The following is a 69,681-nucleotide window of genomic DNA, read 5'->3' on the forward strand; positions in this document are numbered from 1 at the left end:
CTTTTTTCAAAGGCAGAAATTCTGCTGTCTTTTTTATTGGTTCCTGTGTCTGAGCAGCTTCCAGAGCCTATAAGTAAGCCAGTTGCCAAATTGCTTTGAGCTCTTTGGAATATAATGCCACTTTCCTGCTGTGATGAGGCATTAGTGTCATACATAAGAATTCTCTTTAATTCCTGAGTCTCATTTTCAAGTCCCTTTTTTTTGATATTCACGTATTTATTCTCGGAACAAACAAACTTATCTTCTCAGAGAATAGAAAACAGAGATTTCACTCAGTGACAAAGATGGACACAGTCAGTTCACCCTGTCCCCCCATCTACTTAGAAAATCCCCTGGGGCAGGGATGCCTAGAGCACACAGCACCCGTTGGTGCGGGGCTGTGCACAGGTCTAAAGGCTTGCGACTTTCTTTACCATTTAAGCAGGAAAACAGCTGTCCAGATGACAGTAAGATTCCACTGTCTGTAACCATGGTGCCAGGTCTCCTGGGGCATCTAGGGCAAAAATGCTGCTGCAGTTTATACAGTTACACAGTCAAGTCTGAGCCAAAGGAGGTCCCATCAGGCAGCCAGGTTTCTGTTCAGTCTGGGCAGCAATGCCAACTGGCTGCCCCCATAGCCTGGCATGAGCTGATGGCCCACTGCAATCCCAAAGCAAAGAAGGGCGGAGCTGGACCAAAAAGCTGTGGTAATTTGCTCTCCCTGCCTCCAACAGCATCGTCCTCTCCTTTTGCAGCCCCACACGCAGGCCTCCCGACCTGAGGGTCTGGACTAGGGAGTCTGGTTGTTTTCCTAAGCCCCCGTAACCCAGGAGTGAGGACCTGGAAAGAGGGATGTGAAGGTTCTGAAGAACAGGCATTAGGCAGCTTCAGAGATGCCCTCAGCCCACAGGAAGAGTGCTGTGTCAGGCAAAGATGGTCTCTTCCTGGTGCTTCTTGGTGAGGACGGTGCCTGGCTTATGCTGGGCATCTGGGTGACTGGCTAGCTTGGGGAGACAGGAAGACACTGGGCTTTCCAGGATGGCTTGCTTCAGCTCGTAGAACACAGCAGAGTCCTCTTTTGTGAGGAAAGTGATGGCCACCCCACTCTTGCCTGCTCGTCCCGTGCAGCCAATGAGGTGGATGTAATCTTCAATATTTTTGGCCATATCATAGTTGACAATTATAGACACATCTTGGATGTCAATACCATGACCAGCCACATCTGTAGCCACCAAAATATCCTTGGACCCAGCCTTGAGGTTGGACAATGCAAACTCTAGCTGCTCCTGGCCTTTTCCACTGTGCAGTGTGCAAGCATTGTACCCCATCTTCTCCAGGGATTTGGCCAACGCGTCGCAGTCCTTCTGGCTGACGAAAATAATGATGGGTGGATCAAAGCCTTGCTCCAAGATTGCCAGCAGCTTTTTCTTCTTTTCTGACTCTGACATGAGGAAGACCTTCTGTTCCACACACTCATGGGGCTTGCCTGAGGAGCCAATGTACACCACAGCAAGTCGCCGAAGATAGCTCCTGTCCAGACGCTCCACCGCTGGGGGCACGGTAGCTGTGAACACGACTGTTTGGTGGTACTTACATTTTCCCGACTCAAAGTTGGCCAGCATCTTCTCAGGGTTGTCAGCCTCATCTGTGTCTGGCTTCTGGTTGCTGACAGGCATGTGCTCCAGGATCTTCTGGACATCTGGCTCAAAGCCCATGTCAATCATCCTATCTGCCTCATCTAGAATCACATAGGTACAGCGGCTCAGCACCAGGGAGCAGTTCTCCAGAACATCAATCAAACGCCCAGGGGTAGCGATCACAATCTCACAACCCATGCGCAGCCTGAAGCCCTGGTCTTCTCTGAAGATGCCACCAGTGACAGCCACAGTGCGGATATCTAGGGGCTTTCAAAACTTGACAGTCTCTTCCTCAATCTGTTGAGCCAACTCATGGGTGGGAGCCAGGATGATGGCATAAGGGCCTTGGTCTGACTCTTCGATCCTGTCATTTTTGAGAAGTGTGGTGATCCAGACCAGCAGTGGGATGGGGAAGGCTGCTGTTTGCCACTGCCAGTCTCAGCCACACCAATGATGTCACGATTCTGTAGCCCAGTGGGAATTGCCTGATGCTGGATAGGTGTTGGTTCCTTGTAGCCACACTTATCAAAGACCTCCAAGATGTGTGGGGGCAGAGAAGAGTCTTTCCAGGATGGGATGGGATTGGGGATCATGCCACCTTTGGTGGTTATGCTGTAGTCCTCACAGAAGATCCGCCAGTCCCTGTCCGTCATCTCATCTAACTTTTTCTGAGACCAATGACGATCATCCCACAGCTGCTTGGCTTCCTTCTTACGAAGTTTGCAGAGTCTTGCCTCCTCCTGCTCCTTTTCTTCCAGGGTTCGCCTCTTCTCCATTAGGTCTCCATAGAAATGTGACTGCTCTCATTTCTGCTGCTTGAGGTCAGTGTCTGCAATGAAGCCTCGCCCTAACAACTGCACCCGGCGCCGTTCTTTGTACAGGGGGTTGTAGTCAATGGATATGTCCTCAGATGCATCCCACTCAAAAACAAACTTTCGGTCATTGAAATGTCTCATTCGGTGCCGCTTTTTGATGCCACCCCAAGTAATGCTCTTTAATGGCATGTGGTTCCTTGCTCTTATCCTTCTCTTCCCAGATCTTCTGCCGCCCTTGCTCATCCTCATTTCCACTGGTCTCTTGCTCCATCTTCCCCCTGCATTCCTGACATTCCCATTCCTGAGGATCTTCCAACATCTTCCTGCCCAAGTCTTGGAATTGTTTTCTTTTCTTTCTCTCTTCTTCAAACATCCTCTGCTGCTCTTCCACTGCCTGCTGCCGTCACTTTAGAGCTTCAGCCTCTCGTTCTGCTTTGGAGAGGAACGTGGGCTTAGCCTCAGCTTCTTCTTCAGCCTTTTTCTTGGCCAGAAGTTCCTCCAGGGATAATGGCTGGGCCTTAGGCTTCTTATCACCATGTTCATCCTCTTCATCCTTCTTAGAGTCTCTGTCCTTCCGAAATTTAAAGTCTTTTCCTTGGCCAGGAGATAAACTGAATCATTTCTGGTCCTTGTCCCGTCTGTGCCCGTCCTTGTCTCGATCTTGGTCCTTCTTATTATATTCTCGCTCCTTATCTCGTTCTCATTCTTTGTGGCATCGTTCTCTTTCTGCAGATTTGGAACGGGAATGAGAGTGAGAATGGCTGCCTCCTTGATGTCTATCCCTTGAACGATGCTGTTTCCTATCTTTAGATGGGGAAGACTTCCGGTCCCGGTCTCTATCCCACTCTCCGTCAGGAGTCCGTGATCGCTTTCTTTCCACTTTGGAAGGTGATGCATCATGGTCCTTTTTGTCAGCCAGCTCTCCTGCTATCACCCTGAGTCTGAACTGCCCAACGTGGCCTCAATGTCACGGAGCTGTCACCATCTTCAAGTCACTCTTAACCTAAGTTTAATGACCAGGGTAAAAGTGGTTTCCATTTCGCTTCATAACAATTATGGACAAGTACAGGCTTTAAGCAAATGAAAATATGCCAGTCACTGGTCTGGTGATCTCCTTCCCCACATGGCCAAAGTGGACCTGGAGGTGAAAGTGGAGAGCCTGATGGATGAGATCAACTTCCTGCAGCCCCTCTCTGAGGCTATAAGGCCCCCTTCCTTCCCAATATATGTTTAAGACATGATTGATTCTCTTAAGCCTTAATTTTTTCATTCAGTGCTTTTTACCTTCACATCTATTACCACAACATCTACTCAGATTCTGAGACCTTTGAAACTATTTATCTATCAAATATTTTAACTCCCTTTCTTTTTTCTTTCTCCTTTTCTGTGTCCCCCACATCTATGATTGCCAGTGCCTATGGATAACATTCTTAGAGTCTCCTCCCCCATCCAAGGTACCTGGACAAATAGACCCATGCACCTCTGCAGTAGGATTGGAGGACAGACACCTTTTCATTCTTTAGCCTGCTGGCTGAGATTTTGGCCTGCATCTTGGTCTTCGTGTTTTTTAGTGGCATCACTATAAAGCTAACTTTAGGGGTTTGTGGTAGGGGCCTGTCCATTAGACGTGAGCAGAATTGGCTTTGTGTCTGCAGGAGTATAGCCAGCTACTGTCACAATCAAATGACATGTCCATCATCCTCTCCCTTGACAACAACCGGCACCTGGACCTGGAGAGCATCATCACTGAGGTCCACTCCCAGTACGAGGAGATCGCCTGGGAGAGTAAGGCTGAGGCTGAGGCCCTGTACCAGACCAAGGTGGGTGAGTCAGGAACTTAGAGGAATCAGCTTCCTCTTGGGCCCTTCATTCCTGCCCAACTTTGTCACCTAGGCACGAAACCCCTATATTGTCCTCCAGCAGAGCTGCGACCCTCTGAAAACTGGCTCACAGAGACACAGGCTTCCCATAGCCTCCAGGACCCTGGGAGGGTTGATGTGCCAGATAATGTGATTAAGCATTTGGGTGATCAGTAAGAGCCTGACATTGGGGTGTTGGATAAGCTGATTACCCCGATTTGATCATTGCATGATCTATACATGTATTAAAACATCACACTGTACCTCATAAACATGTATTACTATATGTGTCAATTAAAAAAGAGCTAAACAAAGCGTTTGACAAATCATAGCTGTTGTTACCATCATCATGGTCAATACCATAGGGGCCAGAGTGAGCCCATAGAATGCTTTTGTGCGAGTTAGAAAAAGTGCCACTCTGGGCAGATGCAGCAATGTGGGCCACGGTGTGGCAAGCACAGTGTGGGTTGGGCTTTAGCTGCCACCTGCTTCCTTGGTCAAAAGTGGAAGCCCTGCTCACCGCCACCATTACTATCTGATGATGGTACTACCATCATCAGCACCACCACCACTGCCCTCCTCACCTTCATCATCATCATCAGCTGAGCAAGTTGATCAACGAAGCAAACCCAGCAGGACAGGCAGCAGTCTTTCCCATCCCTTTGGTTAGGAGAAACTTCTCAAACTGAGCCCAGGTGTCCTCCTTCCATGGTATGTTCTGGAGGTGCTCCAGCCTTTGAACATACACCAAAGCTTGACCCCTGGGGTCAGACCTCATATTTCCCCCTCTTCATGGTTGACAATTTCCTCTTCCTCCCTCCTCTCAGCTTGGGGAGCTGGAGACCATGGCCAGCAGGCACAGCAATGACTTGAGGAACACTAAGAGTGAGATTGCTGAGCTTGCCAGGATGATCCAGAGGCTGCAGGCAGGGATAGAGAGCGCCAAGAAGCAGGAACCCTGTAACAAAGGAACAGGGCAGCCCAGGGGTCCCCGGGACGGGCCATACTCTGAAGAATGCTGCCTTCAACTCAGGCTTGCTACCTGAGATTCTGGTGGGAATGCACGAGGGGCCGTCAGGAGGTCAGGCCAGAACCCTATCATTTCCTGACCCTCCACCCACATAGGTGCACGAGGGCCTTACATCACACCCTTCCTCCAACTCAGACGGGCCCCAGGTCTCTGGGTGACAACCTGGAAGGCCTAGGTGAGCCTGTCATTCTTAGGCTCGGTTGCACTGCACTGCCCACTAGCTTTTAACCCCCATTTCAATACTCCCAATGCAACTGGAATGTCCTTTCTCATCCTCTTTAGCAGTCTCCCAAACTTCCTTTTTCTTCGAGAATGGGCCAAACATCTTTTCCTGTTTGAACCCCCTCCTCCTGTGAAGCCATCATCCTTCCCTCCTCAGCATCTCTCCTCTGAGTTCCATGGTGCCCTGTGCTTTTCCACATCATAGCCCAGCCTCCTGCTACCTTAAATGCCTACTCTTCTGTTTTTCCTCCTTAACGGTGAGAGCATTGGGTGCAGGGGCTGTGTCTTGTTCATTGCTGTCTCCTGGCACCCAGCTGTGAAGGATAGAGGGCAGGGATTAGGGAGAAAGTGAGTGAGTGGTTCAGACACTGAGGGTGACTCCTCTGATCTCACCACTCATTGCTGCTTGCCTCAGACAGAGACTCTGAGTTCTTTTCCCCCAAACTGAGACTACTTGAAACCTCCCTCAAAGTTACTTTCCAAAGAGATGCTCCTCTCCAGCCTCAGTGGGTTGGGGAGTCCTGGGGAGGGACAGACAGATGGGGACCTGTGCTCACCCAGCATATGGCCAGGTGAGTCCAGAGGTCCAGCACACTTCCCTTCCCTCCTCCTGCCCCAGAGCAATAAATAACCTGCAGATGGCCATCACCGATGCTGAGCAGAGGGGTGAGTTGGTTCTCAGGGATGCCCAGGCAAAGCTGGCAGAGCTCAGGGAGGTCTCACAGCAGACGAAGGACAACCTGGCCCGGTGCTCTGTGAGTACCAGCAACTCATAAGCCTGAAGCTGGCCCTGGACATGGAGATTGCTGCCTCCCATAAGCTGCTGGGCGAGGAGTGCATGTGGGTAGGGGACCATGGCTGTGGCAGAGAACCTGCCTTGAGAAGCAGGCTCATCAGAACTTTATGTCCCTGGTTAGATCCATAGTGATTTTGAGCCTAACTGAACTGGCCCATGTCTTCCCTCTCATATTCCCAGTGGCCCCCACAGCATAGGAGGGGACAAAGGAGGGCCTCAACAAATGTTTGTTAAACTGCTGTCACTGCTCAGCACACTCCCCTTCTCCTAGCTCCTTTAAGGCTCGGGGTTGCAAACTTGTTTTAAATTTCCAGCAGTAGATAAATGTTTTACTTGAAATGGGCATGCAGTGGATCCCAGGGGTAAATGCCAATCAAGTTTGCATGTTCAGTCGCTGAGGTCATGGGATCACGGGGAGCATCTCACTGATTCCCTGTCACCTCCCACCGAGATATCATGAAGTCCACCCCACCCTGTCTTACCACTCTCCTCTGATGCCCTATCTTAGTTTTTCATTATTGCTTAGGAAGTTCCTCCTGAGATCTGACTTCAGCTCAGCTGCTGCAATTCACATTTGTGTTTTCTGGATAGTCTCTGATGGAGCCAGGGAAACTGCACTGGCTTGAGAGACCTTCCCACTACTGGGTGATCATTTGGGGTTTACCTGTATTCACTGTGCGACCTCAGACAGATTCCATCCCCACTTTGAGCCTCATGTTTCTCATCCTTAAAAAGAGAGCATTGGACTAATCTTTGAAGTGTTCCCTAACGCTCACATTTAGAGTGGCAAGTGGCTCTATGTTTCTAAAATTTATTTTTTTCTTTTTCTTTCTACAACAGGATGGCTGGGGAGTGTCAAAGCTGGGTGTGCATTTGTAAGTGTGCATACTATTTCCCTTGAGGTTGGGTCATACCATTGCTAGTGGGATACATAACTACTCCCCTCAGGATGGAGTGGCAGGAAAATAGACAAGGAAAATGGGTCTTTATAAACAAAGGGATTTCTAAGTTTTCCACATTCCCACCCCTTGGAGCTGGAGAAAAAGAAAAGTGCATTCACTGTTGTTCCTTATGTCTGACTGCCACAGCTGAGCTCACCTGCTTACCACGTACTGTGGCCACCTTGCCTCCTAATATTCCTGTGCCTCTCACTCCCTGTCTCTTAGCCCTGGGCACCTCCACCTTCTCTGCATCCTTGTCTAATTCCTTACCACCTTCCAGCACCTCATGGGGCAGAGGGGTGACTGGCCATCTCCTTGCCGCTGTGGTTCACAACACCAGCACCACTGGTTCGAGGGTGGCCAGCCGCAAAGGCAGAGGCAGTGGCTCCAGCATCTCCAGCCGTGGAAGCCAGAGTGTGGCCAGGGTCAGAGTGTAGGTGGGGGCCTGAGCATCCAGTCCACCAGCAGATAAGTCCCTGGGGCCAGCACTGGGGAGCCAGCGGTGCCTCCTTTTCCTCAGCCAGGATCATCCAGAATACCACCAGTAGCAGCCAGCATGCCTACACCAAATTCTGAGCTGATGCCTCCCCACTTCAGCAGATGGCCCAGCCATCCCAGCTCCCACCTGCTTAGTACTCTGTCTGCATCACTGGGTTCCTCAGTTCCTAGGCCCCAGACAACTCAGGCTCAGGACAGATCTTCTTTCCCCTCCTGTGTGTGCGGAACCTCTATCAGAAGGTACCTCACTGGTTACAGCCTCTCTGCTCCCACTTCTGCCCTCAGCTTGCTTTGCAATTTGCCCTCACTTTCTCCCTCTGCAAGGTCTCCATTCATTCCTCTCTAATAAATTGCTGTGTGTTTCTCTGCATTTTCTTTGACAGTCAGTGGGTTTTATTGATTGTCACTTTGCAGGGTTGGTGGGGTAGAGAGGCAGGGGAAGGAAAAGAGTGGGGAAGAGAAAGAAACTGTGTCCTCAGAGAGCAACCTGTTGGGAGCAGAGGGCATCATAAGGCACAGACAAAGAGGGGTGAGGGAGGAGGAGCCTGTGGCACCTGTCAGGGTGGAGGAGGAGCCAGCTCACCTACCACTCCTGGAGCCCTGCTCTCTGCCCTGGTTTCTGATATCTCATCTGGCCTCTTCATTTTGGTGATCTGCTCTGACATTCCTGCCCTGGCTAATGGGCTGAGCATTCCCAGGCCCCTTTGGCTCCCCGCTCTGCGGCCTGTCTCATTCCTGCACACCCTACAGCCACCTGAGCATCGCTTTGCTACTGCAGGCTTTGTGCCACAAACCTGCACTGGCCCAGTGGTGTCCTGGCCTTCAGTCTCTTCTAACTCATTGCCGGACCCTCAAACCCATAATCCCTCCAGCTGAGCCAGTCCTTGCACCCCCATCGGAAGAGGCGGTCCAGGGCCTCTGGGTTTCCACACCCTCTTGGCCCATAGCATGCTCCCATGTCCCCCTACCCCCAGTCACTTTGCTTCTCAAGTCTGGCTCAGATGTGCAGAGAAGGGACTCGGGGCTCCATGGGCTGTGGCCTGGCCCTCTCTCCTGGACACTCTGCAGCCTCCAGGGTCTGTGTCTGCCAGCCCCTGAGGGCAGCAGACATCTCTAGGAGTTGTTGGTCTGTTTGACTCAGGGCAGGGGGCACCAGGGCTCCCGGTGCTTCTGTGATTCTTCTCACTTCTCTAGGGAGGAGCCAGAGGGCTCAAGTTGGACCAGCATGCCCCACTCGCCCTGCCCTCTGCCACTGGGATCCTGCTCACTCCCTCCACCGATGGCTGAACTAAAGTCTCCAGGGGCTTCCTCGGTGTCCATGTGGTGGCCTGGTTTTGGTCATTTTCTTAGTTCTTTGAGGCCTCTGATGCTGTCACCCACCCCCTTTCTCCTGTTTTCTCTCTCCTCTCTTGCCCTGTCTTCCCAGGTCTTTCTGTTGCCTCCCTTCTTCTGTCCACAAATTGAATGATGGAGTTCTGCAACGTTTTAAAAATCTTTTATTGAACTACAATATATAGACCCAAAGAGCACAGAGCTCACGTGTTCAGCTTGATGAATTTTCTCAAACTGAACCCACCCACATAACCAACACCCAGATCAAGGATCAGGCATTCCCGTCACCCCAGAAGCCCCTGCCCTGAGTTCCCTTCCAGTCCCTCCCCCGACACATTCCCTGGAAACCCTTATTCTGACTTCTAACAGCTTAAGTGAGTTTTGTATGTTTTTGTACTTCATATAGATGGAATCATACAGCTTGTGGCTGGCTTCTTTGCTCAACATAAAGTTAGTGAGATTTATCCATATTGTTGCAAGAAGTTGTAGGTCATTCATTCTTACTAGTATTTCACTGCGTGACTAAACCCTGATTTATTTATTTATCTGCTCTACTACTGATGGACGTTGGAATCTAAATTCCAGCTTTAGTCTATTAGGAACAAAGCTGCTCTGAGCATTCGCGTACATGGCCCTTGGGGAATCACATATGCACTCTGTGTCTTTGTGTGTACCTAGCAGTGGCGTTGCCGTTCATAGGGTATGCATGTGGTCAGCTTTAGTAATACTCCAGACAGTTCCCAAAGTAGCTCCAGGAAGGCAGGAAAGTTCTTACCAACACTAGCTATTTTCTTTCTTTTGTATTTTAACTTTTCTGCGTGGGGACTGTTAAGTATCTTTGTGGTTTTAATCTGCATGTCCCATAGTGGCTAATGACGTAGAGCTCATTTTCACATGTGTATTGGCTGTTTGGATACCTCTTTGGTCCCGTCTTTTGAACATTTTTCTATCGGTGGGGTTGCCTGTCTTTTTCTTATTAATTTATAGCGATTCTTTATATGTTCTGGATATGAGTCGTTTGTCAGATATGTAAATTATGAATATCTTCTCCCACACTGGGGGTGGTTTTTGCACTCTCTTAATTAAACTACTTGACAAGCAGAATGACTTATTCAAAATTTACTTCTTCTAATTCATCATATTTTTCTTTTGTGTGGTGTTTTTGTGTCCTGTTTAAGAACCCTGCTCTATACTCTCAAGGCCATGGAGACATTCTCTGATTTCTTCTAAATGCTCTACTGTTTGACCTTTCACACTGGGGGTTTCATAACGTTTCATTTAAGATAGGAAAAGACATATCAATCTACTTAATCTTGTTGGTGAACATACAGGTGTTTGCTCTATTGTTTTCAGTATGATTGAAATATTCTATAGTTAAAATGAAAAATATTAAAAAATATATGTTTCCCTGGGTTCTTTCTTTCTTGTTCTGTTCTTTTCATGTTGCATATTGTTTCCGGGTGAGTCTGCACACTCTAGTTTCACTCATACATTTATTCAAATTTCTTTTTTTCTTTTAATTTTTTATTATACTTTAAGTCCTAGGGTACATGTGCACAATGTGCAGGTTTGTTACATATGTATATGTGTGCCATGTTGGTGTGCTGCACCCATTAACTCATCATTTACATTAGGTATATCTCCTAATGCTATCCTTCCACCCTCCCCCCACCCCAGACATGCCCTGGTGTGTGATGTTCCCCACCCTATGTCTAAGTGTTCTCATTGTTCAATTCTCACCTATGAGTGAGAACATGCGGTGTTTGGTTTTCTGTTCTTGCGATAGTTTGCTGAGAATGATGGTTTCCAGCTGCATCCATGTCCCTACAAAGGACATGAACTCATCCTTTTTTATGGCTGCACATGAAAATCAAAACCACAATGAGATGCCATCTCACACCAGTTAGAATGGTGATCATTAAAAAGTCAGGGAACAACAGGTGCTGGAGAGGATGTGGAGAAACATTTATTCAAATTTCATCTAGCACCAATCTGGTCCATGTACCATGGGGGCGGTGGCCACAGAAATGACTATAACATGGATGCCCCCTTAAGGGACTTACAGTCTAGTGTATATTGGGACACACAAATGCAGGGCATATAAATCCTATTCCCAGGAACAGCTATTCCCAAGAACAGCTCAGAGCTCATGCTGTCTTGAACATGAGTATCCTGTCCTTCCTGTCTCCTCTTCCTGCCCCCTTTTAAAAAACTTCATTGAGGCACAATTTGTATACAGTAACAATGCACCCATTTTCAGAGTACAGTTCCATGAGTTTTGACAAATGTAAATCCCTGTGTGACCCAGCCACAACCAAAATACAGAATATCTTCCAAAACGCTCTTCATGCCCCTTTGCAGTCAATCCCCTGCCAATCCCCAGTACTAGGCTGAGGCTTGCTTTATGTCACTATAGATTAGTTTTGCTGTGTTTAGGGCTTCATAGAAATGCAATCATGTAGAATGTATTCCTTTGTGTCTGGTTTCCCTGGCTCATCGTAATCTTTCTGAGACCCTTCAGGCATATGTGTTGCAAATATAAGTGTTGTCCCAGTCTGCGGTTTGCCTTTTCATGTTCTTAATGGGCTCCAAAGCTCCCTGCGCTTCCCAATCAGCAGCATTTGTACTCATATCTAGAGCTGAGTGCTTGGCTCAGCCCTTGGATTAGATCCAACTCTGTGTCTCATGTGAAGACAAGTGACTCTCTCTTACCTTTCCCCTAGCCTTTTATAAAAATGGGGACATTTTCTCCTTTAGCAAAGTTGCTTACATTCTGGGAATCAGTCTATCAGAATTAAAGCAAACTGGAGCTTTAAAAACATCCAGGTGCCCGGGCCATGCTCCCGATTCTGATTCAGGAGACGAGAAGTAGGGCTTGAGGATCTGGATTTTTAAAAGCTGCCCAGTGGTCCTGATGTGTAGCTGCCCATAGAGCAAAGTCCCAAATCTGCAGCATAGCACAGAGAGACCTTTGCAATCAGTTTCAACCTACACCTTCAGCTCCTTCCCCATCATCTCTCCGCCTCCGTTATGACGCCTATCCTGAACATGTGGGATCCCTTACCAACACGTCCCCCACCACATCACATTAGATTCCCCTCTCTACCAGTGGTGTCTTTTTTGAATTGTCCACCCACTGGGCCCACTCTGACTTGTCCCTCAGTACTGCACTCAAAACTACCTCCTCTGTGATGCCTTCAATAGCCTTTCTTCCTCTCACATCTTAGTACTTTGATCTACTGTCAATAACGCTGACTCCAATGTGCTCTAAGGTGTTATTTACATGCCTGGTACTTCCTTCAAGAAAACTGTAGGCTTCTCCAGACCATGAACTGTATTTTGTGTGTCGTTGTCTTCTATTGGAAAACCTGCTGCCTGACACAAACAAGTGATCCACGAATCATTGCTGAGTGATTGCATAAATGTTTGGAGAGATGACTAAATGGATGCTGGTCAATGCTGCATCTCTTGGAGGGAATGAAGTTCAAGGGGAAACCCTTATGGACACTCCTTGCTGGATTCTCTGAACAGAGGGCAGGAGCACCCATTATGCCTGACTCTAGATCCCTGCTCCAATTTTCATGCTTCTTGGCAGAAACCAGAGCCAGTGATTAGGTTGAGATGGCTTCTACTTTCTGACTGCATCAGTTTTAAACTGATTTCATGCTTAATGCTTTTGTCATTTTCATTTGGGGCTACACGTTGTATGAAAGTATTTTGTCTGTGAGTCACAGCGGGTGTGTGTCTGTGTGTGGCATGTTTGCCCATTGGTCTGTCAGGGCAGATAAATGAAAGGACTTTAACAAGTTCAAGACACTCCACAAATGCCAGAGACAATTAAGTGTCATGTACGCTTATGAGGCCATGGCTTGGCTTTTTTAGGAGCCAAGAGCTTTCCGAATTGTTTAAGGTTGACTGGGAGCTGGGTGGGTGTATGCCCTGGGTATGGGGCCTGCCCTCCCAGGGCTTCTACACTGGTTAAGGAGAAGTAAGATATTTTTGTTTGACTTATAGACACCGTAGGGACAATGAGTGTCCCAGGAGCTTGAGGCCAGGAGAGCTCAGGGGCCAGGCTGCTCATATAAGGCATCATGGTGGGGCTGGGACTTTGGCTGGTTCCTAAATGAGTTGGTTTAGGGTGGAAGGGAAAGGGTTTTAGGTATAGACTGTGGTCCTTTCCTGGCCTGTCAGCTTGCAAAATCACGCCCTTGATCCTGCTAAGGAAGGAGCAAGCTGGGGCAGCATCCCCTTTGCTGGGAAAACCATGCAAAGTGCCCTTCTAAGGACTATGCTTAGAGAAGCATGGAGTCCTATTTGTGCCTTTTCTATCAATTCCACACCACTTTGCAAACATGATCAAATACAAGTCATTTGCTTAGAGTCAGGGCATGTTCTGTAACCTGAGAACTTACAGACACAGAAGGAAGGGATAGACACAGAACATCCTGCCAGTGCCTGCACAAGGAGCCTTTCCAGAGCTCTGAGTGGTATATGTCTCAGTCCATAGCATGTGCTCCAGGCTGGGACAGAAACTGAACTGCAGGCCTGGCTCTGCCACTTATTGGCTGTAGGCCCCTGGAAAGGTTGTTTAACTCCTGAGCCCCAGTTTCCCTCATTAGTAAAAAAAAAGAGCTAGAGGGTTGCCATGAAGGTTGAAAAAGTCTGTAAGTGTCAATTTAGAGCCTGCTTCCTGGCCAGCATTCTATGGCCTGACTCACTGCTGCCGTCGTGATCCCTCAGTTCCCACGGCGCTCTGGCTTTCTAGTTCATAAGGCCCTTGTTGTACTTCACTCCTCTGGCCCTCGATGGGCTCAGGAGTAGAGGCTCAACAGGCAGAGCAGAGGTTTATCAGCTCTACTTTACTATGGTCTAAAAGGAGGCCCAGAGGAGCCTGGAGACTGGAACTTGGGGCTCTTGCCTCTGTCCAGCGTGCTTTCCTTGGCACTGCTCTGCTGGCCTCCTAGGGTGGGTAGGTCTGGGCATGTTGAAGAGGCTGCCTCACTCTCTGGGCCCTCTCCTTCTGGGCTGGGCCAAGTTTCGAGCTGCAGCTGCCTGGCCCAAGACCTTCTTTCCTAAATTTCAGATGCCATGAGGCTGGCCCTCTTCCGTGAGACTCAGCTCAGAGCTCACCTGGTATTGAAGAACAGTTTCTGGGCAGGCCCAGTGGCTCACACCTCTAATCCCAGCACTTTGGGAGGCCAAGGCAGGTGGATCACCTGAGGTCGGGAGTTTGAGACTAGCCTGGCCAACATGGCAAAATCCCATCTCTACAAAATTACAAAAATTAGTCAGGCGTGGTGGCGGCTGCCTGTAGTCCCAGTTACTCGGGAGGCTGAGGCAAGAGAATCACTTGAACCCAGGAGGCGGAGGTTGTAGTGAGTGGAGATCACACCACTGCCCTCTAGCCTGGATGATACAGCGAGACTCCATTTAAACAAAACAAAACAAAAACGATTTCTTATGGAACAGATTCCCCTTTGACTGCAGGGCACAGAGCAGGACAGTCTGCCCAGGGAACCAGAGCTGAGCTCCTCCTAGCTCATGCCCAACCTGCCCCAGGGCCCCATCCATGTGCTCCCCTTGAAGCCTCCCATACACAGTTCTGCCCCAACTCTGCTCTCCCCACCTTCCCTTCCCAGCCAGCATCATCTGCCAGCTGCCATGCCATGTACTGTTAAGCTCTGGCCTCAGCCCTGGGTGCTGCATTTGAGGCCCCCATTTCCCTGAGAAGCTGGGACTGCCTCAGGCAGGTGCGATTGTTCCTCTGCCCTTGGACTCCACCGGTGAGGGCACCGCTGCCCCAGAGCAGACGGGCCTCGGTCGGGTGCCAGCCTGGGAGGCACAGCCATGGCCATGGAGAGGAGAGAGTGTAGGGCACAGTGTCTTTCCTGGGGCCTTTGTGTCCTTAACCCCAGGAAAGGCCCATCTGGGCTGATTCTAGGGTTGGTGGCTCCCTGGCTAGCAGTGCACTCTAATTTTTTTTGAAGAGGCAACAGAAGACAATAGCTGGACTTTTCTAGTTTGCAGGTGTGGGAAATTGGTGGGATTTACCACTGCTAATAAAGAGATTTGGGATGGGTCCTCATTAGAGCCCCAACTTCCACCCTAATCTCTTTGGGATTTGTTCTTGATGTTAAAATGCAAACCGATGTCTTTGTGTATTCAGACTGGGCCAGGTCATTGGCAGCGTTCAAGGGGTGGAAACCAGTGAACTGTTCTGCAGAGTTCTCCTTCAATAGCAAGGATTTAAAAATGGCAAGTAGGGGACAGAAGGATGGTGGGAGACCTTTCCTCATTTGCTCCTAGGGCCTCTCTTGACAAAAGCATAGACCACACTTGGAAACCAAAACACGACTTGGATTTTGGAGTCAAGATCAGCCCCACAGGTGAGCAAAGACAGCGGTTTTATGTTATGTTGCTGACCCCCACCATCAGCACGGGCAGTGATCCAGATGGCAATGGGCCCAGGAGTTTCCAAATTGTTTTTAAACAGTAGAGTCTTTTGCTTAAGAGATCAGCGTGGAGGTGTCAGGATGGCAGTGGTGATGTGACCAGAACACTGCCCACTGCACCCCTTTCTCCCACTCATACCTCCCTTGAACCCTGGGGCTTCACTAGGTCCAATGTGAATCCTCCACTCAAGTCTGAAGCCCTCATTGTGCAGAGGAGGAAACTGAGGCCTGGCAAAGGGAAGAATCAGTGGCTGAGTTGAGTTGGGACCTGAGTCTCCTCTCAGTCTGTGCTCCTATTTGGATCTAGCTGCCGTATCTTGGTTTCTTAGGTCAGCAAGGAGTTTTGGGCAAGAATCAGGGCCCTGGGGGATGGAGTAGGCACGAATGTTTTGAAGGTGGTGAGGAGGACGATGCCTACCTGTGGCACAACAGGCTGCATGGGGAAGAGTGCCCTGGGCAGGGAATTGTGATGAGCATGTGCATCCTTGCGGGTGTGCCTGTGGTTCTGTGATAAGTCTGTTTTGTGTGTGTGTGTTGGTATGAATTTATGGTGTGTTTTGCTTCTCTCTTTCTCCACTCAGTTCATTCTCTTCCATTTTACTTGAGGGTCTCTGTGACTTGGTGGAGAGGAACAGGAGCTGCCCTGATGTTTGGCAGGTCACTGGTTTGAACTTGCCCTTCCTTCAGTGAGCTGGCAAGGGAAGAAGGAGGTGCTGAGCGGTTAGGAAGTCAGACCTGAGCAAAGGGGAGAAGGTGAGATCAATGAGGGAAGGGTTCTTCTATGAGAATGGATCAGAGGGAATTGGAGGCCAGATTAGAAAAGGAAAAGGCAAGGGTCGTTTTAAAAGGGGCTGGCATCTGCAGAGGCTCATTTTCCAGCCTTGGTTTGTGCTGTCAGGATTGGTGTCATCAAAGGTAGTCTTTGCTGCCAAAGATAAGTAGAGGTAAATGTTACAAAAGTGAGTAACATTTCATGTCACACAGAACTTCTTCCAAATATTATGCCCCTAACAGCCTTAAGAAGAAGCCCTTGTTGTTCTTAAATTTTACTGGTGAAGATCTGAGCTTCCTAGGTGGCGGGGTTGGTGCCTCACGTGAGCTGAGGGAAGGGGGCCTTGGGAATCCTGGATTCATTTTGTTGTACAAGCTTGGAAGAGGAAAAACTGATGGTCTTTCTGGCCTGGACCAAGTGGTCCATCCCCTCCACCCTGCCCAGGCTGGCCTCAGCCCCTCTCTCTCTCTGCTCACCCTCTCCTAGGACACTTGGTAGTGACCTTGACTTCTCCAGCCATGCTAATTCCTGTCCTCGTCAGACTGACTCCTCTCTCCTACCTTGCAGCTCTCCCTCCAAGGCCCCTTAGACCCCAGTTCTGGGTGCCCCTGTGGCTGAGAACTTGCTCTTTTTGCATTCGTATGTGCACCTCCTCCCTGAAGGGTGAGGTCCCAGAGGCAGCTGCTGTGCATTCTCGAACTTCTGTTGCACCTTCCTCCTTGTCAGCCATGACACCACCTTCATAGCCCTCCCCCTTCCTCTCCCTTCTTCCTTGGAGTCCTTGCCTGGGTCCCTGACCCCACTGGGGCTCTGCACCCACCCTGGGAACCTCCTGAGGCTGGCTGGTCTGGCTGAGTGGCCGAGAGGCAGGGAAGTGCTGACCTGTCACTCTCAGCATGGGGTCACAGGTCTCTTGGGGATTAGGGGTTGTGTCCAGCCCTGCAGGATGGTCCCTCTCCCAATTTAAGGTTATTTCGGGTGAGTAACCTGGGAAAACAAAGCCATTTGGAAATTTGGAGGGATTATCAAGGTGTATTGTGTGTTTTGAACGTGACATCTTGCTGCCAGGCAAACCAAAGCTGCTAATACTTCAGTTAGGTGGCTGGCAACATCAGCCAGCCAAGCTCCCAGGCTGTACATAAAGGTCATCCCCATCCAGAACTTCAAAAGGCTTCTGAGTTTCCTCCAGCCTTCGGAGCCCACCCTTCCTTTGGAAGACCTTGCTGTCTGCCATGAGTCACCAGATAGGCTACAGCCAGCAGCCCTGCATGTCTTCTGGTGGGGCCTACTGCCAGGCCTTCAGCGGCCGCACAGCCGTGGTGTCGGGTCACAGCTGGATCAGCTCCATCATGTCCTCCTTTGCCTCCAGCTCAGGAAGGGCTGGTGGTAGGTGGGTCTGCTGCCTGTGCCATGATGGCCTTGGGGGGAAGAAGATGATCCCTATCAGTGAGGCTGGAGGTGGCACCTGGGCTGGTGGGTTCAGGGGAGCTGGTGGGTTTGGGGGGTCTGGTGGGGGATGATTTAGAAGCAGTGGTTTTGGAGGTGGTGGAAGAGGGATGGGTGGAAGCTTTGGTGGAAGAGCTGGGGGCTTTGGTGGAGGAACTGGAGGCTTCAGAGGAGCAGCCAGGGGTTTCTGCAAAGAAGCGGGTGGCTTTGGTGGCCCTAGTGGCTTTGGTGGCTCTGGAAGCTTTGGTGATCCTGGCAGCTTTGGTGACCTCAGTGACCTCAATGATCTAGGTGGCTTTCTGGGTGGAATCCAGGAAGTGACTGTCAACCAGAGCCTTCTGCAGCCCCTCCACGTGGAGTCTTACTTAAGTTTGGGCAAGTAAAGGCCCGGATGTGGGAGCAGATCAAGACTCTCAACCACATTTGCCTTCTTCGTCGACAGGTGAGCCCATCTCAAGCCAGCTAGACAGTGAGGAAATCTGGCTCAACTGTGTTGGTCTTTTTCTCCCCTCTTCTCCTTATGAGTCTGAGGAAGTTGTGGGTTCACCCAATATGTCAAGCCCTCTGTGGTATCTCAGCAGTGGTGGGCCTGCTTAGTACAGCAGCAGGTGAGGAAAACACTGCAGCCCTCCCTGGATGGAGGCGCTGTCCCTCTGTGTGCCCCGTCCCGCGGCTCCTCAGAGGGGCTGCTGAGGCTGCTGCTCCAGGGACTGCTGGCTGCCATCATTGAGGTCTCCTAACCATCGCCTTCTGAAACTCAAACACAGAACTCCCCCTCCATCTCGGAAGACTTGCAAGCTGCTCGTCTTTGAAAGAGAGGCCTACTCTGCCGAAGCTGAATTTGTGTTTGAGGGATGAGTCGACCTGCCATCAGCTTTGCGATGTGAGATGAGGGTGAAGGGGCACCTCCTCCTAGGTGCTTCTCATAGGAAGATTTTAGTGTGAGGAGCTGCAAATGTTGAAGGCATGTGAGGCTTGTTTGCATGTATACATGCAAGGGCCTGGCTGAATGAATGGTCTATGTGTCTGCGTTCTGGATATTCCACGCAAGGGAAAACATGGCAATAACAGTGGTGACTGTGTGGCGTCTGGGCTTGGTTAGCTGCTGAGAGTGTCATCAGTACTCTTGGGGTACGATGTGTGGAGATCTCTTTGTGACCCTGGGGTAATAGGAGGCCTCACAGAAAGGGCTTGTAGTGATTCTTTGCGGGGTCCCATTTCCCTATGTGTCCTGGGGGAAGCTGAAGAAGTTAGTCTTACCATTGGAACATCACACCTTTTTAGAGGTGAAGCTCTTGAAAATTAAGTGACCTTCTAGAGGTACCTAGCTGGTTCCCAGCAGACATCTCAGTGTCTGGATAAATTTATTTACGGAGGCTGGGTGCGGTGGTTCACGCCCGTAATCCCAGCACTTTGGGAGTCTGAGGCAGGTGGACTGCTTGAGTCCAGGAGTTTGAGACCAGCCTGGGCAACACAGTGAGACCCTGTTTCTACAAAAACTACAAAAATTAGCCAGGCATGGTGGTGCGCACCTGTAGTCTTAGCTACTTGGGGGGCTGAGGAGGGAGAAACACCTGAGCCCAAGAGGCAGAGGTTGCAGTGAGCCAAGATCACGCCACTGCACTCCAGCCTGGGCAACAGAGTGAGACCCTGTCTCAAAAAAAATTATTTACAGAAAAACAGAAAGTGATGCTGAAAATGCAGCTCCTCCACAGCAAGTGGGTTTGGCTGCCCAAGGTCTCAGTAGTAACCCTTATCATCCTTAAAGGGGGCTTCTGAGATTTTGGAATCCCAAGTGTCTAGCATAAGGCCTGACATGTGCTTGGTGCTCTGCAAATGTTTGTTGAATGACCAGTTGATTGATATTTACTCCCCTGCTTATATGGTTAGCCTTGAACTTTTGTGCAGAAATGTCTCATAGCAGATAAAAGTTTGAGACATCTTTAGCTAGTGGTTAAGTTTAAATGCAGGACTCAGGTGCATCTAGGATCTTTCTTGGGCAAAGGTCTGCTTGAGAGACATTTCTCTGTGGTTTTCTCTAATTCCCACCTGAGTGCAGTGTACCCAGGATTGTAAACATCTTCCTGGAGACTGCATCTGCTGTAGAATGCTCACTAAGTACCTATGGAGAGCCCATGGTGCTACTGTACTTGCTGTATACAGAGTTGGCACCAGAAAATTCCCTTGAAAGCTCTTGGCAGCTCAGCCATCTCCCTCTGGTACCATAAATAGCTGAAAAAAATAAAAATTTCTCCAGAAAGCCTTCTAGGATCAATCACAATAGAATCCCACAAGGAAGGGATATCTACTTCACTGTCCAATCATTATCATTATTATTAAGTGGTGCCTGGCACATACAAAGTGCTAGTAAATGCCTGTAGAATGAACTGGGTCTTACCTGAACCCAGAAGGCAATGCATTGGAAAGATGCAGGCCTTGGGCTAAACTGGTAGGACAACAAGCCCTGAGTCCATGTGATTCATGGGATGTGCTCTGGGGCCATGGGGATGACTGAGAGAAGGCAGACCACAGGTGACCTTTTTCTCACAGGTATGAAGATGAGATTAACAAGTACACAGCTGCAGAGAATGACTTTGTGGTCCTGAAGAAGGTGAGGGGCCCCTTCCCAGCTTCCAACCCCAAAGCCCTGCTAACCTGAGTGGTTTGAGGGTGGAGGAGAGGCAGAAGCTTAGTGCTGTTGATCTGAGGACTTCTTGTAGGCCCTGCAAGTGAGGGCCAGAAAGAGGGAGGAGGCCAGAAAGGGTTCAGGCCCCAGTGGCTCCCTGCCCACCCCTGCTGAAGGGTGTGAAGGTCCCAGCAGACTTTTGCCAAGTCCTTTCCTGATGGGTATGTAGGGTTTATGGATCTGATTAGGCCTTGAGTTGTGATTACAAAATGGACCAAGGGAAGAAATAATTTCTTTCTTTTTTCTATTAGGAGTGCATTCCCAGGAGTTACTTAAAGAAAGAGACATTGAGTGTGGCAAATTTAAATTGTCCCTCAGACCCCCTTCCTCACATATTCTTCTCCCCTTGTCTCAGGGTAAGGGCCCCAGCCCCAGACGTCATTCTTCCTCTCGCCTTACAGTCTCTTTGTGCCCTTCCCTGGTGTGCGTTCACCAGCCCAGCCTGCAGAGTACTTGGTTTAGCAATGTTGGGGTGCAGCTGCCTGTGCCTGGATGGGGTCTCCTTTCCTCTGAGTGGGAGCTCCCAGGGGCAGGGCCCTGTGGCCCCTTCTTCCTGCTCCTTTCCATAATATGCAGGACTAGACAGAGCCACAGGTTGTCTAGTCTTGACAGTGACTGAATTATCTCCCAGGACGTCGATGCTGCCCACATGACCAAAGTGGAGCTGGAGGCCAAGGTGGAGAGGATGACAGGTGAGATCAACTTCCTGACAGCCCTCTATGATGCTGGAAGTCTCCCTCATTGCCGTTCCTCAGGACTCACCTGCCCTGCCTCCTAGAGGAGGGCATTTAGAAGTCCAGCAGGACTGTGGGTCTGTCTGTCCTGACCAGAGAGACACCGGCCCACCCTTGTGGGTAGTTCTGCTCTCTGCCTGGACCATTCAAACCTCTGCCTCCTCACCTTCTTTCCTCTGTTGTAGAAGTGGCCATTGCCTTCCAGAAAAGCCTCTAGTGGTGGTCCCTCAGTCCTGAGCACCCCTTTCCTGAGCTGGTGGCTTCCCGTGCTCTGCTGGGCAGCCCAGTGTGGGTCTGCTCAGGAGATGGCACGTTTGCTTGGCCCTGTGGGAGCTGTCCCAGATGCAGTCAGACACCAGCAACATGTCTGTGGTTCTTTCCATGGACAACCACCACTGCCTGGACCTGGGCAACATCATTGCCAAGGTCCGCACCCAGTACGATGAGATTGCCCAGAGGAGCAAGGCTGAGGCCAAGGCATTGTGCTAGACCAAGACGGGTGACAGCATCATGTAGCTTTGGAGAATATTGCTCCCCCATCAATCTACCTAGACAGTCCAGCATATCACCCAGGAAGTCTCAGTGTATGTGAGTGTGGGGCGTGATTTCACTTTGTGTAGGTGCTAGGCCTGAGTGTCATGATGGAAGCATAAGCCCACAGCCCTGGTCATGTTCTTGTCCTCCTCATCCACATCTGCTTCTTGATGCTCTCGATCTCTACCCACAACCTGTGGATCATCCTGTTGAGCAGACCCTGCCTCCAAGCCATTCTTCCCACATCTCCATATGGCAGTTACCTCATCTTCCCACTGATCTGGTCTTATTAACAGAAAGCTTTCTTCGCAGTCAGAAAGCTCTGACTTTTCTCTAACCCAGTGCTTCTCAACAGAGGGTGGGGAAGGTACGATTTTCCCCCATGGGACATTTGGAAATATCTGCAGGCATTTTTGACTGTCATACCTAAAAATGGGGAGGGGTTACTAACTGGCATCTAGTGGGTAGAGGCCAGGGATGCTGTAAACATCTTATAATGCATAGGATGCCAGCCTCTGCAAAAAGAACTATTGTGCCCAAAATGTCAATAGCACCAAGGCTGACAAATTCTTAACCTAAATCTTTCTTGCTGCATCCCCTTTATTGTTATTTTGTGTTAGAAACTCTTCCATTTCTCCTCCACAAAGGCTCTGCATGTACGTGCGCTTCTGGTTTGATCACACCGAGGTGTTGAAGCCAGTATCTGGAACAGCCAAGGGAGGGGGATGGACAAAGTCTAACTCCACAGGCCCAGGGAATTCTGTACATTCCCTCCCATTCCCCAAATCTGAATGAGACAGAAGTGGTCCATATACATCTGACTCTTCCCCTGGATTTTCTGCTGGTTAAGAAAGAAGCTGGCTCCATCATCTGGGATGTTTGCATTCAAGTGCCCACACTGTCACTCCATAGCTGGATGACTTTGGTCATGGAACTCAGGCAATCTGAGTCTCAGCTTTCCTTTTGTATAAGATGGGGATAATAATGCCTTTCTCATCAAGTTGTTGTGAGGACGAATGAGATAAAACAGAGGGTCTGGTGCACAGTGACTGCTCAACAAACAGTAGCTACTGTTCTGGAAGACAGGACTTCTGATGCAGGGAGAGAGCACTGGGTCTGCATATGCCTGTGCTCTGATTTTTCCATTTGTGGTATGAAGGTGTTGAAGCAGATGACCTATAAGACCCCTTTTCTGGAAATGTGACTTTTCTGGACATAGCTCGGGGAGCTTCAGACCATGGCCAGCAGGCTTGGGGATGACCTGAGGAACACCAAGAGTGAGATCATGGAGCTCAACAGGATGATCCAGAGGCTGTGGGTGGAGATTGAGAGCATCGAGAAGCAGATGGGGATGAGGAGGACAAGAACATGACCAGGGCTGTGGGCTTATGCTTCCATCATGACACTCAGGCCTAGCACCTACACGAAGTGAAATCACGCCCCACACTCACGTACACTAAGATTTCCTGGGTGATATGCTGGGCTAGCGCTGAACTAAGATTGTTATGTGGATTTAGTTTCTGCTTCCCTGGGACTTGAAGGTTGATATGGGATAGAAACTGAATACAGATATCATTAGATGGTTGGAGAAAGAAGTTGACTGTTGAAGACTGAATTGGGGAAGTAGCCAAGGAAGCCCACATCTAGATGGGCTAAGGCAGAGGGAAGGTTTCTCTGATAATTCATGAAGACTTCCTGGAGGAGGGAAATTTTCAGAAGATGCTCAGTTTTTTCCCACAAAAAAGGAGAGAGGCACAGGAAGGGTCTGGCTCCTCCTGAGTTGGTACAGCCCCTTGAAGCCAGGTGTTTCTAATCCCATTCCCTGGTGAGCTAGGACCTAGATCCAAGCCCAGGCTTCTCTGCTGACCAGCTGTGTAGCCTTTAACCCTAGTGCCTGGGGTTTCCTCACTTATCCAACATCAGGTAACACAGGGCAAGCACCAAGCACACAGGATGGGCCATCGGTGAATGACACTCGAATCTAAACTGGACTCCTGGCTCCCCACACTAAGAACGCCAAGTTGCAGACGACCATCGCTGAGGCAGAGCAGTGCCGGGAGGTGGCCCTCAAGGACGCTAATGCCAGGCTTCAGGATATCAAGTATGGACTGCAGCAGGCCAAAGAGGACCTGGCCTTGCTGCTTTGCACGTACCAGGTGCTGATGAATGTCAAGCTGGCCCTGAACGTGGAGACCACCACCTACTGGACCCTCCTGGAGGACAAGGAGTGCAGGTGAGAGTCCGTCTGGTTCCCAGGAGGCCCGAAGCCTGGGGCTTTCCTGCTTGAGCATGCTGCCAGGTGTGGGAGCTATGCGTGCTGTCGGAGGTGGCGGTGGCCATTGGCAGGCACAGCCTCTTATTCAGGGCTGGGAGATGCTGTCACACCAAGAAAGCTGTGTTTCCTATGCCATATGAACACATTAGCGCCTTACCTGGGGTAGTGTCCTACGTTTTAGCTATACAATGTATGTCTGCAAAGATGAAGGGTCATAGACATAAATGTTACTTCTAGGCCATTTCTTTATTACTGCCTTAATTGTAAGTTTTTGAAGAGTGGGTTCCCGTACACTGGCACATGGGTATAGGGCTCTGTCCCATGTGGGTTCAAATAGCCTTTGCTAAATGAAGAGTATCCTGAGGAGGTGGAGAGGATGGGTGGGTCCAGAAATGTTCTGTGTCCTCTGGTCTGTATCTCCTTGGGAGATGTCAGTGGAAAGAGTAACACTTTAACCTTACCCAAGAGAAAGAACAATGTGTTTTATGATTTTCTGAGCACTCGTCCAGCTTATTTCTCACTCTCTACATCAATCAGGAGGGAATGGGAGTGGGATGACCAAGGCTCTCCTTGCTGTTGACCTAAGGAAGGCCATTTAGGGAGAGGGAGGAACTGAGCGAACTGTCTGATCTTCCCCACAGGGTGTCTGGGAGGTACCAGAGTTCGGTGAGCCTCGGTGAGTATTGGGTTATTTCTCTGGGAAGGGGCTGGAGGCCTCCGAATGCAGTTTCTCAAGCCATGTGCCAGCGCTGGTGCGGGGCCATCCAGCCTGCAGGCTGGAAGAGCTGTTGGTGGCGCTTTTGGAGACCTCCCCTCCCCTCCCTGAAGCCTGTCCTCCCCACGCCTTGCCGGATCTCCGCGGGGCGTCACCCTGGGGAAGACCTGCGGCCTGGGACTGTGGGAGGGGCTGGCGTGCGGAGCAGACACTGCCAGGCTCCCTGACCCCGACTCTCTTTGCAGAGATAGGTGCGGCGGCTGCGCCCTGGGAGGAGGAGCCGGAGCTGAGGCCCGCGGAGGTAGCGTGGGCCGCAGTGGCTGGGACTTGGGCGGGAGCTCCGCGGGGCGGTGGGGCTTCTCTGGTTCCGGGACTTCTGCGCCGCCAGCCGGGGTGGCGGCGGCGGCAGCAGCAGCGCGGCCAGCATCTCACAAAACTCCTCCCAGAGCCGGCGGTCCCGCCACAAATTCTGAACCCGGCGCCAGAGGCGTCCTTGGACCAGCCTCCTTCGCCCTCCGGCGGGCCCCGCTCTGAGCTCCCCCGCACCCCCGCGGGGCCCCTTCCCTCCGCTGCTTCTGACCTGTGCCCCGGAGCCCCGCATTCCCAGACGGCTGGCATCGCAGCAACCCGAAAGTTGCCGGGATGGATGAGTAGGCATAAACCCTCCTCTGCCGGACTCGGCGGCTCATGCCTGTAATCCCAGCACTTTGGCAGGCCGAGGCGGGAGGATCACTTGAGCCCAGGAGTTTGAGGCTGCATTGAGCTAGCATGGTACCACTGCACTCCAGCCTGGACAACTGAGCGAGACCCTGTCTTTAAACAAACAAACAAAATCTGAAAAAAATCCACCCACACAAGGCAGTGCCCACGTTCTGAGCCATGTCACCGCTTGTGCCCTGAAAGTGCCCCCACCCCAGCCAATGTCCCACTGCCTTATGGGACAGTTCCAACCGGCCCATTCCTCTCCCTGTAGGCAGGGCCTCCCCGGTCCCCACTTCCTGCTGGTGCTTTGATTTCCCAAGACTGGCACTTGTCCCATCTTGGCTTCAAGAAAGGAATTCTCTGTTCTGTACAATCTTCAATAAAGTGCGTTGTTTCAGACATCATGGTAGAGTTTTCATTCTGGATTCCAAGTCATTAAGACTTTCTTTGTGGCCAGTGGGTCGTTCACAGTCCCTTTCACACACACAGCTCTGGTCTGAGCTGGGAGGGGGACCCTGGGGAGGAAGTACTGAGAGTTCCCAGGCTGGAAGGGCAGGGCCTTTTCACCCAGGAGATACTATGGATGACATACATCCACCGTCCTAATTGTTCAGATTTGAATTCACAAACATTTCATTATATTTGAAAAAAGTTGTAGGTTAGATTTCCTTGTTTTTCTAGTAATTCGAAATACGTCTGAAATTCTCCAGGAATCACAGCTAATTATAATCAAAGGAGTTGCTGGTAGTCAAACATTTTCAAAAGCAATTATAAAAATTCAAATGTTTTATGGCAAAAGTTATATATGCCGAGGATGTATGTTAACATGTTTGATATGATGTGGGGCGGAGCCTTCAAATATTGAGAGTTATGAGAACAAAGAACTTCAAATGGTCTGGTAACAGGTCACCCCCACCCTCATCCCTACCCCTACCGCAGATGAGAGCACAGAATCCAGGCAGATCCAGGAATACTTGGATAGAACAGAGGTTTGGTGCTGGGTATGGGGCATGCGAGTGGGAGAAGTAAAAGGTGAGCAAACATGCAAAGGCGTACATGCACGACAGCCTTCCTCGTAAAATACTAACCAGTGTGGGGGACTGAGGAAGGTTGTCAGAGACAGCGAGAAAGAGATAGTATTCCTTGATAACAGATCACAGAAACTCTTAGCTAAGTACACAAAAAGCTGAGAGAGATAGCCAAAGGCTCACCACACTAGAAAAACAGCACACAACTACAGCTTCAACAGAGAATGTTCCAGTTCTAAGGTGAAACATTTATCTGGGATAGTCTAAATCAGAGAGGAGGAAGCCTGGGAACTGTCCACTGCAGCTTGCACTGGGAGGGGCTATGGCTTCACCTCTCAAAAACAAGCACACTGTCCAAAGATTCTCTTTTCTCCATGCCCTCATTCTTATCCCTTATCTTTTTGATATAGCCATCCTAACAGGTGTGAAGTAATGTCTCATTGTGGTTTTGATTTGCATTTCTCTGATGGTTAGTGATGTTGAACACTTGTACACTGTGGGTGGGAAGGTAAATTGGTATAGTACGGCCATGATGGAAAACAGTATAGAGGTTCCTCAAAACATTAAAAATGGAACTACCATATGACCCAGCAACACCACATCTGAATATATATCCAAGAGAAATTAAATCACTATCTTGAAGAGACATCTGCACCTCCATGTTCACTGCAGCTTTATCCACAATAGCCAAGATATGAATTCAACCCAAGTGTCCACTGATGGATAAATGGACAAAGAAAATGTAGAATATATACACAATGGGATTTTAGTTAGCCATACAAAGGAAGAAATCTTGTCAGTTGCAACAACATAGACAAATGGAGGACATGATGCTAAGTGAAATAAGCCACACTTTGAAAGACAAATATTTTAGCTGGGCGTGGTGGCACATGCCTGTGATCCCACCTACTTGGGAGGCTGAGGCATGAGAATCACTTGAACCTGGGAGGTGGAGGTTGCAGTGAATATTTCAGCCTGGGTGACAGAGCAAAACCCTGCCCTATCTCAAAAACAAAACAAAACAAAACAAAAACCACAAAACCTTAGAATCTCACTACATGTGGAATCTAAGACAGTCAAACTCATAGAAATGGAGTGAAGGGTGATTGCCAGGGGTTGGAAGTAGGGGTGGGAGAAATGGGGAGATGTTGGTTAAAGGGTATGAAATTTCAGTTATGATGAAATTTTCTCTATGGTGAACAAGTTCTCTAAATGAACAAGAAAAAGCGAGCCCACATGTGCCTCTTAAGCAGTGAATGCAGCTTGGAGAGATTGTCCTTTAGCTTAATGACAGAGGAGATAATTTTGGCTTGTTTCAAACTCATCAATAATTGCCATGTTCCTTTAAATAGATGATTAAAGAAAAGCTTGTCTGCATCTTTTATATGATTTACAATATATTACGGGGTCACAGTTTCCTGCTTATGGCAACATTCTAATTTAAGGGAAGCTGGATGGAAAATGCAGTTTGGTTAATAGAAATTTGCTTTTGTCATTATATAATAATCGCTAAAGTGGATGATCTCTTGTTACTTGCCTGACATGTGCTGAGCTTTATCTGAATTAACCCATCTAATCTTCACAGCCCTGTGAGGTAGGCAGTGTTATGGCCTCTGCTTCACAAAAGAGGAAATGAAAGCACAGAGAGATGAATGAACTCATCCAGGGTCACATAACTAGAAGGGATGGCACCAGGATTCAAACTCCAGCAGGCCTAACCTGAAGCCCTCCTAAATTGCCCCATAAAGCAGAAGATAAGATAGTACAGCAAGAAACTCTCAGGCTTTGGAACCCAGCTGCCAGGTGTAATCTGGGCCCACTCCTTACCAGGAGTGTGTGACCTTGAACAGGCTGCTTGGCCATCCTCCTGACCCCTCACACAAAAGTCATCAGTAAAATGCAGTTGTGTGGATGGAATCATGTCATCTGTTTAATTCTTGGCACATTGTAAGAGCTCAATAAAGGGTCATCACTGATTATGGCCAACATTTCGGGAACCTGTCTATTCTTTAAATGAAGAGAATAACACACTGCAAATTCCTTACGGTTATAAAGCACTGTAATCTCTCCCACCATGGTCAAGTGAGACATGAACCTGGAATTGATGGCAGGTCTCATATTACCCTCAGGGACTTGGGATGCTGGTCCCACCCCACCACTAACTAGCCCTGTAACCTTGAGACTGGCCCATCCTCTTTGATCCAACATATAGAAGCATTCTTTGCCCAGACAGCGCCATTCCTCTGCTGGGACCTCACTGTTTCTTTTGGAATTCAATCCAAGTCTAACCTGTAGCCTTATTTTCCTTTGGGGCCACACCTGCCTAGCTGCTCCCTTTGCTTCAGAGACAAGAGAGTTGCCAGGCTGAGGCACAAAAATCACTTGAACCCGGGAGGTGGAGGTTGCAGTGAGCATTTCAGCCTGGGCGAATTATAAACAAATAAATGGTTGTATAAATAAATAAATAAATGGTTGTATAAATAGTCATGACTTCCAGCATGTTGGATGGAAGAGCTTTGGCATGCTTGGCACAATATTGTCTCTGGATCTTTGCCATGGGAATTTGCAAGCTGCCCTTAGTGAGGCCTCTAGACAATATCCAGGCCCAAGAGCACCTATTGGGTTTACCGAGAAGGAAGGAGACTGCCCGATTCTTATGTTCTAGGCAGACTCTGAGATTCTAGTTAAATGGATGTCAAAGTGGCATCCAGGCTAGTTTTGGGCGTCAGGAGGAGCTTAAGGCCCTAGTTGTTGCCCCAAACACACACCCTAACCCAGAAATCAGAGGATTCACCAGAGATGTTCCTGTGTGCCTGGCACCACATTCCCACCCCTGCATTCAGGCTTGTTAGAGATTGAAGGTGGAACACCCCATATATCTATCTCTCCCAGGCTGCAGGAGAACAGAGGCACCTGGGAATTTCCCACAGGACTCCTTATTCTTTCTGAATTCAGAGGGAGGGGAAGGTAGCCAAGCTCTAGTTCTATCTGCACCACCAACTTTTTTGGGTAACTTTGGCCATGTCCTTGTCTTTGTACCCATTTCTTCCTTGTAAAATGAAGGACTGGGCTGATACTGTCCATCATATGTTTGGCTGTGATGCTCTTATGCAGGAAGAAGAGTGGGCCAAGGGTGGGCAAGCCAAGGCTAGGAGATTCTATTCAGTCACAAGAGGTTTCTCTCCCTGATATGTGTCACATCACTGCCTCCACTGTGCCGACGACAGGTCAAAATGCTCTCATTTCAAGGAGATTAAAGGCCACCATTCCTAGACCAGGGTTGCAGCTGTCTACTCTCTCCTTGGTGGGGACTGGTGAGTGAGAGTCTCCCTCCCTTCCTTTTTCCAGCCCCACGCCCCTGACACACCTCTGTGATATCCACTTCCAGACTCTGGGAAATGTAGGGTGAGGTGGGGGATAGAACTTTGGTAGCTGCTCCTGCTGGTCACACCAGCAGCTCTTCTGAACCCTGCTTCCAGCTGCTGTCTGGAACTGTGATCCAGGTGGCTGATAGTTTGCTCTGGGCCTCATCCTCTTGGCAGCCCTGGGTTTCAGTAACTGGGAGATTTACTGGGCTGGGGGAGCTGGAGCCTTCAACTAATTCCCCATTTTCTTTTAAGGTGGCAGGTGGGGAGAGGAGGAAGCGGGCACATCTTTCTCCAAGGACCCCATCTCTTCTGCAATACATGTAAGTTCCAAAGTGGGAATGCCTGGGTTCAAATCTCCATTCCTCTATTTTCATTAGTGTATTCTTGGACAAGATTCTTGTTCCAAGTCTCGCTTTGTCCATTTGCAAAATGAACATAGTAAGAATATCTTCCTTATGATGTTGGTAATTAGATTTCATGAGACCTTCCACATTATAGACTCAGCACAGTGCATGGTCCATGTAAAGCACCTGGTGAAGTTCACTATTATGATAATGATCATTACTCCTATCTGTGTCCTTAGACTGAATGGAATCTCAAGAGGCCATTTCATTTGTCCTTCTGTTTCCTCCAGGCCAGTGGTCCCCAAACTTGCTGCACATTAAAACCACCTTTTAAAAATTCTAAAGTTCAGACTATAGCCCCAGACCAATTAAACTCCACCCCTTAGGTGTGGGCCCAGGCACCAGTGATTTTGAAGCTTTCTAGCTGATTCCAATGTGAGCCAGTTTGGAAACCGCTGCTGTCTGCAGTCTAACCAGCTGAGGAGTTTCTTTTAGGGGTAGTGATTCGTCCTAGGAACATTATTTACCCACTAATATTGATTTGAGTTGAAACACTTCCTTTGAGACAAGCAAAATCTCTCATGTTTCACTTTAAGTCATTTTTTTTTCTTCTGAGGAAGTAGAGAATAGCTATCACCCTCCACCAAAAGCTTGGTTAGTGAGTGTATTCCCTCTCCCCTCCCAAGCCCTTCAAGGGATGACAGCAGCCCAGCAGAGGCCATCAGCTGATGGGAGGTAGACGAGGATGTTGGCATTGGATGCTGAAAGCTGATCATAGACAGAGATCAAAGAAGCTTCCTAAACTCTGCTGTCTGGGACTTCCTTTTTTATTTTATCACAATGGAATACTTTCACATTCAGCATGAGAGTATATAGAAACCAGGTGAGTGCTGAACAAATTCTACTCAAAGACATTGCTGGAACCCTCTGTGACCCAAGCCAAACTGAGGCCTCAGGGTTTCCCAGTTGCTCCCTCGAGGCAAGGGGGCCTCTTCCTGGCTCCCCCATCCCACCCCTTCACATGCCCATTCCTTCCTCTAGGCCTTGGCACAAGCAGTTTCTCTGGTCCTTTCCAGTCCCAGTCCCTACTGTAGAGCACCCTCCCTACTGGCCTACAGTACATCCTTCAAGGTTAGCTTGAGCTTACCTTTGCTTCTGTGAAGACTTCTCCAGCTGCTTCTCTTTCTAAAAACTCTCATCGCACTCATAGGTCTCAATGCTGTAGCCATAGCCACACAATAACACCACTCGTAAGAGCAAGCCTTTCAAAATATTTGTTGTCTTCAAGTGCTCTACTTAAGGGTCAGATGAACAGGGCTCAGGGAACTCAGTGATTAGTTCAATCATAAAACTGGTACATGGGGGAGCTGGGCTTTAACTTCAGGGGCACTTAATTGTGGGCCCCAAGCTCTTGGTTATCCAAGCTGTCCACGTGTCTTCACTTTAACTCAGTCAGGTAGGCCTTTGTTATTGGCCCACTCTGCCCAGCAGTTGCGAGAGGAAAGCTGCTCCTGGTCCATGAAGTTTTTTCCCAAAAGCAAGGAGTTTCCTATCTGTTTAGGTGGCAGTAGAGACAGATGTGAAGGGGTTAATTATGTGCATTCTTCATGAGGGGGAGGTGGGGTTGAAAGTGAGTGGTGCAGCCAGAGAGAGACAGGAGGGTTCACAAGGAGGGGTTGGGGGAAGGAACCCCACTTGTGTGACTCCTTGGGGCTTACAAAGTGCTCTTCCATATTTGTTCTTAGCTATTCATTACAATCACTCTGCAAAGCTGTATGTGTGTGTGAGCGTGTGTGTGTGTATATATATATATATAGAGAGAGAGAGAGAGAGAGAGGGAGAGAGAGAGAGAGAGACAGACAGACAGAGTCTCTCCCTCTTTTGCCCAGGCTGGAGTGCAGTGGCGCCATCTCGGCTCACTGCAACCTCCACCTCCCAGGTTCAAGTGATTCTCCTGCCTCAGCCTCCCAAGTAGCTGGGATTATATATTTTTGTATTTTTAGTAGAGACAGGGTTTCACTATGTTGGCCAGGCTGGTCTCAAAACTCCTGACCTCAGGTGAGCCACCCACCTCTGCCTCCAAAAGTGCTAGGATTATTGTTGTGAGCCACTGCGCCCGGCTGGCTACTATTTTCTTTATTTTAGAGGTTAGGAAACTGAGGTTCAAGGAGTCAAGTGTCCTAGCCATGGGGCGAGGAGGGGGAGGAGCTAGGAGTCAGAGCTGGGTTTCAAGATGCCCAATTCAAGGATCTGTTCTCCATACCCCTGCTGTTTTCTGTCTGGGACCTACTATCCCTTCTCCATAACCGCCCCCATTTTCTCCGCCAGACCCCTGCTTCTTCCCCCTACTCTGTTCTCTCTGCCTCTTCTCTGATACCTGACTCAGAATCCTGGTCTTTAGGCAGCTTTCTCACACGAACCCACCCCATTCCCTAGCTTCACCTCCCTTTCCTTCCTCTGCTTCTACTGATTCTCTCCTTGTCACTCTGTGCTGGAGGCTAGGCCCTCACTTCCCTCTTCTGCCTTAGGGTTAGGAGTATGGCTGTGTGGACCATAGGTGCCTAGGACTACGGTGAGCAACAGTTCTGATTTGCCCAGGTATATCTTGGTTTAAGTACTGAAAATCTCAGGCAAAGTAGGACAGCTGTCATCCCACCAGGATCTGTGAGCAGCTATTTCTGCCTGTTTAGTGATTCCAGTGCTCTGTGCTTTTTTCCTCCCCACATGACTTACAGCTTTGAATTCTGAGAAGTAGACACTTTGGTTCCTTAAGTGTCTGAGGCTCTAGAGTAGGCAGTTTGCCTAAGATGACACAGCCAGCCAGCAGCAGGGCTTCTGCCTATACATTTCAGGCTCACTGCCTCCTCTATCCCACAGTGTCTCCTGGATGACCCACTGAACAGATAACATGCACGGAATGCAGAGGTTCATGAGAAGAGGGCGTGGAAGCTTGGAATTGTCCTTGGAGCCTTTCCCTGCCCCAGGATGGCTTCTCACTCTGGCTCCCCCACACTGCTCTTGTTTCTACCACCTGTTCTTCCCCACGTCTATTGGGATTTCTGCCACAACTTTCTTTTCTTTTCTTTCTTTCTTTCTTTTTTTTTTTTTCTTGAGGTAGAGTTTCACTCTTGTTGCCCAGGCTAGAGTGCAATGGCGCGATCTCGGCTTACCGCAACCTCCACCTCCTGGGTTCAAGCGATTCTCCTGCCTCAGCCTCCCGAGTAGCTGGGATTACAGGCATGTGCCACCACACCTAGCTAATTTTTTGTATTTTTAGTAGAGACAGGATTTCACTGTGTTAGCCAGAATGGTCTCGATCTCCTGACCTCTGCATTTTTTTTTTTTTTTTTTTTTTGGTGAGAGTGCAGGCTGGAGTGCAGTGGCACGATCAGGGTTCACTGCAGCCTTGACCTCCCAGGCTCAATTAATCCTCCTACCTCAGCCCCCCTGACCCCTGGGAGCTGGGACTACAGGCGTGTGCTTGTAGCAAAAAATTAAAGCCTGGTTAATTTTTTGTATTTTTAGTAGAGACGGGGTTTCGCCATATTGGGCAGGCTGGTCTTCAACTCCTGGGCTCAAGTGATCTGCTCGCCTTGACCTCCCACAGTGCTGGGATTACAGGAGTGAGCTATCACACCTGGCCTTCTGCATTCTTAATTCTTATGAGTTCACAGCACAGACTCCATCATGTAGTTTGCCTTTTCCCTTTAATATGGTACAAGTCATTTCTGGTTCTGCTGCAGCGTCTCCAACAAGATGATTTAAAATAATTGTATCCAACTGGGCAAGCCATCACAGCCATTTTTCTAAGGCTGGAGATTTTTTCCCCAAGTTAAAAAAATTATCATTACATTTTGGATGAAAGCCACAGCTATTTGAGTCCAGAGGGAAAACACACATTTTTTTGTTAGTGTACACTGATGATCACTGAATGAGCTTTTCCCCAGGATGCTGTCTGGGACGTGCTTCTCAGAGTGTGAGCACAGATCAGTGCTGGTCTACAGCGCTTTGTTATTGCCTTGTGGTAAGCACAGAATTTGAGAGTAGCCTTTTAGAAAATTATTATTATTGTTGCTATTTTTAGCAGTTAAACAATGTTTTGCTTGCTGAATCTAAAAATCAAAAAAATTGGGGCTTGCATTTCGTATATCTCTTAAAAATTATCTTTAAGAGGTAATTCATTTAATTCTATTTTACAAAAGTATTGTCTATAAAGAACCAGAAATGATAAAACAGAAAGAGAAATAGGGATGGTTTGTCTTCTGGTCTAGAAGACAATATTAGGTACTGGTAGATGCTCAACAAATCTTGAACCACTGATTTTTGGTGCTGAAGTACCTTGTGTGGTTTTGTGTTTGAGGAGTCTGAGGCTTATCAAGCAACACACAACGTGAATGACCTTGGGTAGAATCTGTGGGCCTACACTTGTACTCAGTGACCGCAATATTGCACTTCCATGTGATAAAATTTTGGGTGCTCATGGTGATAACTTCAGGGAGCAGAAGCAGTGCGTGGGGAGATGGGAACAAAACTTTTGCCCCACCAGGACAATGCTATGACAGAAAGTATTTCCACCTCTGTCCCAGCTGTTGTCCTGAGGTCTCCAGACACTATCTAACTTTGCCCCATATCTCCCAGGTACACCCCAGAAACAAACAGCTTAGTGGTGGAGTTTCTTAGGAAGAGATGAACTGACGATTTGGGGGGAATCTGTATAGGAGTTTCCAGCAATAAGGTCCTGAGAGATTATTGCACTCTGATCTCTAAATGGCAAGAGATGAATGATAAATGATCGAGTTGGGGAAGTTTGTCTGCAGTCTGATTTCTGCAACTCATAGGTATGAGGTTTTAAACAGATGTTGCTGGCAGGCAAACTAAACATTAATACTCCCCTTTCAGGATTGTAAAGATGCCCAGCCCAGCAATGTGTGTGTGTCTATATATAGAGACGGAGCCAGATCCCTTCCAAAGGAGTCAGAGCTCCTTTCCTCTCTGGTCTCTGCCTCCTTCCTGCCAGGCTGTTTCTCTTGCCTGCTTATCTGGATGCTCCAGCAACCATGAGCCGCCAATATAGTTCTCAGTCCGCGTTTAGCTCAAGGAGCCGGCAGGTTTATCGCACCAGCTTTTCTGCAGGCTCTGGTGGTGGGAGTCGGGCTGTGGGTTCTGTGTGTTATACTCGAGGGAGGTGTGGTGGTGGTGGATATGGGATCCGTGGAAGGGGGTTTGGCTCTAGGAGCCTGTATAATCTGGGTGGCAGTAGAAGCATCTCCATTAGTCTAGTGGGGAGGAGTGCCAGTGGTTTCTGTCAGGGTGGGGGAGTAGGGGGATTTGGAGGGGTCAGGAGCTTTGGGATTGGCAGCATTGGTGCTGGTGGCTTTGGAGGTGGTAGCTTTGGAGGAGGTGGTTTTGGGGGTGCTGGATTTGGGGCTAGCAATTTTGGGCTTGGGGGTTTTGGTCCTTCTTGTCCTCCTGGGGGTATCCAAGAGGTGACCATTAACCAGAGCCTCCTAGAGCCACTTCACCTGGAGGTGGACCCTGAAATTCAGAGGATCAAGACCCAGGAGCGGGAGCAGATTATGGTTCTCAACAACAAGTTTGCCTCCTTCATTGACAAGGTGAGCACCTCAGGGGCAGGGAGGGTCATTGGTCACTGACCAAATGACTGAGAGAGATTACACCCTGCCACCTCTCAGCACATCGTGCAGTTTCAGCTTGGTGGTGATACCTGGGACCTTAGGAAATCATTTACCCCATTTGGGCTTCAATTTGTCTTCTTGTGGGGATTTAATTCTATCTTTTCCTTTTGGCAGGAAAGGAGATAAGCAGTGTGAAAATACTCAACAGATACATGGTGTAGTACCCTCATTCTCTTTCACAATTATTCACTTTCCATCCACCCATCCACCCATGCACCCATCCATCCATCCATCCATCTATCCATCCATCCTCACCCACACAATCCATTTATATACACACACACACGTTCATCCGTTCATTCACTCATCCATCAAGCCACTCAACTATCTACCCATGCATCCATCCACCCATTCAGCCCACAAATATTTTCTAAGCATCTATGATAGGGCAGACACTGTGCCAGGTGCTACAGGTGACTAGGACACAGGGACTGACGTCTAAAGGGAAGAGAATTACGACAATGCGTGTGAAGTGTGTCAATAGGGGAAGTACTCTCTGGGACATGGTAGCTCAAAGGAGGGTGTCATGAGCTCTGCCTGCTGAGTCTGGAAGACGGATAAAAAGTTAAATGGGTTCTAATTTTAGTATATGTGCTGCCGGAGCGAGCACAAGTTAAATGGGTTCTTAGGGCAGAGGGGGTTTTCAGGCAGAAGGACCAGGAGGCATGAAAGTGTGACACCTTTCAAACTGTTGGTCCCTTTCACACACGGTAGGGAATTTCAAACGGTTACAATTCCTGGAGAAAATGGGATACCAGGGGGTGGATGAGAGAAGCAGAGATGAAGCCACAGAGCCAGGGCAGGAGAAGCAGGCAGGGCATGGTGAATGCCCTGGTGGTGGGTATCTCTTGGGGCTAAAGTCAACAGCATGCAATGTAGGGTTCTGTCTGAGTTCCCCCTTTTGGCTCATCAAGGGCCAAGGATGGGCCAGATGGAGACACAGAAGCCCCTGTCCCTAGTTCCCTATTGAAACTTCAGATTAGGTCCAAAGCAGCAACAGAGGCTGGTGAACTCACCATGGTGAAGACCTCCTTCCAGCATCTCCTTTTGTCTGGAGGTCGAGGTACAGCGGCCACTAGCACCTCTCCAGGAGGAATTTTGCCTTCAGGGATGCAGTGGGAAGCCCCACAGAGCACCAAGGCCACTTGCACAGTCAGTGACTTTCCCTCAGTCACCACAGGAGTTCAGTGCTGAGGCCAGAGCTTGACCTGTGGCCTGACTGTAGGGTAGCTGTGGCCAGAGGCCATGCTGGGTGGCAGGGCAGGCCTCTGATATCAGGGCAGATGCTGGGGATGGGACAGTGTGTGAGCAGGTGGAGGAGGGTGAGGCTGCCGAAGAGGAGCGCAACACAGCAGAGTGCTCCTGTGGCTTCTGATCACGCTGCGTGGGAAATGTGGCTGAGTACCACCATGCTTCAGGCACAGGTGGGGGTTAGAGGGTTTCCCTGGAGCAAGGAGTCGCTACTGGGAGCTCACGACTGGGCCAAGAGAGGAGCAGGGAGGAGAGAGGGCTGGGAAATAACCACAGGCCGCTGGCAACTGACCTCTTGAGGCTCATCCAATTGTGGCCTCTGCCATGAACAGGGTGTCTGTCCAGTTGCATGGCATGGGGCAGGGGGCAGAGGCTAAGGTGCATGAGACCTGGGTCTCCTGTCCTTTGAAGGGCATGGCCTGTGATGACTATGAGGAGAGGCTCCTCAGCCAGGTGGGTTGTGGCCTGACTGGAAGGTAGAAAGCTTCTATGACAGGTGACTTCTGACTCTGCTTTCCAAACTTGTCTTCCTGCTTTCACCCTTGACCCTTGTATAGCCTATGCTTGACACCACAGCAGAGCCATCCTTTAAAAGCATGTCACACCACTCTTCCATTTGAATCCTCCAGTGGCTTCTTGTCTCAACTGAAGGAAAAGCCCAAGTCCTATAAGGCCCTATATTGTTTGCCCTTTACCCTGCGGCTGCTGCTAAGCCCACACTTACATTTGTGGAATCAGGCCACATTGCCCTCCCTGGGTGGGACAGCTTTCAGGATACAACTGCTAGTGAGCAGATTGAGGCCTGGAAAATAGCCTCCAGGCTTCCAACTCATTGTTGTCTGCAGTGTCCTGTGCCCCTCTTCCTCCTCAGCTGCTCTTCTCTTGCTCACCAGCATCCAAGGCTCAGTTCTGTCTCAAGGTCTTTGCACCTGCCATTCCCTCTGCTTGGAACTCTTCCCCCCAAAGAGAGGCCCACCTTCCTCCCTTACCTTCTGTGGGTCTTTGCTCAGATGCCACAGTTTCAGTGGGGACTTCCCTGACCACCACTTCAGCGTTCCTATGCCCCGGCCCTGTGTGACTCCATAGTCCCTGCAGCTGTCTGAGGCACTGTATTTTTTACATGATTGTTTCTTTATAGTTATCTCTCTAAATAGAATGCAAACTCCTAGAAAGCAGGGATTTTGCCTGTTTTGCTTATTACCAAATCCCTAGCACCCAGAATAGTTCCTGACACATGAGAATTGCCCAGTAAATAGAAGCTGGATGACAAATTGGGTCAGCCCCTCGGGTCAGTGCTGGATGCTCAGAGAGTGGAAATGGAGCCAAAGGCTTTCTAGAACCAATGACGAGGGGATAGGGCCTCAGGAAGGAAAGGAGGGGTCCAGCTCTTCCCCCTGGGACACTGGGCTGGCCTTGTTCAGCTGATCCTTAGACCTCTATGCCAGGGGTGGCGAGTGGTCTGGATAGCCCACACCAGCAGGCAATTTTAAAACCTTTTGCACTTCATGAGTACATGACACTTTTTGTCTTCTCTGTGTTGGGCGTTGTGTGTCCATGGGTCCACTGTGTCCCCTGGAGAACAAAGTAGATATAGGCCTGCCCTCAGGGGGTCCAGTGCAGCCCGGGAGAGAGATGCTCGCACACTGCTGCATGACTGCAAGTCTCAACAGATTTAGAAAGGCAAGGAACAAGGGGCTGCAAAGGGGACACACTGGTGGGATGCCACCTCAGGTGAGGTCTAAAGGGTGAGTAGGAGTTTACTGGGCAAAGAGTTGAGGAGACCTGGAGTGCTGAGGGCACTGGGAGGTCCCTGTGCAGGGGAGGGGCACTGAAGCAGAGGGTGGGCGAGAAGGTCGCTCAGCAGCATGCCTCATTCCATCTGTGGTAGCTGAGCTGCCTTTGAGTTTTGCTGGTAGGACACAGACCAGGAGTGTTTTGGGGAACCTGGGGAAAAACACAGTGGCTTTCACCGATTGTTCTAGTGGTTAAGGCACTCCCTGCAGCCAGACTCTGCCTTTGCAGTTTGGGTGGCCTGATGAGAACCACAGTGTCTTCTATGAGCTCCTGGGATATTGCGGGTGGGTACCTGGGCTAAAACCAGAACACCCAGAGTTGTGTCACTGCTCCCTCGTTGTTTTATGTGGAGACTCTCCATGGGACCACAGGATTCTTTCTTTTGGTCCCACAATGCCACTGCCACTGAGTGCAGTGAATGAGTGCTGAATTGATTTCTTCACTCCCTGGGAGTGCCACCACAGAGTAAAAATAGAGAGTGGCAGGAATTTCTCACGGTGTTGTGAGCTGTGCTGACAAGCCTGGGAGAGCTGCTTGCCTAATCTCTTGCTTTGATAAGGCCAGCAAAAATGAGCCATGGGAGGTGGTGTTGTCTGCAAACATTTTCCAGCCTAGAGTCAGAATCCAAAGGGAGCTAACCAGGGTTGGCCCCTCAGACGGGCAGATTCTCAAGGGCCAGGGGATTTGGGGGACCCTCACTAGTGTCACGTGGTAAGGGAGTGTCTTCAGAGTTCCGTTCCGACCACACAAAGCTGTGAGTTTGCCCCTTTACACAGTGCCCGGAGGAGGAAGCTGGATTCCGGAGGGTGTGTGTTTTTGCGCGTGCGCGCCCGCATGCGGCCGAGCAAACTCTGGAGGCAGCACCACTGCTTCTATCAGGGCACTGGAGTGGAGGCTCCACAGTGTGTAGCTGGCTGAGGAAAGGTGGAGGCTGGTCACTACCATGCCAAGGACAAGCCACACACTTTGCACAGCCAGCTGCCTTACTGGGCCCCTTATCTTACCTTCATATCCACAGTTCTGGGAGAAGAGGTGGTGAAAATATTAGGTGATGTCCACTCTCCATTTCCCGGGAAATAGCAAGTGGGTAGTTCTCAAACACCTGACAACCCAAGTCCTCACTTTGGGGCACTTGACTGCATTAGACTTTTAAAAGAATGAGAACATTTGCCTTAAAAATTCTGTCTGCGTTATAAAAGCATTTAAATGAGTTACTTTCCTGACAAACATCCTGGCAGACAGCAGAGGTGGTGGTGACTGCAAGGCAGGGGCACCCGAGCAAGTGTGCTCAGGAATTAGTTTAATGTTCTAAGCCAAATTGATCCTTCTCGCTTTTTCTTTCTTCCTCTCCTCTATCACATAATGCATTTTGACCACAAAGAGAAAGGAGCCTTGGGGTCATCAGTGTCTCAGATGCTCCGAAACACCATTTCCTTACGTTGGCATGGATAAATTGAGTTTGGAGGGCGAGTGCTCTATGATGTAAATGAAGGAGGTGATTTACCTTCAAAACCAGCGTGAGCTTAGTGTCAATTTTAGACAAGTTGACTGTACAGCCATTGGCCGTCAGAAACCACATTGCCCTCTGTGTGTCTCAATCCCAGAGAAAAGGCTCTCTGACCCTTGGAGGAACCATCCTGATTCTCTGAGGTCTGGATGTGTTGAGGGGCTATGGATCCCCCTACTCATGGGGGTGCTGCTCTGATCCATGGCCTGGGGTGGGCTGGGGTCTCTTGCTCTTAGGTGCGATTCCTGGAGCAGCAGAACCAGGTGCTACAAACAAAATGGGAGTTGCTGCAGCAGGTGAACACCTCAACTGGAACCAACAACCTGGAGCCCCTCTTGGAGAACTATATCGGTGACCTGCGGAAGCAGGTGGATTTGCTCAATGCGGAGCAGATGCGCCAGAACACAGAGGTCAGGAGCATGCAGGATGTCGTGGAGGACTACAAGAGCAAGTGAGACTCCAGGCAGGGCAAAACAGGGGAGAAGCATGGCCGGAAACTCGTCACAGGGGCAAGACATTCTGCTGTAGTGTTTATGTGTAAGGGTAGGGGAGCGGGACATGCAGACTTTGCACTGCACAACTGCAGGAGGCACTGTTTTGTATGTGGCAACCCAGGTAGATGATATTGGCAGCCAGCTGTCAATCGCATTGGGTGGGGAGGGGCAGGATAGCTTCATGGATGTTGAAGCCAAGTAAGCCTGATTTCCAGTGTGGGCTCTTCCACTTACTAGCTGCCTACAAATTCATCTTTTTAAGCCTCTGGTGTTCATGTTAATAATGTGGGAAGAGCAAGAACCTCCCTTGTTGGATTGTTGTGGGTAGATCTGTGGTTCTCAGACTTGAGCATGCATCAGTTTGCTGGAATCAGATTGCTGGGCTCTGCCCCCCAAGTTTTGGATTCAGCAGATACAGGAGAGTGTTTGTACTTCTGACATGTTTCCAAGTGATGCTGATGTTCGTGGATTGGGGACCACACTTTGAGAACTGCCGGTTTTGAATGAAATGATGCTTAATAAGTTCTTAGTACTGTGCCTGCACACCCCTACAGTCAGTAAACCCTAGCTATTATGACCACAAACAGTAGGGGTGACAGGAGTTGTCGAATTCCAGATCAGCTGCTCCTGAGCTGTGCAGGCAGCCGAGCCTCTCCCTTCCTCTTCTTCCCCATGTGGGGTTCAGGGTGCTTCTCTCCCATCACCTTGGCATGCTTACTGTGCCGTGCCAGTAGAGATCCAAGTGTGTGTGAGTCAATGAGGGAAAAATGAAATCCACACTGGAGGTGCTGGTGGGGGATGGGGCACAGAATTGTAGGTTAAATTTTTTCTCTTCAAAAATATTTAGTAAAAGTGGTTGGTATTTCATGTTCTCAATTTTAAGGAATGAATGAATTTGACACATTTACAAAGGTAAAACATCAAAATAAAAATAGATGTTCCAGGGACCTTCTCTGTGGCTCTGGGTTTCCATGTTGGCCTGGGCTCCCCTCTGTTGGCCCACAGACCCAGGAGTTGGCACTGCCCTCATCCATGAGAGCGCCAGCCTCCTGGAATGGACAGCCAGCACCTTGAGCAGGGTTTTCTGAGCTCAGGACAGCAAATGTTTGGGGAATTCCAAGCTTTCTGCTGTGAGGAGGAACCTCAGAGAGCCAAGGTCAGCCTGTAGCCTTTCTGTGCTCCTTGCCTCGCCTGACAGGTATGAGGACGAAATCAACAAGAGGACTGGCAGCGAGAATGACTTTGTCGTCCTGAAGAAGGTGAGGGAAAGGGGAGTCCCAAGGGTGGCTGTGGACCAAGGAGGCTTCGGGGAGTAAGGAATCCCTATGGGATGCTCTGTGGCAATGGCAGGGTGACCTCTGTGGCAATGGCAGGGTGGCCTCTGTGGCCGGCTTGCTGTGTGTGATGCCTAAATGTGGGGCCCTTACACTAGAACTGACACTGATAATGACTCTTTAGGAAGCCTCCAGTTTGTATCTGTCTGGGGTCCTGAAAGTGAAATGAAGTGAAATGACAGCTTTTGAATGTCAGTTATGTGTAGCCTTGGGACCCGGGGAAGGACCTGGGTGTTGGGTGTGACTGACTGAGATGTGGAGGTTGGTGTCACATCTCCTTCTGGCCAGGAAAGCCAGGACATGTAGATCCCTTATTGGAGTGAGGTGTTGAATTTTTGAAGTAAGGAAATAAACCCAGAGTGGCTCTGCCACTTGCCTGAGCCACCCAGTGAGCTGGCGGCAGGCAATGCCTGGGCAATGAAGTCAAACTGTTTCTGCCTGCTATTCAGGATGTGGACGCTGCTTACGCGAGCAAAGTGGACCTGGAGTCCAGGGTGGACACTCTGACTGGGGAGGTCAATTTCTTGAAGTATTTATTTTTGACGGTGAGTTAAGCGTTTATAAGAACGCCCTTTCGCACTTTGGGAGGCCGAGACGGGCGGATCACAAGGTCAGGAGATCGAGACCATCCTGGCTAACACGGTGAAACCCCGTCTCTACTAAAAATACAAAAAACTAGCCGGGTGAGGTGGCGGGCGCCTGTAGTCCCAGCTGCTCGGGAGGCTGAGGCAGGAGAATGGCAGGAACCCGGGAGGCGGAGCTTGCAGTGAGCTGAGATCCGGCCACTGCACTCCAGCCTGGGCAACAGAGTGAGACTCTGTCTCAAAAAAAAAAAAAAAAAAAAAAAAGAACGCCCTTTCTTTTCTCACATCTCACAAGGAGTATGGGCTATAAGAGGCGAGGTCTGAAACCCAACGCTACCCACTAGGGACTCATCTCCCCAGGTACCCCAACTCTGTGGGCCTGGAGTCAGCCATCCTCTCCACCCCAATCCTCAGAATCCCCAGGTTGGGGTAATGGAGATGGAAGGCTGGGAGAATCCTGAGTTAGGTGGAGGCGAACGTGTCCCTGGTTCATGGCTTCCAATCTGTCTGGGAAATCACCCAGACATATAAGGGGCAAAACCAACCAGAAATCTTCATTAATTCTGGGGAGTTGATGGAGCTGTTAGGAAACTCTGTGGGAGGTGACAGTGTGAGTCTCAAAGGGAGTGACCTTAGTGGTGGGGGATCAAACACTCTGTCACCCAGCCCTCTTTTGCCTGTGTCTAATTTGGGGGTACTTGCTCTGGGCCAGATGCTGTGTTAGAAATTTATGTTATGGGCATCTCCATTCTACACATGGGAAAACTGAGGCACTGAAGGGTTAAATTACTTGCTTGGTTACCTTGCTAGTCAATGGTAGAGCCAAGACTCAAAAGTGAGTCCAAGTGGCTCCGCAACTGGAGTCCATTCTACTGCCTCAGAGAGCTCATGTGATTTCAAGGAACAGGCATGCCTGCCAAGAAGCCCAGCTAACTATGGTGGCCAAGTCAGAGCAAGGCAGAATGGCAGTTGCAGAAGAGGTGTGATGGGGAGATGGTATCTGAAGGGCTCCAGGTTTAGGCTCCTTCCTTCTCCCTGGAGGCAGTTAAGACTCTCCCTATTATCTCTCATTGCACACAACAATTCCAAGAGTTTTCCCCCAAGACTACCTGGCCCAGGCTTCTGGCTTCCCCCGAGAGCCTTGAGGGAGCAGCAGAGGAAAACTGAGGCCCCCAGAGGAGAATGGAAGGAGTCAGCCTGTGCGCCATGCCTCGCAGGAGCTGTCTCAGATGCAGACTCACATCAGCGACACCAACGTCATCCTGTCCATGGACAATAATCGCTCCCTGGACCTGGACAGCATCATTGATGCAGTGCGAACCCAGTACGAGCTGATTGCACAGAGGAGCAAGGACGAGGCCGAAGCCCTGTACCAGACCAAGGTGGGTACGGCCCCCAGATCTGGTGCCCAGAAAAACAGATTCTTCCCAGAATTGTCTTTCTCTTATTGCGTTGTCTTTCTTATTTCTGAAGTAAAATGTGTTTGTTATACAAATTCTAGAAATTACATGTAAAGATTACTAATCTCTCACTACCTCTATTAATATGTTAATATCTCTTCTGCCAGTTCTTTGTAGCTATTAAGCTAGTGCAAAAGTAATTGTGGTTCTTGCCATTAAAAGTAATGATAAGAACCGCAATTACTTTTGCACCAACCCAATAATGTTTATTGAGAACTCATATGTGTTAGGCACTGCACAAAGTGCTTTACATAATATATATATTATTTCATTCAATCCTTACAACAACCAATGAGGTAAGAATTTCATTATCACAATTTTATAATAGATAATAGTGCATGAGATTACTTAATTTCTCTAAGGCCTTGTAGCTAGTAAATGGCAGAGCCACAGCTTAATTAAACTCGGGTTTGTGTCTACAAACTCATTCCCCTCACCACTAGAATGATTTTTATTCTTTTTTTCATAACGGTATCTATTAAAATGTACTTTTTTTAACTTACTTTTTTTTTTTTTTGTTTGAGATGGAAACTCGCTCTGTCTCCCAGGCTGGAGTGCAGTGGCGTGATCTCAGTTCACTACAGACTCCACCTCCTGGGTTCAAGCGATTCTCCTGCCTCAGCCTCCTCAGTAGCTGGGATTACAGGTGCACACCACCACACCAAGCTAATTTTTGTATTTTTAGTAGTGACAGGGTTTTGCCATGTTGGCCAGGCTGTACTTTCTCTTTTACTTATCGCATATGGATACCTTTCTGTGACACTAAATAATCTGCCGCATTTTTAACAGCCAGGTATTATATTGTAAGACTACACCCTCCCTTATTAGATCAACCTTTTTGTGGCTAAGTTGTTGGGCACATCTTTGGTTACTTCTTTACCATAAACTGACCTGGATCTTTTTGGATGGTGAATCCTCTGGTTGAAAGGTCATGGCTGACAGTCCAGTCACTAAATTCTGAACAACTAGCATTGATGATTGGCTTTGAGGATGATCTGTGGCCAACTCCAATCCTGGCTGACCTCTGTCCCACTGTCCTGCAGACAGTGTTCTGGAGTGGAATGGATTTCGACCTTAGACTGGGAGGCAGAAGGCCAACAGTGAAAACAGCAGAATGCAGATTCCCTCAAGTTGACGCTTCTCCCACCCACTTCAAAACCCTGTCCTGGGGGTGGAGTTCTGACTGATGGGGCAATACAGAGCCAGAAACAGAGATGGAGGGGAAATGAGACTGAACGTGGAGCAGGTGGAGGGCCTCTGGGACATAAGGTCCTGCCTGATTGCTAGGGAGATCATCCTGGAAAAGGGTGGGAAGCTATATGGTGGGCGGAAAGAGTGAGGGGGTCTCAGTGCGGGTAAGGACCAACGTGAAGGCTTAGATGTGTGAAAAAGTGTTAGAAAGGGCATCACGAAGCAGGTTTGTCTGGCTGGGATGAGAGTCTGCCCAGAGATAGGTGGGAATGCAGGAGGCTTGGTATGGTGTGAGCGTGTGCATGTATACATGTGTTTGCAGCCCGGGTGAGGGAGGTTTGGTATAGCTGTGAGTGTGTATGTAGGGGCGACCACAGCACAAGATGGGTGAGAATCTCCCAGGGGAGAGCAACCCAGACCTACTCCCTCCTGGAGGGGCTTGTGGTGGGCAGCACATGCTGACCATGATGCTGCCTTTGGCCCCTAGTACCAGGAGCTCCAGATCACAGCAGGCAGACATGGAGACGACTTGAAGAACAGCAAGATGGAGATTGCAGAGCTCAACCGCACCGTCCAGAGGCTGCAGGCAGAGATCAGCAATGTGAAGAAGCAGGTGGGATGGGTGCTCAGGGAGGGCTGACTAAGCCCTGCACCTCCCACAATGCCCTGCCAGATCGAGGTCTGGAAGCTTAACCCTAAAATGGTCTCTGACTGTCTCTGGAGCAGATCGAACAGATGCAGTCACTCATTTCGGATGCCGAGGAGAGAGGCGAACAGGCCCTCCAGGATGCGCGGCAGAAGCTGCAGGACCTGGAGGAGGCCCTGCAGCAGTCCAAGGAGGAGCTGGCCCGGCTGCTGCGTGACTACCAGGCCATGCTAGGGGCCAAGCTGTCCCTGGATGTGGAGATCGCCACCTACCGCCAGCTGCTGGAGGGCGAGGAGAGCAGGTGGGTCCGGCAGCTGTGTTTCTGGGGCTAAGGCTTGATATGTACCCATGAAACTGTGGGACTGGCTATTTGGAGAAAAGATAAGCCCCACCTTTTTGGGAAGATTGGTAGCCCAGGGTGAGCAGAAACATTCCAGTTAGAGGCAGACGCTGTGTGAGTTGGCAAGGTAGGGAGAAGTCATTGTTATCATTCCTCTGCCTCCAAGTAGAATGTCCTTATACCCCAACCCAAGTCACTGCAGCTGGGTATTCACCCCCAATGCTAAAAGTCTTCATGAAAACGCTGAAAATTCTCTCGGCTCCACTGGCTTCCTGCTCTCATGCACACAAATTTCCCTAAGGCTTGGGGACACCTCTGATCTGGATGTCTGTGGGCCACCGCCTTCCCTCCTCAGGCCCTGTGGGTCTGGCTGACCCTGTGCTTTGGTTTTACAGGATGTCAGGAGAGCTGCAGAGCCATGTGAGCATCTGTAAGTAGCAGAGCCCACGGACAGAGAGAGGCTGGTGGTTCTGGGTGGAGGGAGGGCCGGGAGGTGGCCAGCAGAGAACTGAAAGTCTGGCATTTTAGCTTCCAGTCTTGTACAACAGACATCAAAGTAAGCAAGTGTAATGGCAAAGTCTGGAAGAATTCATTTGAAATAAATGGTTGTGATTTCAGGTCTACTTATCTTAATTGTTAGGATGCCTTTTTTAAAATTAAAAAAGAAATTTTTTTAAATGATGCCTAGGAATCAGCAGTGGCTAGAACTCTTTAGGGTATATGTTCAATAAACAATGAAAGTGTGTTGCTGAGAGGAACCCTGGCATTCCTTTGTAGTATGAAGAATAATTTTCAAGTGGGAACACTTTCAGTTTTCAATGTATCGGTTTGCAAGTCGATGCCACGGGTGATCGAGGATGGAGGAGGCTGCAGGTGCAGGGATGGGTGCAGGTGGGGGCCCTGCCCGGTCCCTCTGACCCCCTGTGCACTGTCCCCTCCCCACAGCGGTGCAGAACAGCCAGGTGAGCAGCAGCGGCGGCGCGGGAGGTGGCGGCAGCTACGTCTCTGGAGGCTACGGCGGCGGCAGCGGTGGGGGGGGCTATGGCGGTGGAAGAAGTTACCGCGGAGGCGGCGCACGAGGGGGCAGTGGAGGCGGTTATGGCAGCGGCGGCGGGAGCTACGCAGGGAGCGGCAGAAGCAGCCGCGGATCCTCGCGCGTGCAGATCATCCAGACCTCCACCAACACCTCCCACAGGCGGATCCTGGAGTAGAGGCCTCGCTTCTGCCATACCTCAAGCCTGCACCCGCACCGCCCTCTCCTCAAACTCCTCCCCTCCACGCCCTTCCTGACTCCCTGTCGTTCACTTTTCTTGATGGGCCTCAGCAATTTTGCCAATAAATTAGAGTCTAATGGGGGGAAGCAGGGTGGATAAGCCCAAACAGCAGATCTCTTTGGAGGGCACTGGCTTGCAGTCAGAGTAACAGCTAAGCACATTCTCACTCAGACTCCGTTCAGCTGGCCCTGCTGCTGTTCCTGCTCCCACCTTTTTGGGAAGGTCGGTAGCCCAGGGTGAGCAGAAACATTCCAGTTAGAGGCAGAGGCTGTGTGAGTTGGCAGGTTAGGGAGAAGTCATGGCTATCATTCCTCTGCCTCCAAATAGAATGCCCTTATGCCCCAACTCAAACCACTGCAGCTAAGTATTGATCCACAATGCTAAAAGACACCGGGCATCTAGTTTAGCAATGGAGAGAAATAGCCTGTAAAGCATCGACAAGGCACATAATGGAGAGTTGGTATCTCAGCCCCAGGCTCCTTTTGCTGCACCTGGGCTGCTCTGTGAACAAGAATCCACACCCCCTGCCCTTCTGGGGGCCACAAGATGATCCCTTTGGGGGAAGTTGCTGATTGCAGGACAAGCTAGCTTGGTAAGGAAAACCTCTGCACCACCCGCCTATTCCTGCCTCTTGGTCCACAGCCTCACGCACTCATGTTGATGGAAAGTATAGATTTGCTGCCCACATCAGATATCTGTAAGGCATCACTGTCCTGATTCTGAACCTCCATCTCAGGAAGCATTCTCCCCTGTGTAAACAACTCAAGGTGGGAGTATTTCAGAGGGCATGGGGTCACGAATCCTCACCCAGGGGGAAGCCTGTTTTAGCAGTGGATGCGGGAGTTGATGAACAGACAAGCAAGTTCTGCTTCTGTCCTGTTTCCTCCTGACAGCTCCATTCCTTGAAAGTCTGATGCTTCCTAAGCTCTGCTTCATAACCACTCTGAGAATTGTCCCATGGGGTGGGCACGCGAAGCCCAGCTCTGTTCTATCCAGGTGCCTTGGGCCTGAGGAGTCTGAGGATCTGACTTGGGTCTTGGAAGGGTTCCAACCCCAAGTCAGTCAGGAAGCTGCCCGTTTTTTTTTTTGTTGTTGCAAGGCAGTTTAATGCCCTTTCTCAGACCTCTCTAGTCCCTCCCGCCCTCTGTTCTCTGTGGCTGTGAGCACTTTGTGAGAATTTGACTCTTAATTTTGAATCTTATGTAAGAGGCTTGAGATGTGCTGGAGAGGGCAGGAAGAGGAAAGTTATCAGCCAACTAACAGGTCTTGAGAGAGAGAATGTAGCTTTGCTTTTAAGATCTGGAGTCACCTTCACTTGCTAGCTGAGTCCTAACACAACTTCCAAGTCCATGATTCTCTTGGGGCATTGGATGGGCTCAGTGTGGGTCTCTTAGGCAGTGCTTGTGACTTCATCATTTCCTGGTTCAAAATTGTACTGTCAAGGGGCAGCATTTCTGGTATTTCTATAATAAATTTTTCTGTGATCTCAAACTGCTGTTTGGTCAGGAGATGCATTATTTCTTCTTCTCCTTCCCCTTCTTCTTCTCCTTCCCCTTCTTATCCTTCACCTTCCTCCTCTTCTCCCTTCTCCTCCTCCCTGCTCGTCCTCCTCCCTCCTCCTCCTCTTCCCCCTCCTCCTCCTCCTCTTTCTTCTTCTTCTTCTTCTGCCTCTTCTTCTTCTTCTTCTGCCTCTTCTTCTTCTTCTTCTCCCTCCTCCCCCTTCCCCCCTCCTCCTCCTTCTCCTCCCTCCTCTCCCTCCTCCTCCTTCTCCTCCCTCCTCCCCCTCCTCCTCCTCCTCCTTCTTCTTCTTCTTCATCTTCATCTTCTCCTCTTTTTCTTCTTTCTCCTAAATAAAGATGGGGTCTCACTATGTTGCCAAGGCTGGTCTTGAACTCCTGGGCTCAGTCAATCCTCCCACCTTGGCCTCCCACAGTGCTGGGATTACAGGTGTGAGCCACGGTACCTGGGCCATTTCTTTTAAAATGTCTGCAGACCTGAAATTATTCATATTTGGGAAGTTAAAATTTCTTCTTCTTATTTTTTATTGTATAAGTAATACACAGCCTTGAAGAATCTTGCAGACATAATCTTATTAATCCTTAAAGTGGCTGATCATTCAAAAGTCAATTATACATTTGTTCAATAAGCACTTATTAAGCTCCTACTGTGTGGCAGGCAGTGGCTTAGGCACTGGGAATGCAATGTTGAATGAACATGTTTCTGAATCTTAAGTTGCTCACAACTAAATGACATATTATGGGGGAGGGAAAATACAGAGAGAAGAGAAATCTGAATGTGCTTTTAAGGACCTCCTAGCCTGAGAGTGGAAGCAAGGCCTATTCTGAGGACACAGGCAGACCCCCCAAAACAGGAACAGTGGGACTTACGACAGGTGCCAGTGCTGGGGAAGGGATGTTTGGTTCCAACAGACTCCTGGAGGACTGGGATATGGAACAGGGCCGAGGAAGGGGGGTGTGGGTGGGGAGGTGAGGGAAGGGCCTTCCAAACAGGGGAATAGTCCCCTCAGAGACTCAAAATAAGAGTGAGTGTGGGGGTGAGAGGGAGCAGCTGGACGGGAGAAACTGAGCTGGGGAGGGAAGGGGCTGAGGCCCATAAACTGAGTGGGGTCATGGGCACAGACATCTTCAATCGATGACTTGAGGGAAGCAGAGATGCAGAAATTCCAGAATGGAGCAAGTTAAGCCACCACCTCATCCTTTGTGGTAGTTCTGAGTCCATGTAAAAGAGTCACATAAAAAGATGTGATCTACTTTCTAATTCCCTGGAGGGACTTTGATGAAATTTGGATACGGGATTCATTCGAATATGACTAGAACCCATATTGATAAGACACTGTGTTCCCAGGCACACCCCTCCATTTTCTCTGAGAAGTTTCTCCCCATCTCACCTGTCCTGGCAGCAGGCTTGTCAGGGGATGGGTAGGAAAGGCAGAGATGGGCAGAGAGGCTGTCCAAAGGGAAGGAGAAAGGGAGCAGACAGATGCAGTGTACCACACTTGCAGCCAACAGCCAAGATCACAAGGACTAGGAAGACATGGATGGAGAGCAGTGGGCATAAATGTGACTTCGAGTGTCCAGCTGGCAGGTGAGGAGACGTGTCAGAAGGTGTGGCAGCTGCTGGAGGCAGCCGTGGGAATCAGGAAGAGAGTCACGTCTAGATCTTGTTTAGGCTCTTCTGGAGGCAGATCACTCTGGGGACTCTGAGCTCCAAGGACAGTAATAAACAGCCTACTCAGAGGAGGGTGACCAGGACAGTGATGGTGGGGAATCAAAGCCTGGTCACAGGAGTACCGGTGAAAGGCCCAGGAGAGCAGACTCTGAGGGAGATGTGGCAGCTAACTGCAAAGATTTGAAAGGCTTCTGTGGGACCGCAGGAAGGGTGGCTGACTCTAGCCGATGACCTAGATTAGGCAGTGTCTTTGCAGTTAGTTGCCACATGTCCCCTGAAAGGTGGGCTTCTCCTCCACATGTGGGCAGACTGTCTGCCCACCTTTCCCTTTTCTGCCTGTCCCCTGCCAGGCCTGCTGCCAGGATAGGTGAAATGGGGAGAAACTTCTCAGAGAGAATACAGGGGTGTGCTTGGGAACAGAGTGTCTTATCACTACGGGTTGATACGATGTTTGCAGTTAGCTGCCACATCCCCCACAAAGACTTCTGGAGGGGCGTGCCTGGGAACACAATGTTTTATTCATATGGGTTGCTGTCTTATTCCAATGAATCCCATATCCAAATTCCATCAATATTGCTTTAGGAAGCTACAACAAATTTGGCTCAATATAAGAAGCACCTTTCTATTGATCCTAACATGGGAGAGACTACCTGGGGAGTGATCAAATTTCAAGCAGAGATTGGCTAACCGTTTGGCAAGAGGTTGAGGGCGGGAGTGGAGATGGGTGGGGATATGTGTATGAAGGTGTCTCACATCTTTGCTGTACTGAGTTCACGTGGTGGAGCCTGAGAAAAAAAATTCTACTCTCCGTGTTATATGGGAAGAATAAGGTCAGGTGCCAGCGAAAGCTAAAGTCACAGAGAGGCCAAGGGCCCTAGCCAGGATTGTAAAATGAAGCTAAGTTTTCTGGCAGCACAGGGTCTATTACAGGGTGTGAGTTTGATTATCCCTGGGGTCATGCGTGTTTGATACTCTAAGGGGATCCAGGTTGGCTCTGATAAAAAGCGCAAAGGTAAAGCCAACCACAGCTCACCTTTCTCATCCTCTCCTGAGAACAAGTTGGGATTGTCCCAGAAAATGTGGCCCTGACTTTTCTCTTCAGAATTCCTGATTTTGTCCAGTCATGGAGGCCTGGGGGACAGATGGAGGGAATCGTGTGCCTGAATCTGAAGAATATTGGAATAGAGATTCCACAAGGCAGGGGCAGGAGAAATAAAGGACAGAGAGGAGAGGAGTTGGTCAAAGAAGTTATCTCAATGTCTAAATGAGTAGTCTTAATTTGAAGCTCAGGGCAAGAGGGAGTAACTCTAGGGACCTAAACAAGGAAGGCTAGCACTAAGACACTGAGGCGATTTCCTGAAACAGATAATATTTCCATCAGAGACAATAAGAAATCCCGTTAGGAGAAAATGTCTCTCACTTTCAGCTCACCCCGGTGAAAACAATAAGCAATTCTATAAACCATGTAGGAAATGCCCACACGTGCAATATCTCACCTGAGTCCCACCGTACCTGGGAGTGGGGAGACCAGGTGTGGGGGTCTGAAGTCCTTCCAGGGACCACAGAGTTCTCCATCCCTGCCCGTGATCAATGCTATTCCCACAAGGCAGATACTTAGAGGGAGAGCCAAGCAGGTGCATTCATCAATCAAACCAAGAGGCTGGCAGGAGGGAGCAAGCACCTGGGTTGGTGAGAGTCCCAGGGAAAGGCCGCCAGCTACTCTTCGCTCTGAGAGGCAGGGTGGCAGGGTGGGGCACTCTGGAAATATAAATTTAATTCCACCAGCTTCTCATCCACAGAGATTTTGATCTGAGGACGTGGTGAACTGGAGGAGCAATCATTGACTCAGTAAAATTCTAACTCCATCTGACCTTGGACAAGGTGCGCGTTTCTGGGCTGGGAAAGTTCCTGGTCTAAGGAAGAGTCTCTTGAGAATGTCATCTCTTTTCAATTACCCAGCCCTTTGGCCCAGGATGCATCTTCAAATTAATGAGCCATTTGCTCATTAATTGGTCCCAGGGAAACAAGTCCAACAAATTACTGGGCATTACCCTGAACTTGAAGGTCCCTCTTCAAGGTTTCCCTGGTTGTATCAGCTTTCCGATCAGTCTGGGAAATGGATGTCTTCAGGTTGATCAATGCTGTGTTGCAGGGCTGGCTAGGAATTTGGGGTATTGGGAGGTTTTCTAGCGTGGAGGACCGGATCCGAGTGGCCCAATCCCAAGCCTGGAAGGGTTTCCAAGGGGCTCTAAGTGTGCATTCTGGCCTCCACGCCTGTCCCTGTGTGCTCAGCCCTCAGTGTTTGTGCCCCCCCTGCAGAGCAATCACTCTGCAGCGAGGGCAAAGGCTCCTCACATCTGGCCCCAGCTCCCTCCAGCCTCAGGTGTGCCCAGCATCCCTTCTTCCACGTGATGGCCCCTAGCTTTCCTAGGGCAGGTCCGTGGACTCCTTAAGGCTTTCTCTCACAAGATGAGGAATGGGCCCATCTCAAGAGCTTAAATGTCCTGTTCCAGCCTTTTCACTGTTTCCAGTAAAGCAGGGGCTTGTTCTAAAGTTGTTTTTTTTTTTTTTGTCTGATTATTATATCAGCTTCTGGGTTCTCTCAAATGCAAGAGTGAGGGAAAAATCTTTCCTTTTTTCCTTTTTTGAGATGGAGTCTCTCTGTGTTGCCCAGGCTGGAGTGCAGTGGCATGATCTTGGCTCACTGCAAGCTCTGCCTCCTGGATTCACGCCATTCTCCTGCCTCAGCCTCCAGAGTAGCTGGGACTACAGGCGCCTGCCACCACACTGGGCTAATTTTTTTGTATTTTTAGTAGAGACTGGGTTTCACCATGTTAGCCAGGATGGTCTCGATCTCCTGGCCTTGTGATCTGCCCACCTCAGCCTCCCAAAGTGCTGGGATTACAGGCCTGAGCCACCACGCCCGGCTCCTTTTTTCTTTATCTATCCTGTACTATGCTTCAGTTTCCCTGGAAGGTACAAAGAGCCCCCTTTTTACAGAGGAAGGAAACTTAGGCTCAGAGATGGTCAGTGACCTGCCTAGAGAAGTGCAGAAGCAGGAGTGGAGCAGAGCCCAGGCCTGGCGGCCTCCATGGCACGGAGTAAGATGGGCCCCACCGCCTCTCTCCTCCACGCTCATCTTTGTTTTCCTCCTTCCTGGCTTCTGCTCTGCTCCAGCCTTGCTAGTGAGTGACTCCTGGGGACCTCCTTCTTTGCCGTCTGTCCTAAATAAGGCTGCCCCTCTGTCTGCACCTCTCCTTCCTACATAAGAAGGCTTGGCCCCTCCTCTGCTGCCTGGCTGCTTTCGACATCTCACCCTACCTCCCCATTGTCTGTGATTTCTCTGCACTCCGCCCAGGCCTCAGCTTTCCCCACTCCCCTGGGATTTCCCTGTCCCACGTCCCTGGTGGAGTCCCTCAGGGCTGGGTGGCTTGTCACTGCATGTCTCTCTTCACTCTTTTCTTGGTCCCATCCCACAAAAAGCTCTCAAAACATCACCACACCTGCTCCTGCCTATGCCCCACAGCGAGCCCCTGGCAGCCTCATCTCAATGATCAGTTCTGGGTTGTGTGTGTGAGTCCTTGGGTGGGGGTGTTTTGGTACTCTGTAATCCAGCACCGCTGGGGTAACTCTCAAGTATAAGGGGACATGTGGGATGCTGGGAGGGCATCAAAAGACACAGGGGACTCAGTCTTGCTTTCAAAAGGCTTACAGAGCGATTGAAGGGCCAGGAAACACACAGCACATGCATGAAAATGAGCCAAGCAATGCATCAATATGTACTGAGTCTGGCAGCAGCCGAGCTTGGAAAAAGAGACCAACAGAGCACTTGCCTGATGTGGATTGAGGAAAACTTCCTGTAGGAGATGGCATTTACCTGCAAGGCCTGATGGACCAAAAACAGATTCAGGACCAAATGTTCAGGAATTGAGATCTTTGGTGGCCCAGAGCTTGACTAAGGGTAGGGTTTTGTGGCAAGTTGCCGAGGCAATCAGAAGACTTTTCAGAGAAGAGAAGAGTAGAACTGGGCTTGGAAGACAGAGAGGAACAGGGATGGAAAGGGAAGAAGAGGATTGAACAGTCTGGGCAAAGCATGAGAGTGAAGTGGTCAAGGCGTGAGGCTGGGGGAGTGGGTGAGCAGGGCAAGATGTAGGAGGTGCGGGTGGTGTGAGCAGGCCGATGACAGAAGGAGCCCATGCGATGCAGCGGGCTTGGACTCTGGAGTGAGGCAAGCGTGGCTTGTCAGTTACCTGCTGGATGACCTTGGGCACATATTTCAACCTCTGTAAACCTAAGATGCCTTTTCTTTAAAATGGGGCTAAAAGCTCCCACCACACAGACTTTGTGTGGTGTTTAAATGCAATGTGGTTCCTAACAACATAGTTGCTGCCTGTAGATGTTAGTGTCTCTTTCTCTCTCATTTTATCTTTATTTCATAAATGCACAGTACATAAGTAAGCCAGGAGAGAGTGTGTGGCTCACACCTTTCGTGCATGTGGTTTTTCATATCCCACACACCCACCCTGATCCTGGGGACATCACAGGAGATGACGGGCCTGGTCTGGCAGCACTGCAGCTCCAGCTCTGTTGGGCTGCCTTGAAAATGGGCAGTGGAAAAAGAATAGGAGTTTGATTCAGCGATGGGAAGAGTCTCAGGAATTGACTTATGACTTAGACTTTTTTTTTTTTTTTTTTTTTTTTTTACTTTTTTGGGCCTGTGCTCTCACTTCTCTGTGAGGCAGGTTAGATGGTGTGACCTTTGCGGCTCCATGGATGGGAGCATTCTGTAATTCTCTGTGTACTCGTTTACAGGGCCCAGTTCCACTTGCCTGTCTTTGAGCCTCTTCCCAGTTTAGGAGGAATATCCCTTGAATTGAAATCAGAAAACCCAGGTTCTGGTCCCAGATGTGTCTTTTCCTAGCTGGAGTGTCTAGAGGAAGCCACTTAGTCTCTGAGCATCAGTTTTCTGTTTCATGAAATGGGTTGAGAACAGCTAGACTGCCCAGTTCTCAGGGCTCTTGTGGGATGCTCTTTGTGTATGTGTTTGGTGGGGTGAGCTGTGCAAATGTAAGCTATGGTGAGGTTTACGGCACTTATTCCTTCTAGTCCTGCATTTCTCCCTTCTCACAGGAGCACCTGGAGTACGTTTTGCAGCTAAGTTGTCTACCAATTCCCTGACCATCCAAACCTTTGATTTTTCTGTGTGTCAGTTTCTTAGTTCAAAGATGGGAGTGTGGATCACTGCCAGGATCTGTTTTTGGCTGGCACACACATGCACACAAACATGTGTACACACACATACTCACACCCCTCCAAAATGCTAGAAGGAATCGATGGCGCAGAACAATATGTCTCATGAGGGAGTATGCTGAACTAAAATAATTTTGATTGCCTGTCAGAAAATGATTAGGCAATAGTCATTACCATGTCAAGACTGTCTCAGTCTCCATTGTTCCTAACAAGACCTGAATTACTCATTCCCTAAAGAGACGGTTGGTTTAGCAGCCGAAGGATTTTAGTGCTAGGACAGAGTCCCAGATAGCAGTGCCATGGAGATGGCGAGGGAGCGGGGTAGCGGGGGAGTGGTGAGGGGCACTTTCTGGAGGAGGGTATAAGGCAAAAACTGTGGGAGGAGAAGAGGGACAAGGCTCAATGTGAAGAGTGCAATGGAGAGGGCAAACACAGCCAGCCCGATTCAGAGTCACAGAGCAATGGGATCAGATGATCTTCACAGACTCTCTTTCTCCCATAGATCTTGCACACCATAGTGGAGACTTCCCACGTACATCTATGGTTTGCCACTTACAGAATTGCTTGGAGCCAGCTGAAGTTAGAGCTGGTTTCTTCCCTTTGAGTCTTCAATTCTGTGTTTATGTGCAGGCCTGGAGACCACGCCAGGCTTCTAAGAAGTCTTCAAATGAAAGTCTGCGTGGGGTTCTGGTCTGTCCAGATCTCAGTGCCACTATTATCCACTGACATTGATCAAGTGCTGCTCTCCAGGAAGGCCCCTGAGGTTTCCTGGTCCATTGCAATGCATGCTGGGGGCTCTTGCACTTGGGTGGAAGTAAAATCTCCTCACTAAACTCTGCACCACCAAAATCTCCTTCTCAGAATGAATTGAAGAAACATTTTCCAAGTGCTTGCATGTGCGAGGAGCCAAGGATTCAGAGTGATAAAACAGGCCTTCTGCCCTCAGAACTCTCTGTGGTGGGGTACTTCCTGTGCTGTCTGGCTTTACACACAGCAGGCAGAATGACTTGAATTCGGCTGCTGTGCTGTCGTACAACATGCTGTTTAGGATCTTACACACGATAGCTAGGTATCCTTGCTTCAAATCCCAGCCACCCCACTTACCAACTGTGTAGACTTGGTCAGGTTGTTCAACCCCGTGTCTCAGTTTTCTCATTCTACAAATGGGGAGAAAAATACCATCTATCTCAAAGTTGTGAAAATTAAGCAAGTTAATACATATGTGCTACGTAGAACAGTGCCTGGTACATGGTCAGTTTTTGATACTGTTAGGTGTTATCATTATCATTATTATTACCTCCAGAAACAATTTAAACTTCTCAGATCAGGCTCTCCAGATACCTCTCATTGTCCTCCTTTCCAAATCTGCATTTATTTCTCCCTCTTTACAGTCCAGTGTGAGGCTTAAATCACCCGTCAAGCCTCACCTCTACCCCTGTGCTTTACAAAATGTCCTAGAGCTTCTGTCTACTCATCTCACTGCTCTGTGGGCTTTTTCACTCATGGGTGTTTGCATGCTATCCGTTGCCACCTGTTTTCTGTTGCTGGTGTCTGCCTCCTGCTCCATCTTTGAAGAAAAGGAACAAGAAAAGTAACAACTGAGAAACAGAGACAAAAAATTGTCTCTCCCTTCTGGTTCCTCCAGACCACCCACTCATCCATCTTGTTCAATGACAGCTTCTCTTCCTTTAATTAATCAACGTGGTATATTTGTAAAGATCTTTATATTTATAAAAGATCTTTAAATTTTTTAGTTATTAAAGCCCTTACTCTTTGTCAGGGTGTAACTGAGTGAGCTCTGGAGTTTGGAAGGCAGATCTTAGAAGTGGGCCAGAGAGCTCCTTCTGAGATCCAAGCATAGGGAATTGCACCTGCTGTGCATGGTAAGACAGTGTGCTTGGTAGCTCACAAGGGCAAGGTGAGAATGGAAACTTTCATACCTTTGTGATGGGGGTTATGAAATCCTACCAAGAAACACCAGGTATCAGATGTGGGGTCCTGTTTTCCCAAAGCCACAAACGCTTGAAGGAAGATCTTGTGTGATAAAATAATTACCACATGAACCAATTTTGCATGCACAGCAATTCTGAGAGCCCATCCTGGGAGCTAGGTGTGTAGTGTTTATCGTATTGTTGAGGCTCGTAAAAATCTTGTATGGCTGCAGGCAAGCCAAACCCTTGAGAGGCACTGCATCTCCGCTGACTCTGGAGGACCAAGCCCAATTGCTTCCCTGTATATAAGGGGAAGTGTCTATGCTTGGGGTAGAGGAGTGTTTAGCTCCTTCCCTTACTCTACCTTGCTCCTACTTTTCTCTAAGTCAACATGAGTCGGCAGTTTAGTTCCAGGTCTGGGTACCGAAGTGGAGGGGGCTTCAGCTCCGGCTCTGCTGGGATAGTCAACTACCAGCGCAGGACCACCAGCAGCTCCACACGCCGCAGTGGAGGAGGTGGTGGGAGATTTTCAAGCTGTGGTGGTGGTGGTGGTGGTAGCTTTGGTGCTGGTGGTGGATTTGGAAGTCGGAGTCTTGTTAACCTTGGTGGCAGTAAAAGCATCTCCATAAGTGTGGCTAGAGGAGGTGGACGTAGTGGCTTTGGTGGTGGTTATGGTGGTGGTGGCTTTGGTGGCGGTGGCTTTGGTGGTGGTGGTTTTGGTGGTGGTGGCTTTGGTGGTGGTGGCATTGGGGGTGGTGGCTTTGGTGGTTTTGGCAGTGGTGGTGGTGGTTTTGGTGGAGGTGGCTTTGGGGGTGGTGGATATGGGGGTGGTTATGGGCCTGTCTGCCCCCCTGGTGGCATACAAGAAGTCACTATCAACCAGAGCCTTCTTCAGCCCCTCAATGTGGAGATTGACCCTGAGATCCAAAAAGTGAAGTCTCGAGAAAGGGAGCAAATCAAGTCACTCAACAACCAATTTGCCTCCTTCATTGACAAGGTGAGTTTCTCTGCTCAATGCACTGGTATGGCTGCTGCTGGTCCACTTGGGACTGGTGCAGTCAAAATACATGTAGGTTTGAACCTCAAGTTTCCATGTTTACATGGTTAAAAGGATGTTTTGTGGAATGGTCTCCTGGGAGATATGTTAGAAGCATGCTTGTGAATGGTGCTAATGACTCTCTCTTGGACAAAGGGTTCTGTGGTCTACCTAAAGATGGATCAGTGTGACATTAACATTTAAGTGTTTTTTATTCAGCTCTTGAGCTGAATTGGGACTCATATCTGTTGAATGAAGATAATAGAAATGGGGCTAACTGAACTTTCCAGGGTGCAAGTGAGAACCCTGGAAAGGTCTTCCTAACCATAGAAAGGGAGCTGAGTGTGAACATAGTATAGAGTATTATTGTAGCAGAAAATATGTAGTAAGTCAGTGCCAAACATCTTTTGCTGTCAGAGGGGAGCTCTGCCTTGTAATAATTTTACATTGGTACTGGATGAGGCTTGAGCTTTTTTACACTAATATCTCCAAAAATCAGTTCTAAAAAAACCCAGATAAACCATTTTTTAACTTTTTGCTTAATCATTGATAGTGCCAATCCAAGCTTATCCACAACAAATTTCAAATCCAATTTTGAATTTTCCTGATATGCTTTTGAAATGTGTGTGTGTCCTGGGGATGTAAACCAATTTTTATGGTAATATACCTCACAAAATTTTGGAAGGCAAATCTCTTAAATACCATGCACCTATTTCGAAACATAATTGCAATAATTCTGTATGTACTTTGCTATTGGTATTTGTTTAGTTACTCCCTTCCAAGCCCTCTCTGAATTAACGAGTTGGGTTTTGTTATGCAGATGATGCTAACTTGATCATCTTCTTCCTATTTATCTGTCATGGTCAGAAGATAGGAACTGAAGTTCTTTTCCAAATGAGGCCTCCATGGCTATGGGACCCCTTTTCTGTATCAGGAGTAATGGGGTCTTGTGTTTTTAGGTGAGGTTCCTGGAGCAGCAGAACCAGGTACTGCAAACAAAATGGGAGCTGCTGCAGCAGGTAGATACCTCCACTAGAACCCATAATTTAGAGCCCTACTTTGAGTCATTCATCAACAATCTCAGAAGGAGAGTGGACCAACTGAAGAGCGATCAATCTCGGTTGGATTCAGAACTGAAGAACATGCAGGACATGGTGGAGGATTACCGGAACAAGTAAGGGACCCTGTCTGGGCCATTCTTAATTCTTGCTCCAAAAGAGTTCCAGAAAGTGATAAGCTAAGATCATGAAGCAGTATGTAGCTATGTCTTTTCTTAGGTTAGAGGCACATCAATTTGGCATTTTCAGAAATCTTCATTTTCTCAGGAGATGGAAATAGTTTAGTGGTTTTATTGCTCAGTAGAAAGGAGTGGCCAATATGTCCCAGGTTCATAATAGAAAGGCAGTGATAGGCAATGCCACCTTTAGTCTAGAATGCTGGACTTCAGGTCTTACCCCCTCTGAATCTCCTAATTATTTCTGCTTTCCTGCAGGTATGAGGATGAAATCAACAAGCGGACAAATGCAGAGAATGAATTTGTGACCATCAAGAAGGTGAGCAAATTCTGTACAATGGAACTCACATTTGAAATAAATAATGGAAGAGAGTCTCCAATTACTAAGCAGAAAGCAGCCATGATATGGAGAGCCAGGGAGTAGACCTGAGGAGTATCTGGAGTGGGGCTGTATTTTCACATCATCATGGACCTAGACTGATCCAGACACTTGGCTTCTCCGTGTTTCTCAGCACCTTACATAGTAGGTGGAGAGGCAGGTTCTCAGCAAGCCAGGTGCACTCCCTTGATGGTGGTGCTATCTGGGGGTGGGGCAGTCAGGGAACTGTGATCTACCTGGGGTAAAAAGGAGTGGAGTAGACCCAAAGCTCCTTTTTTGCTTGGAGAATCCCCTTACAGGTAATGAGAGGGAGCTGCCCTGGAGAGAATGTGTCTTCACGATGCCCTTTGTTCCTCTAGGATGTGGATAGTGCTTATATGACCAAGGTGGACCTTCAGGCCAAACTTGACAACTTGCAGCAGGAAATTGATTTCCTTACAGCACTCTACCAAGCAGTAAGTCTTCCAGTTTCAACCAAGTTTTTCTAAATGGAGAGTTTTTAAGTCTGACTCCACCACGATTCAGAAGAATAGATATTTATCTTTTATCTTCTGACTGCTTTCTCTGTCTAAGTTGTTTTTTGTTTCAGTGTTGTAAGAGTCACTAACCTATTATGTCTTGCAGGAGTTGTCTCAGATGCAGACTCAAATCAGTGAAACTAATGTCATCCTCTCTATGGACAACAACCGCAGTCTCGACCTGGACAGCATCATTGCTGAGGTCAAGGCCCAGTATGAGGAGATTGCCCAGAAGAGCAAAGCTGAGGCTGAGTCCTTGTACCAGAGCAAGGTGAGTGGGCTGAAGGCCTAGCCAGTTTCCCTGAAATGGCTTGTCTTGCTATCCTGTGTTATCTCATGTATGTGTGTCTGCGTCATGCTGAGTTCTGCCCACATTTAACAAATGCTATCTACCATCTTTAGTATGAAGAGCTGCAGATCACTGCTGGCAGACATGGTGATAGTGTGAAAAATTCAAAGATAGAAATTTCCGAGCTGAATCGTGTGATCCAGAGACTTAGATCTGAAATCGACAATGTCAAGAAGCAGGTATGTGCTTCCTCCTTCTAGCACTCAGCTGCATGGAATGGGGGTAACCCTCAGGTAAACGGCGAGTGCTTTCTTAGTTTTGAATCTTGCAATTCATACCCAGGCTACATTATTATCCCTGGTTCCTTTTGTGACTATACTAGTTTCCAGAATGCAGCCATCATGCTGGGTTCTCTTTAAGGAAATCTGTGAGAATGGCCTAATAGAGAAAGATGGAATGGTCAATGTGAGCGATCTAGCCTATGACCCAAAGTGGACTTAAGAGTTGGGGAGTGACAGGAAGCACAGCCAGGAGGTTTTAGAGTAGGTGTTTAGAAGAATGTCAAGTCTGTAAGGATTGTAGGAGCCTTATTCAGGGCCAAGAGAGGCTGTTGAGTTACCCCTAAGGTCTTTTAAGGAAGTCAACATGGTGATGCATTATCCCGTGTGATATGACTTAAGGCCAAGTGGTTCTGTTGGACTCATTATTGGCCTTACTGGAGTGGGGAGACCTGGGATGAGGAGGCCACGGGGGGAATGCATGTTATGAGAGGATGTCACATTCTTTTTCAGATCGCCAACTTGCAGCAGTCCATCAGTGATGCAGAGCAGCGTGGTGAGAGTGCCCTCAAGGATGCCAAGAACAAGCTGAACGACCTGGAGGATGCCCTGCAGCAGGCCAAGGAAGACCTGGCCCGCCTGCTGCGCGACTACCAGGAGCTGATGAACACCAAGCTGGCCCTGGATCTGGAGATTGCCACCTACAGGACCCTCCTGGAGGGAGAGGAAAGCAGGTGAGGAAGGGATGCTGGGAGTCGAACCTCTTCTCATGGTCTTCCTTCCTTGCAAGCTGACTGTTGTTGAAGACGCAACCATCTGACTGCAGCTTGTCCTGGGTATGGGGAAATGAAAAGTACACGGAGCAGGAGGAAAGACCTAGTTTTACTTTGGGAGCTGGAGTTCCAAGCTGTTTATTTTTTTCTTCTAGGGCTGTAACATATCTAGAAAGAGCTTTGAGGTGGAGCAAATTATTCCATATCTGGGCTGCCTCAGATGGCAGCTGGCCTAAAGTCAGCACCTGTAGAGGGGGCCTTCATTGGCTGCAAGGCTCTTGTCTCATTTATATGAGAATTTCTCCCTGTTTGGCCCTTGCTGAGAAAAATGACAGGTTTGGGAGGCCTGAGGGAACTGGGTTAAGCTTCAGATCAGGTGCACTGGAGCAGCCCCAGACAGGGAGAGTCTTCAAGGTGGCGGAGCGGGGGGAATGGGGAAGGGGTTTGTGAAGCTGGAGTGTCCTGAGGAATTTTCTTCTTTTCTCCTACAGGATGTCTGGAGAATGTGCCCCGAACGTGAGCGTGTGTAAGTCCAAGCGGATTTCTTAGGGGCATGTGCAAGCTTTGTTGGGTTGGAAAGGGAGTTGAAGTTGAAAATAACTGAGCTTCCTCTTGCAGCTGTGAGCACAAGCCACACCACCATCAGTGGAGGTGGCGGCCGAGGAGGTGGCGGCGGGGGCTACGGCTCTGGAGGTAGCAGCTATGGCTCCGGAGGTGGCAGCTATGGTTCTGGAGGTGGCGGCGGCGGCGGCGGCCGTGGCAGCTATGGCTCCGGAGGTGGCAGCTACGGCTCCGGAGGCGGCGGCGGCGGCCATGGCAGCTACGGCTCCGGAAGCAGCAGTGGGGGCTACAGAGGCGGCTCTGGAGGAGGCGGCGGCGGCAGCTCGGGCGGCCGGGGCTCTGGCGGCGGGAGCTCCGGAGGCTCCATAGGCGGCCGGGGATCCAGCTCTGGGGGTGTCAAGTCCTCTGGTGGCAGTTCCAGCGTGAAGTTTGTTTCTACCACTTACTCCGGAGTAACCAGATAAAGAGATACCCTCTGTTTCGTTAGCTCTAGTTCTCCCCAGCATCACTAACAAATATGCTTGGCAAGACCAAGGTCAATTTGTCCCAGCCTTACTGGAGAAAAGAGCTATGGTTAGTTACACTAGCTCATCCTATTCCCCCAGCTCTTTCTTTTCTGCTGTCTCCCAATGAAGTTTTCAGATCAGTGGCAGTCTCAGTCCCCTGGCTATGACCCTGCTTTGTGCTTTCCCTGAGAAACAGTTCAGCAGTGACCACCACCCATGTGACATTTCAAAGCACCTTCTTAAGCCAGCCAGAGTAGGACCAGTTAGATCCAGGGTGTGGACAGCTCCTTAGCATCTTATCTCTGTGCTGTTTTGGTTTTGTACATAAGGTGTTAGCAAGTTGTTTTTCTTTTGTGGAGAGGTCTTAAACTCCCCGTTTCCTTGTTTTGCTGCAATAAACTGCATTTGAAATTCTCCATGTATCTCAGTCTCCCTTGTTTACGGCACTCTTTAACCTGGATGGGTGTTTTGTGAGGTAAAAGAAGATACTAGAGCCACATGGCATATGGGAGAGTCATGCACACAAACATGAGAAAAATGCAGAGGTCAACCAGGCAACATTTCACCAGATTAGAATCACAGAGAGAGAGAGCAAGCACTTTCCCAGACGGTGGGGACGTCATGGAGAAATGGAGAGACTGGGTGGCAGATTTTATTCATTTGAGAAGGCTTTCTTGAAAAGGGCAGTGAGCAAGCAGGTTGGGAGGGAGAGGTGTGGCTTTGAGAAGAAGGGAGAGTATGGCACGAAAAAGTAATTCTTCACGTGGAACAGCCAGTAAGGAGGGGCATGAGTAATATAGGGTCAGCAGTTACTGCAGCCAGAATACAGACTTTGGCTTGGGGAGTTCAAGAACTACGAGTGGTAATAGAGAGTTAGATTTTTCCATTTCCCTTCTCTTTTTGTGCCATCATTCAAAGCTCTGCCTAATCTAAGAAGTTCCCTTGTTGACACATATCTCATACTTGTAGAGTAGTACAAGAGAATAGCATAGTGGCCAGAAGCATGGACAGTTGAACTCAGATATGCTTGGGTTTGAATCTTACCGTCGCCATTTACTAGTTCTGTAATACAGTGCAAGTTACAGACATCTCCGCACCTCAGTTTTAGTATCTCTAAATTGGGGATGATAATGCCTTCCTTGTGGGAATAGTGTGAGGATTGAATAAGATGAATACACATAGCTGAGCACATAGTAAGCACTCAATAAGTGCCAGTTTCAATGATAATAGTGATGATGATGATGATGATGATGATGATGATGTAACATTGCTTGTTGGACTCCATACAGCTCAGTAGATGCTTGCTCAAAGAAACAAGTTACCATCAATTTTGTAATGATTCTATGACATGAAAAAAGCAGTCAACTTCTCTGAGGATCAATTTCCTTAGCCTCCAATTAGGAAAAGCCTTCTTAGCTCCAGAGTCCCACAGGGCTAATGGAATAAGGAGAGAATAGATCACACAAGTATTATGCGAACACAACTCAGGTGAGCTCTATTCTTCCTTCTCAGTTATCCCTTCTGTAGGGACCTCAGTGTCCCCTGCTGTCTTTCTATGTCCTGACCGGGAAACACAGAGTGCCTTGGCTACTCCATCATTTGGCCAGCTGCATGCTTTCCTCTGCACACTTGAAGCAAAGCTGGGTCTCGGACATTCTCAGGCACTGACAAAGCTGTTTAGTTGTTGCTAGGAAACACTGGGAAAGAGCCCTTTTGTTGAACACATAGAAACTAGCTTTCGCCCTGAGCCAAATTTCTTAAACTCTTCTATAAAATTCCATAACCTGACTCCTTAACTGCAGGCATACCCAGCTAGAACATTCCTCATCTCCCTGTCCACTGTGAGAATGCTGCACTTCACTCTGAACGTTTGGTCCCCCTTTTAAATACTGCACACTGATCACCCTGGCGTTTAGTGCTTTGTTTTTTTGGAATCCCACCTGGCTCCATTTTGGGATGGTTTGGGGCACTTCCTCATGGAAATTCACCTGCTCTCACTGTCAAAGTGAGTCCAGCAGTGGGTTTGGCTGGATGAAACACCTTCACCACGTCCATTTCCATTCGGACTGATGTGAGAATTTGAAAAGCACTATGGTGGAGTAGAAAGAACAAGGAACTGTACTATTTAAAGAGCAGGTAAAGAAAAGGCATCTATAGCTTATAGGATGTGTGGATCTTTGGATGTGATTTGGCCATCCTGAGCCTAAGTTGTCTTGAGGGGAAATGGAGATGAGAATATTTGCCTCTAGACATCAAGAGGAAAAGAAATATAATGTGAAAACATTTGTGAATTGTGAATATATTATATAAAGAAGTAGCTGAAAGAATTAAAAGGGAGTGACAAAAAAGTAAAAGGCAGCTGGCTGCTCAGGGCCTCCATGGGGGGATGTATCTTGATGTGGTCACTGTGGCTCAGTGACAGCTCTGCAGGGACAGGAAATTGATTTGTTAGTGCACCCAAAGTTGAATCTGCTCCTGAATACTGATTTATGGGAACCAAACACACAAGAGATGATGGTTGTGTCAATCAGAAAGTCCATGCATTAGCTTGTGGGGAAACACATACTTTCAATGACTGAAATACCATCCTGTTATGAAGAGATCTGGGAAACTAAAGTAGTCAAAAGTGCTGGCTTGATCTGTGGATTTAGAACAATGAAAGTTAAGTGGCCTTGAGGGAGATGATTCACTCTCCTCCACAGAAGAGCTGACCTCTGGGGTCAACAGATATAACACCTCTCTCCCAGGGACGCTACTGAATGAACACTGACGTGTTCTTACACTTTGGCCCACATTTTCTAGGTTTTTTCTTAAGTTACAACTTTGTTTAGTCACATTTCAGTACTGGGAATACTCCTGTTTATCCTGTTTGGACTCGAGTTTTTATGGTAAGGTCATGAAACAGAGAAAAATACAATTTGCAGGCAAACTTACCAAGGCTTGTAAGGTTACAAGGATTAAATGAAAACCCTGTGTAAGTCAGTATATATTGAAGAAGTAAACTGAGTTAGACCAAACGCCAAAATGCACCCATATCAGAAAGACGATAAAGGAAGACTCTGGATTCAGTTCTGTTCAAACATTTTCTGCACAACTACTGTGTATGAGGAACTGGGCATTGGGGAGACAATCATGAGTGAGACGTGGTTCTTGCTTTCAGAGAGCCTAGAGACCTGGGTGGTAGCAATGGTAGAGATACATACAAGACACAGAAATAGATATGCAGGAGTATAGATGACGGAAAGTGATGCTTGGCAGGGCTTTAAAGAATGAATCAGAGTTTTTCAGGCAGACCAGGATATTCAAGGTAGAGGGAATCATATAGATAAGGACATGGAAGAGTGAAATTTCATGAAGTAGTTGAGCATCTGAAGAAGCATGGAATTAGTGACAGAAATGATGTGGAAAAGATATCCAGATCCAATCAAGAAGGGCCTTGTAGGCATCCTGTGGAGTCTGGACTTTGAATTCTGGGTCAGAGGTTCTCAGATGGGGTTTTCATACCTATTGACTTATTAGACCTACTATGTACGGGTCCATTGGAAGGGAATGGGGTTGTCTTACTGCTAGTGGAGTAGGAATTGAGTATGGACCACAGCTTGTCTTGTTTCCAAGTATCCCCTAAGAAATCTGGTCTGCTGATGGGAGATCTATTTATCGAAGTGTCTTTTTCCCTCAGGAATTTTATGTCTGAAACAGCTGTCATAGGTGAGGAGGAACTGGTAAAAGGACTTAATAAGAGAGTGTCATGGTTAGATTGGTGTTTTGGAAAAATCAGCCAGGGCAGATCGGAGAGGTCCATATTGGAGGCAGGAAGACTTAGGAGACTATTGCAAAGGAGAAGACAAAAGACGATAGGGACTTGCACTTTAATTCCAGGCGTTAGAGGTAGTAGAAGGTCAGAAATGACAATATGCATTACAGGGATAGTTAGCTGTCATATCATTAGGACTTGGTGACAGATTGGACGAGGATGCGGTGGGGTGAGGCAAGAGGAGAGTCCACATTCCTGGTCTGGGTAGTAACAAAGAATCCAGCAAGAGGGCTTGTGGGGAAAGATGCTGAGTTACGTAGCAAGTGCATCTGCTCTATCCATGTAATGAATGGGGCTAAAGGTGTAAACTGAAGAATTATCAGCATTTGGAGGGTAGAATAAATCATCAGATAACTCAGGAAGAAGGAGCAGAAGGAGAACTACTGATACTCCCTGGAAGGAAAACCAGAAGTAAATGGGAGAAACTTGCTCAAATGGACAAAGTTTAACAGACATGAAGCTGGTCAGAATTCCTCAGGGGCCATCCACCAAAGCTACTGAGATCCCCAGATCTAGTGATACCTCCCCAAACCTTAGACTGTACTCTTTCATCCCTAGGTAGTCTAGTGTGTTTGATGCTTGGTGCTTATCCTGGTAACAATACTCAGCAGGAGGGCAATCTACAAGGGCAAACGTGGGGTTAAAGTTCTCCTGTTCCCTGCCATGAGTTCCCTTTCTCTGTGGCAACCACTCCCCTCACTTTCTTGGGTGTCCTTCAAAAGGTATCTATGAACATGCAAGCAAAAATGTACATATATGTTAATTCTCTTTTTCCAGGTATCTTGCTACTCTGGGCTTCCCACAACAGCCAACTTGATCATCTTCACCCGGATGGGATTTGAATTGCATATTCTTCAGCAGATAGGCCTTTTGGAGTCTGACTGTGGCTTCTGTCCATACATTACAACCTATGACTCAATTCCTGGATTTTTCTTTTCCTTTTTTCTTTTTTTCTTTTTTGAGACAAAGTCTCGCTCTTGTCACCTAGGCTGGAGTGCAATGGCGCGATCTCAGCTCACTGCAACCTCTGCCTCTTGGGTTCAAGTGGTTCTCCTGCCTCAGCCTCCCAAGTAGCTAGGATCACAGGCACCTGCCACCATGCCTGGCTAATTTTTGTATTTTTAGTAGAGGCAGGGTTTCGCCATATTGGTGAGGCTAGTCACAAACTCCTGACCTCAGGTGATCCACCCACCTCGGCCTCTCAAAGTGCTGGGATTACAGGGGTGAGCCCCCAGACCTGACCAATTCCTGCATTTTGTCCTTACTTTAGGATATCTGCAGGCATCTCTTCTCCCTGGGTCTAGATCCATGTGCCTCCCCCATAGCAGCACAGTTAGAAGGACAGAATCTCACCTTCAGCTGGTTGGTCAATGGAGTCATGGGGCTCCCTCTGGGCCATGCTTCTTTGTTGAATGGCCCCAACATTGTAGCCATCAATTCAGTGGCTAGGCTTCCTTCCATAACTGATCAAAGTTGTTTTTTTTTTTTTCCCCATAACTGTGTGGCTCTTACACAGCCACATCTCTAACAGAGCTTGGGGATTCATCTAATTCTAGAGAGAACAGACTTCCCACCTTTTCTCATTCCCACACACTAATTGCCTTCTCTCCAACAACTCCAGGCCTAAGACAGCCACTGAGGGTCCGTGGAGAACAGCAGAATCCAGCAGTTCTCCCTGGACCCCTTGCCTCTCAGATCCTAATCCTAGTTCAGCCCGAATCTGCTATCCCAACTCCTTCCCATGGGAAATCTTCACTGGCCCCGGGGGCTGTTCTCTAGCACTTTGGGAGAGAGAATTCCAAATGATGGTCTTGAGCTGGAGCCTGTAGTATTCTTGGAATTTTAGGAGGTACAGGAAAGACTTCATTGGAATGGGGACCTTCTGTTTGTCCTTTGGAGGGACCACGAGGAAGTCTCACAAAACTGCCCAGTTCTATCAAAAACTGGTGTGAAAATTTTAACAGGGACTTTATGGATATTGATAAAACTTTCTTTTGAAAAGAATATTCTTTATTTAGATTAGCAGTTCTAAAGGTATCAGTCTCATTGTCTCTTGTCTTATAACAAAAATTAAAGTAACACCCTTTACTGTTAGGAAGAAAAAGAAAAGCATAATTATATTGTAATAACACATAATTTTTAAAAATCCCCACTGTAATATAAAGGAGACAGAAAAGGAAAAAAGGT

At 48.8% G+C, this 69,681-nt stretch overlaps 3 protein-coding genes and 1 pseudogene across 3 annotated transcripts; 3 read left to right on the forward strand and 1 right to left on the reverse strand.

The window, feature by feature from the left end:
* Positions 1 to 793: 793 nt before the first annotated feature.
* Positions 794 to 3,981, reverse strand: LOC105474396 (probable ATP-dependent RNA helicase DDX23 pseudogene; annotated as a pseudogene).
* Positions 3,982 to 18,633: 14,652 nt separating this feature from the next.
* On the forward strand, positions 18,634 to 24,834 carry LOC105474397 (keratin, type II cytoskeletal 2 oral-like). Its single transcript, XM_071070577.1, has 8 exons — positions 18,634 to 18,662; positions 20,330 to 20,390; positions 21,097 to 21,191; positions 21,529 to 21,676; positions 22,953 to 23,076; positions 23,744 to 23,966; positions 24,650 to 24,674; positions 24,784 to 24,834. Exons 1-8 carry the CDS (start codon positions 18,634 to 18,636, stop codon positions 24,832 to 24,834), a joined length of 756 nt encoding a protein of 251 aa, XP_070926678.1.
* Positions 24,835 to 35,212: 10,378 nt separating this feature from the next.
* On the forward strand, positions 35,213 to 49,170 carry LOC105474304 (keratin, type II cytoskeletal 1b). Its single transcript, XM_011728876.2, has 9 exons — positions 35,213 to 35,780; positions 40,650 to 40,864; positions 42,106 to 42,166; positions 42,691 to 42,786; positions 44,043 to 44,207; positions 45,964 to 46,089; positions 46,203 to 46,423; positions 46,858 to 46,892; positions 47,408 to 49,170. The coding sequence occupies exons 1-9, from the start codon at positions 35,223 to 35,225 to the stop codon at positions 47,671 to 47,673; spliced, it is 1,743 nt and encodes a 580-aa protein (XP_011727178.2). The 5' UTR covers positions 35,213 to 35,222; the 3' UTR covers positions 47,674 to 49,170.
* A 9,268-nt stretch (positions 49,171 to 58,438) lies between these two features.
* LOC105474305 (keratin 1) lies at positions 58,439 to 64,096 on the forward strand. Its single transcript, XM_011728879.3, has 9 exons — positions 58,439 to 59,103; positions 60,102 to 60,316; positions 60,635 to 60,695; positions 61,115 to 61,210; positions 61,380 to 61,544; positions 61,676 to 61,801; positions 62,354 to 62,574; positions 63,105 to 63,139; positions 63,232 to 64,096. The coding sequence occupies exons 1-9, from the start codon at positions 58,498 to 58,500 to the stop codon at positions 63,636 to 63,638; spliced, it is 1,932 nt and encodes a 643-aa protein (XP_011727181.2). The 5' UTR covers positions 58,439 to 58,497; the 3' UTR covers positions 63,639 to 64,096.
* Positions 64,097 to 69,681: the final 5,585 nt, after the last annotated feature.

Source organism: Macaca nemestrina, chromosome 10, assembly GCF_043159975.1.
Source record: "Macaca nemestrina isolate mMacNem1 chromosome 10, mMacNem.hap1, whole genome shotgun sequence".
NCBI lineage: Eukaryota > Metazoa > Chordata > Mammalia > Primates > Cercopithecidae > Macaca > Macaca nemestrina.

Coding starts and splice junctions, on each gene's coding strand:
- LOC105474397 (XM_071070577.1), top strand. CDS start 18,634: ATGAGTCGACCTGCCATCAGCTTTGCGAT. Junction 21,677..22,952: donor GGAGCAAGGCTGAGGCCAAG/GCATTGTGCTAG, acceptor TTCTGGACATAG/CTCGGGGAGCTTCAGACCAT. Junction 24,675..24,783: donor CTGGGAGGTACCAGAGTTCG/GTGAGCCTCGGT, acceptor TCCAGCCTGCAG/GCTGGAAGAGCTGTTGGTGG.
- LOC105474304 (XM_011728876.2), top strand. CDS start 35,223: ATGAGCCGCCAATATAGTTCTCAGTCCGCGTTTAGCTCAAGGAGCCGG. Junction 35,781..40,649: donor TTGCCTCCTTCATTGACAAG/GTGAGCACCTCA, acceptor TCTTGCTCTTAG/GTGCGATTCCTGGAGCAGCA. Junction 46,893..47,407: donor GCAGAGCCATGTGAGCATCT/GTAAGTAGCAGA, acceptor CCCTCCCCACAG/CGGTGCAGAACAGCCAGGTG.
- LOC105474305 (XM_011728879.3), top strand. CDS start 58,498: ATGAGTCGGCAGTTTAGTTCCAGGTCTGGGTACCGAAGTGGAGGGGGC. Junction 60,696..61,114: donor AATTTGTGACCATCAAGAAG/GTGAGCAAATTC, acceptor TTGTTCCTCTAG/GATGTGGATAGTGCTTATAT. Junction 61,545..61,675: donor AGTCCTTGTACCAGAGCAAG/GTGAGTGGGCTG, acceptor TACCATCTTTAG/TATGAAGAGCTGCAGATCAC.